The sequence below is a fragment of the Macrobrachium nipponense genome, chromosome 16, assembly GCF_015104395.2.
Source record: "Macrobrachium nipponense isolate FS-2020 chromosome 16, ASM1510439v2, whole genome shotgun sequence".
In the NCBI taxonomy this organism is placed as follows: domain Eukaryota; kingdom Metazoa; phylum Arthropoda; class Malacostraca; order Decapoda; family Palaemonidae; genus Macrobrachium; species Macrobrachium nipponense.
Genome location: NC_087209.1, coordinates 8409520 through 8472509, shown reverse-complemented (window position 1 = coordinate 8472509; position 62990 = coordinate 8409520). Strand labels below are relative to the sequence as shown.

Below are 62990 nucleotides of genomic sequence, written 5' to 3'. Positions count from 1 at the left end.
GGTCTGTATATAGTTGTATTTTCTGTTGGTATATTAGTAAGCTTATTGCATTTGTTCCGATACGTAATACAAACCATCGGTCCTTTAACAATAGGAAGGTAGCTAGCGGCAGCTGGAACGGTCGTAAGCTTCGAACAAGGGGAGAACGGTAGTTAACTGCTTGTCCGACAGTCGCGCGGAGGTAAACAAATAACTTTTGCTTTCGGCCGCGGGTGTGAAGGACGTGTTCGTCATCGCTCTCTGCCCGCTTCGTCGTCGTATGCTTCGTTTATATTGTGTTTTCTACTAATGGTTTGTTTGACTTGAAAATGAAACTGTAAGTACACTGTTTTCATTTTCATTACTATCGCCGTAGATGCGGTGATTTCCTCTCTTTTCATGAATTGAACCCTTGAATTATGTCTCGGTACCGAGGGCGGGCGCGCTCGCGCCGAGTCATGTATTTTGGGCGAAAGTGTGTAATTGAAAAATGTAAGTACTCTTTTTATTATATTTTTGCCCTGTGCGTTCGTTACCGAGAGTGTGATTGCGCTCGGCACGAGCCTTTTATTTTGTATAATAGAATGCAATGAAAGTGGATTCGCAATTGCAATATTCTTTTAATTTTCATTTATTTATTTGCATGAAATTTAATTTGGATCAATTTTCGTTCTTACCCGGGAATTGATCCTTACGATTATTTTATGTGAAAGTGAAATAGCAAGTGCAGTATTCTGTTTCATTTTCATATATATTTTATGATAGCATCATATTATTTGGATCAAGTTTCCGTTCTTACCCGGGAATTGATCTTTTTTCCCCCTCCCCTTTAAGTTCTATGAAGTGAATCGCAAGGGCAGTATTCTGTTTCATTTTCATATTACTTTTCACTGCTGTGCGGGGGTAGGGGAAGCGAAGGTCTGCCAGGAAGTCGTCGGAAAGCTCTCCCGCGACTCCCTTGGTATCCGATTCTTCGTCTTCCTTCCTGCCCCCCGCTCAGCTTCTTCTTTGTATTTTGTATTTGGGGTCTTCCTTGCGTTCGGGGTGGGGCATGTCTTCCCCCCGTGCGTGAGGGAACCCCTCTTACTAATCTATCTATGTTACCGCAGGTGCTACATCCGTGGGAGATGACCTTGGACAGGTATGGACCACCGCAGCGGCAGGGCGTGCCTAGCATCCACGGGCTGCTGCAGCGTCTAGCGAGGTCTGGGGCGGTCTCCACTACTACCACGGCCGCTTATGCTGCTCCCCCCCCTCCTGGTCTACACTCCCCATGCTGTGTCGGTGACGCCGTCTGCCGCTACTAGGGCCGCCGCCGTACCGAGGTGGGGTTGCCGCCGCCGCCTGTTTTCTTCGTGTTGCCTGCCCCAGACTTCCGCTGTTCCAGCAGCTCGCCCCTTGACCGGCCGCCAGTACCCAGGTTCCGCTGGCTGCCGATGATTCTACGAGGCGATCGCTGGGCCTCCTGCCGTACCTGCCGCTGATGTGATTCCCTGCTGTTGGCTTGGCTGTCCCTTCTGGGTCTACCGCTGCCGCCGCTCCTGAGCTGGTTGCTGTTCCTGTCGCTCCTGGTTCCTGAGCCTGTCCATGCTGATCCTGCCCACGGTGTGTCTTCCCCAGTCCCAGGTCCTTCCGGACAGGTGCAGTCGGGCCGTGTTGCTTCGGCAATAGCCCGGCTCCGGCCTGGATGGAGGACCTGACGACTGTCCTGCGTGAGCTGACGAGGAAGCAGGAGAAGAGGAAGCTGCAATCATCGTCTTCATCGTCTGCTGCTGCCTCTTCCCCTTCGACTTCTAAGGCCCATAAGCCGAAGAAGAAGAAGGCTGCCTTCCCCCCTAAGAAGTCTCCTGCGGGAACTTCTAAGGGCGGGGGGTCCTTCTGCTGGTCCTCCTGCTCCTTCGGGAGCAGGGCCCGTCTCCCCTTCCGTAAGGAAGAGATAGACGGGGACCAGAGGAGTATCGGTTAGCTCTGGTACTTCCTCGCCTGGTGCTAGCGGCGATGCCGCTACGCCAGGTTCCGGCTCGGTCTCTCGTTCGCGAGAGATCCCGAGTGTACGTTCTCCCTCGGGAGACCGTGCAGCCAAGTTTCGGCGCCAGAGTTCGCTCGGCGCCAAGACGCGGCACGGAGCAGAAGGCTGGAGAGAGAAGAGACCGCTCAGGGGTGACTCTTGCCAGGCCAGCGGCCGCTCTTGCAGCGACCAGCTGGTAATCCGGGTTTTCCCCCTAAGAAGGCTCCTTCGGGACCTTCTAAGGGCCCGTCTCGCTCCGGCGATTCGGGGAGCTCTTCTGCTGGTCCTCCTGCTCCCTCGGGAACAGGGCCCGTCTTTTCTTCTACCAAGGAGAAGAAGACGGGGACCAGAGGAGTACCAGCTTCGGCTGGCACTTCCTCGCCTGGTTCTAGCGGTTCTGCCGCTAAACCAGGATCCGCCTCGGCTTCTCGTTAGCGAGAAGTACCGAGTGGACGGTCTCCCGCGGGAGACCGTCCAGCCAAAGTCTTGACACCCGAGCTCGCTCGCCGTCAAGGCCGAAGCGCGGAGCAGAAGACTGGCGAGTGTCGTGCAGACGACTCTCGCCAGGCCAGTGGACGCTCTCGCAGCGACCAGCTGGCTGCTCGGGTTGACGTGACGATCGCTGACCAGCCACGAGTTGAGGCGAGGAAGGGGTCCCGGTCTCACCGCGACAGCGAGCCTAGCAGGTCACCTGACGCCGCTCCCATCGGGACCGGGCGGAGACGGTAACCAGCAACAGCTCGCCTGACGCTAGAGATCAGCGTCGACGTTCTCAGCCGAGCCTCTCGCCCCAGGCGAGCGGCAAGGCTAGGCCTGCTGCTCGATCGCCCCCGCGGGTTGACGATCAGCAGCAGCCCTCCAAGCACGCTGGTCCTGCCAGCGAGCTAGGGGGAAGCGTCAGGTCTGCCTCTCCTGTACCTTCAACCTCCTCGGGCTACACCGGGAGGAGCGAGGTACCTATGAGTGATCGCGAGAGGTGCGCCGCTCGCGATCCCGCTATGACGCCGTTTGGACCAGGCACGGTTCTAGGACCGACCAGGACATACGCGCAAGTAGCTGGAGGCGACCGTCAGGGGTCTGCCGCTGTTCCTCCTTCTGAAGGAGGAGTATCTCGGGATCTGTTCTTGTTGGAGGGACTGGACGGTCCTACTCCGCAAGACGCGGTTACTCCCGAGATACAGAGGAATTTGCAGAAGTCATTAAGCTGATTCGTCAGCATAATGACCTTGCGGAAGGATTGCCGCTCCCACCAGCAGAGCCCACATCTCTGCTCGAGTCGTTTTGGGGCCCGAGAGGGAACCCAAACCGACGGTGGGTCTGCCGCGATCGGAGCTTGCCGATTCTGTCTCGAACCAGTCTCTCGTCTCCGGACAAGAAGGCTCTCTAAGTTCTGGCCGGTCGATCAAGCTACTTCCACCTCCTCTACTGCGACAGCGGCGTTTCTACGTGTCTTCGGACACCGTATTTAAATACTCCTTCGGTCTTCCTGAGAGGTTTCGACCTCGACGAGGACTGGAATGAGTCGGAGGACGGTATCGGCTCTCTCCTGTCAGGTGTCGATCAGCCCCACCCAGACGACGTTCACAGTGGCGGCAGACCCTTACCTACAGTGAGAGTTCGTAACCCTCCGCGGGAAAACGTTTTCTCCTGACGATACGTTTTCTCAGACTCTGAGAGGCCATCGCCGCAAGGCGATGGCTGCTTCTACTCTTCTCCAACTGCTAGTTCCACTGGGAAGGCGAGCGAGTATCCAATTCCTCCCCCATTCCCTCTCTCCTTACGGCTACGAGGGAAAGGGGAGGGATCCTACAGAGATTTCTCTGTAGGATCCCACGTTCGGGACTGCGCTACCGGGGGGACCTTCGGGTCCTACCTGACGTAAGCCCCGGTCGTTGAGGAGGAATCCTGCCCCATTCTCGATTTCTACGGGAATCGAGAAGACCACCAGCCGATATCGTTTGACGAATTCGGTGGGGGTTTCGCAGACTGCTTAGAATTCTACGGAATTTCTAGCGCATTCAGAGTGTTTGAGTTTTTTACGATCTCCAAACACTTACGCGAGACCACGGTCCAAAGTGAGCGAGACGAGAATCCCCGATATGTTACACGATAATCGGGAACCTCGCCTATGCTCGAATTCCTGGAATTTCTAGCATTGGGAAGAAGACTGCTACTGGAAGAAACTATCTCACAGTAGGCGACCAACCTGGAATAGAGAAGATCGGACGGGAATATCCAGTTTGGCTTGAACTATCGTCTTAGTATTCTGTTCACCATTGAAGCTTTCCTTTGAGGAAGACTTCTCCTTCACTCTCTTTGATAGAGATCGAAGGTGGTCGATCTCCAATCCTTATTTTGTTTTCTTGAAAGAAAGAATTTAGGATGGAGATCGTTGTTCAGAATCCTACAAATATACTACGTATATTAACCTCGCGACATGATTCTACTAAGCAGTTGAATTGTCCGAGGGGTAGGCGCATATCCTAGTTAATCTACGGATTGCGACTTATAAGAGAAGTATTCTAATTGAACTGCAACTTGGGGTTGCCTGCAACCTCCCAGGAGTTTTCAGTTTCAATTTTATATACTTATGGTTTTGTCACGACAACACCATTTCAACTTTTATATTTACCGAAATTCGTTTCGCCTAAATATAATTCCTTCGTGGAATAATGGATTACCTGGCAACTCAGGATGACGAGTCAGCGAGAGCTCAGGCTCAACTACTGCGTATTGAACTGCCTGATAGCAGCTCGGTATCAGCTGGGCCTCCGAGATGCACGGTCATGTATGTCTCTCTCTCCCCTGCTTTGATTGACTACCGAACCGTATCTCTGCCCAACAATCATGGACTTAGGTCTCTGATTAACGGGGATTCTCGCAATAATTAAGGGACCATCTACTGCTGTGACGCTAGATTCCATCGCCTTCGACATTGCGAGAATTTTCAACAGAGATATCTCTTGGACTCTTTCATCTTTCTGTTTACCGCACGGTAACAGAAGTCTGTACAAGTCTCCCGCTGCATCGCACTGCGATAATGCGAATGATTTTGCAGACATCTGAGTTTGTCTTCAAAATATCTCGTATTCGTAGGTGTACAATTGTTTCATTGTTCAACCCTATTAACAAGATGTGTCAGAAGACATCGCCTACTCTCCGACCTGACAGCTCTACTTCCAAATGTTCAGCCCATGAGAAGCAGTTCTTCAGGCGGTTTTCCCCCTGGGTTTTCATTACTGAAGAAACGCCCCGCGTTTTCTATTGCAAACCCTTTTAAAAAAAATGACTTCTCACCGGACAGCAATGAAAATAGCGGTTAGCGTTTTCAGTCATTTGTAAGCACAGGTTATGAATCTTGAGAATCCTTCTCTCGATTCATCTGTGAAGACGTAGGTTGCATTCAATATCTACCTTCGTCTTCAACGGTACATAGTGTTGTTTCTCCTTAGCTGAGATTCAACAACCATGAGATGTTTTACCTTCAGGGACCTCGGTCTCTAGAAGGCAATTGACTTTCGCCTGTTGGGCACATGCCTTAAGAGAATCATCACCTCGCTGTCCGGCATTGGTGACAAACAAATACATTATTTGTTTGGTCTCTCGGCATAACCCTTTAAAGGCGAAGGTCACGTGACTTACTCGGATGCTTTGACAACTTGCCTCCTACCGAACGCAGTCAGTCGCAGCTTTCAGAGCGCCCCGAGTCAGTTACGAACTACGCTGTTGACTTAGTTCGGTTGTTACAGAGCAATCATTACTTCGTTTTAATAGCTTGTCACAGTACCCATACCATCGACACCCACCATGGAGTGTCGGTGTCCTATCCACTACCGAGAACTTCGCTGCATGGGGATAGGAGGATGCGAGAGACTTTGTGGCAAACGGACAGACCAGTATGGGTACTGGACATCACCGAAGTAGAGAGAGGGATAGGTCATAATGCGGACTATTTCCTTCTTTTCCTCTGAGAACTGCATGGGACTTCTCCTGCGAAGTCAAGCTCCAAGGGGCAGGGGATCCGGGTACCGCGCTCGATTTCTTACCGAACTTCGTAGCGAAGACTCAGAACCCTTCGGTCCCTGACGATTGGTTCGAGCCGTTCACAATCCCCTCCCTAATGGACTTCACCGCCTTCAATGCGAAGGAGATGCTGCCTTGTCCGCAAGAACTTCTCCGTGGCGCAGGTACTGAAGGCAGGGGTCTGGTCCAACCAGACCACATGCCCTTCCTTCTACCTTCGGGATATTGCCCACAGGTCCTTGGATCTTTTTTTTCCTTGGGACCCTTGGTGGCTGCTCAACACGTTGTGTAAAAAGTAAGTATATCTTAGTTTTACCAGACCACTGAGCTGATTAACAGCTCTCCTAGGGCTGGCCCGAAGGATTAGATATATTTTACGTGACTAGGAATCAACTGATTACCTAGCAACGGGACCTACAGCTTATTGTGGAATCCGAACCACATTATATCGAGAAAGGCATTTCTATCACCAGAAATAAATTTCTCTGGTTCCGCGTTTGACCGGGCCGAGAATCGAACTCGACCACCGAATTAGCAGCCGAGAGCGAAGTCACTCGGCCAACGTGGGACTTAACACGTTGTGTAGCGAACCCAGACCCTCGCAGGCTGAACAGCATCGAGTCCTGGTGTGACCGTAAGAATGGATGAGTGAATGAGTGTGTGACTGGCTCCTCTTCCCATCTTTTCTTCCCCTCTACCTGTGGTTAGAGGGACAACGGTCGTCACCCTGCTGGATAAGGACAAGATGCAGGTGAGCTACTCAACAGAGCCCCATCCTATCCTTTTACTAAGGATAGGAGCGTATATCCACCACTTCCTCCAACAAGGGGGAGGAAGTGGATGCCAGCTTGAGACAACCCATACTTTATGTTGCCTCTTGCAAACAGGAACAAGTTCTTGCTTGCTGGTACGAAGAGATACGCTTGCCTCTCTCTTAGTACTCGGCCCAGAGGTCTGACCATTGATCCTGCGGTGCACACCCCGATCAATCGGACAGAGGCTTGGATCCCTCCCTCGCTCTTACGACCAGGGAGGCATTCCAGGGATGGACGAACACCAGTCTGTTCATCAAAAGACTCAGATTCCTCCCACCAAGAAGTGAGTCTTCCTATTGTTAAAGGACCGATGGTTTGTATTACGTATCGGAACAAATGACAATTTGTCGAAAATTGCATTTTTCCTAACTATACAAACCTGAGGTCCTTTACATATAGTCCCTCCTCATGCCACCCCTCACTCTGCGTATTTGCATAGGGCCAAAAGCAAAAGTGATTTGTTTACCTCCCAGTCGCGCGGCGCGCGACTGTTTCGGACAAGCAGTTAACTACCGTTCTCCCCTTGTTCGAAGCTTACGACCGTTCCAGCTGCCGCTAGCTACCTTCCTATTGTTAAAGGACCTCAGGTTTGTATAGTTAGGAAAAATGCAATTTTCGACAAATTGTCATATTGTGCAGTTGTTACACCAAATTACCAAACTATATTTGCAATTAATCTGCACCACTTCCATTTTTAAGGCTAAATAAAGAAAAATAGTTTTTAAAAAGATATTGATATATTTATAAAAATTAAAAACTAAAAAGTTACAAATGTCTTCGTTTTATAAATAAAAGCTTTACTAAATATAATGTACAAGTAGTATGCACATATGAAATATTTGTCATGAATGGAGGGAGAAATCTTAAGTTATATTCATTGTAGCTGCTGATGAAGTCAGTGAATCACAGATGCTATCTTCCTGAGGAATCTAGAAGTTCCGAACACATTTCTTGGAATTTGGTTTGGTGGTCCTTTTTCAGGAATTGTTGAAACTCTGAAAAGAGGAAAAAAATGAATGAGATATCTTTTAGAAATACTGGACATTAACTCATACTTAACTACTCCTTGACTGACTAACTTTTATTAATATTTTAACTTGGTCATATAGATAAAAAAAAATTTCCATTAACAAAATTGTTTTGCGTATATAAAACATGCCGTAATACTGTGTTTTAACTAATTACCAATTATGAAAATTTTATAAAATGGTGCCTTTTCCATGAGTCTTCATTGTTGTAAGAATTAATTCTTTTTCTGCATATAAATTATTTCTTTCTGATATGTAATAAACTTTTTCAGTTGTGTTCAGGGCGACTACTAATGGAAAGCAGCAGGAAATTTAACCTTAGTGAGGGCAAGTATCAGCACTTTCTAGCCTTAAGGATGAGGCGGAGCAGCACAATCAGATCCAGAGAACAAGAAGCAGGAAGAGGATTGAACCCTGAGGACAATGAATAAAAAATCCATTGAGCCTTGATAACTGGGAAGCAGTATGATCAAACCAAGAGAACAATGAGCCGCAAAATGATTAGGCCTTGAAGATGAAATGCAACAACACTTATCAGATTTTGAGCATAACAAAGAGCACTGCTAACAGCAGATGAGCAGCAGGATGATAAGTAACAGCAGCACAATCGAGTCTTGAGGATGGTGCAAGAAAACAAATCAAGCCTTGCTGCTGTTCGCAGTTTTCATGATTGTACAGAGAAAATGGTGAGAAGGAAGACGATCAAGCCTCAAGGAAGATAAACAACAACACTATTGGATCTTGAGAATGGCATGAAGTATCCACCATCAAATCTCAAGGATGATAAGCAGCACACTACAGACCATGAGGATAGCACACAGCAGCACTATCAGGTCTTAACAACAAAAGGGAGCAACACTGTGAGGCCACAAGGGTGACAAGCAGCAGTAACATAACAATCAAGTCTTGGGGATGGTATACAGCAGCATGTGCAGTGCATGGGGATGCAAGCAGCAACAGCACAATCAAACCATGAGAATGGCCAACAGGAAGAAACTCAATCCTTCAGATTGGAATGCAGCAGCATGTCAGACCTCAAGGGTGGCTTGCAGCAACCGGTGGGTGATAATGTATTCAGACAGACAAATTCCAGGATGACCAGGTCTTGAGGAGGACATACAGCAGTAGCAATATCAGGTCTCAAGGAAGACGGGCAGCAGATTTGTCGGACCTTGAGAATGGTGAGCGGCAAAACACTGAAGCCTTAAAGACTGCATAAAGCAACACTGTCTGGCCTTGTGAACAGTGACCAGCAGCACTGACAGACCTTGAGGGAACAAGCAGCAGCAAGATCAGGCCTCTATGAAAGAAAGCAGGATGATGAGGCCTAGATACATGACTACTGAGGTCTCCAGGACAGCATGCAGCAGCACAATCAAGCCTTGAGAACAGTTACCAGGCCTCGAGGACAATAAGCAGCAGCACAATCAGGAGGCTTCGAGGACAACTAGCACAATCTGGAGGCTTCGAGGATGTCAAGCAACGGCACAACCAGGAGGCTTCAAGGACAGCAGCAGCACAATCGGGGGGGCTTCGAGGATGGCAGCAGCATAATTGGGTGGCTTTGAGGATGGCAGCAGCACAATTGGGTGGCTTCGAGAATGGCAGCGGCACAATTGGGTGGCTTCGAGAATGGCAGTAGCAGCACAATCAGGAGGCTTTGAGGATGGCAGCAGCACCACAATCAGTAGGCCTCAAGGACGACAAACACCAGTCCTTGAGGGCAGCGAGCGAAAGCTCTGCAGCTAGGTCTCAAGGACAATGACCAGTAGCTGAATGCTCAGGCCTCAAAGCTGGAAGTAGCAGCCAGATCAGACCTTGAAGATCATGGGCAACAGTAGCAAACTGATCAAGCCTCAAGGATGGCATAGAGGAGCAGCAGCAGCTCAATCATACGTCAAAAAGGCTCACAGCCAACACCAGCATCAGAGGTACCATTAGGCCCCAAGGACGGCAAGCAGAAATAGTGGCACAATCAGGTGGGCAGGCTACGAGTAAAACATTTAGGGTAGCTTGCAGGGGCAGCAACATCTTAATTAGGATTTCAAGACAACAAGCAGCAGCAATACGATCAAAAGCGCCTCTGGTGTGGTCAGAATGGTGTTGACATGCGTTTACTCTCGTCGCAGTTTGGAAGTCACAGAAAGATGTTGCTCCTGTTGCTGAATAACCGCTGGTTCCATGCAACGTAAAAACACCATACGAACAAACAATACGATCAGGTCTTGAAGCTGATCAGCCCTATCAGTAGCTGCACAATCAGGGTTTAAGGATACTCATCAGCAGCAACATAAATCAAGCCCTGAGGGCAGCCAGCGGTGACACTGATCACTGCCTGCAGCAGGACAATCATGCCTTGAGGAATGGAAAAATGACAATTTGTCCAAAATTGCATTTTTCCTAACTATACAAACCTGAGGTCCTTTTACAATAGGAAGGTTACTAGCGGCAGCTGGATAGGTCGTAAGCTTTCGAACAAGGGGTTCGGTAGTTAACTGCTTGTCCGACAGGCGCGCGCGCGACTGGGAGGTAAACAATCACTTTTGCTTTAGGCCCAAGCAAAAACTGCAGAGTGAGGGGTGGCATGAGGTGGGACTATGTGTAAAAGGACCTCAGGTTTGTATAGTTAGGAAAAATGCAATTTTGGACAAATTGTCATTTGTTCCGACATGACATAAAAACCTTCGGTCCTTTTACAATAGGAAGACTCACTTCTTGGTGGGAGGAATCTGAGTCTTTTGTGAACAGACTGGTGTTCGCCCAACCTTGGAATGCCTCCCTGGTCGTAAGAGCGAGGGAGGGATCCAAGCCTCTGTCCGATTGATCGGGGTGTGCAACGCAGGATCAATGGTCAGACCTCTGGATCAAGTACTAAGAGAGAGGCAAGTGTGTCTCTTCGTACCAGCAATGTAAGAACTTGTTCCTGTACAGGAGCAAATATAAAGTCATGGGTTTGTCTCTTGTTGGCATCCACTTCCCCCCCTTGTAGGAGGGAAGTGGGTGGAATATTCTGCTCCTATCCCTAGTGAAAGGGATAGGATGGGGCTCTGTCATATAGCTCACCTGCATCTCCTCCTCATCCAGCGTAGTGACGACCGTGACCCTCTGCCCACAGGTAGAGGAGAAGGAAAAGATGGGAAGAGAAGCCAGTCACTCACTCATTCTCACATCCATTCGCACAGTCACACCAGGACTCGATGCTGTTCAGCCTGCGAGGGTCTGGGTTAGCTACACAACTTGTTGAGCAGCCACCACGGGTCCCAGGGAAAAAGTATCCAAGGACCTGTGGGCAATATCCCGAAGGTAGAAGGAGGTAAAGGTAGTCTGCCATCAGGACCTGCGCCATGGAGAAGTTCTTACGAAACGCCAATGACGGGCCAATACTCCTGACTTCGTGGGCTCAAGGACGGGGCGTACGGATGTCGTCACTACCATCAGCCTCATACGCCCTCCTGATGACCTCACGCAGCCAGAAAGAGTGTGTTCTTGGATACTTCTTTCTTGGTTACCCCGGTGCTAACGAAGAGGCGTCGACACTCAGGCCTGAGGTGTCGAGTTCTTTTCAGATAGCGCCGTAGCGCCCTCACAGGACAAAGCAGCATCTCATCCGCATCATTATCGGTGAAGTCCATTAGGGAAGGGATCGTGAAAGACTCGAACCTGTCGTCAGGGACCGACGGTTTCCGAGTCTTCGCAACGAAGTTCGGGATGAAATCGAGCGTCACAGATCCCCATCCCCTGGAGTGTCGTACATCGAAGGAAAGACCATAAAGTTCCCCTACTCTCTTCGCCGATGCCAGGGCCAGCAAGAAGAGGGTCTTGAGGGTCAGATCCCTGTCTGACGACTCTCGGAGTGGCTTGAAAGGTCTTCGAGTCAAACTCCTAAGGACGAGAGTCACGTCCCACGCAGGGGGCCTAAATTCCCTGGGTGGGCAAGACCTTTCGAAGCTCCTCATAAGCAAGGAGATCTTGAACGAGTTCGAGATATCCAATCCCCTCAGTTTCAGGACTAGTGCCAGGGCGGCTCTATATCCTTTGACTGTGGGGACTGAGAGGAGCTTCTCTCGGCGAAGAAAAACGAGGAAATCTGCTACCTGCTGAAGAGTGGCTCTGAGAGGAGATGTACCCCGTCTACGACACCAACCACAGAAGACCGCCCACTTCCCCTGGTACACAGCTGCAGAGGACTGACGGACGTTTCCAGCCATCTCTGTTGCTGCGCTACGAGAAAAGCCTCTCGTTCGCAAGAGATGGTGGATAACAGCCAGCCGTGAAGTCGAAGGGACTGGACTGTTTGGTGGTACCGCTCTATGTGTGGCTGGACGAGAAGGTTGTGCCAAGGGGGAATCTCTCTCGGTTCTCCTGCGAGAAGAGCCAGCAGGTCTGGATACCAAATGGCCTAGGGCCATTTGGGAGCCACCAGGATCATCCTGAGAATCGGGGTGACCAGTGCTCGCCTGATCACCTTGCGAATCAGGCTGAACGGGGGAAAGGCGTACGCGAAGAGGTTGTCCCACGGATGTTGAAGAGCGTCCTCTGCAGCTGCCCATGGGTCCGGCACGACTGAGAAGAAAACCTGAAGTTTTCTGTTGTGCCGGGTGGCGAACAGATCCACGACCGGTCGCCCCCACAGGTCGATGAGCCTTTCCGCCACGTCCTGGTGTAGAGACCATTCGGTCCCTATCACCTGATCCCAACGGCTGAGCTTCCCTGGAATGTAGCGTGCCGACAGCTCTATTGAGTGAGCCTCGGCCCACTCGTGCACCTGCCGAGTCAACTGGTACAACGGGAGAGACACTAGGCCCCCCTGTTTGTTGACGTAAGCCACCACCGTGGTGTTGTCGCACATCAACACCACTGAGTGTTCCATCAAGCGGTCCTGGAACTCTTGGAGCGCGAGAAACGCTGCCTTGAGTTCCAGTACATTGATGTGAAGGTGCTTGTCGTGCTCGTCCCACACTCCTGAAGTCAGCAACTCCTCCAGGTGTGCGCCCCACCCCTCGGTCGATGCGTCTGAGAACAGCTGCATCTCCGGGGGGGGGGAGTGCGTAGAGGCACTCCCTTAAGAGGTTCCTGTCGTCCAGTCACCAGGCTAGGTCCTGCCTCACCTCCGGTGTCAGTGACACTGGAAAGCTTGGGGGATCCGTTGCCTGTGACCAACTCTCCTTTAGTCTCCACTGAAGAGACCGCAGGTGAATACGCCCGTGAGGGACTAACTTCTCGAGTGACGACAGGTGTCTGATCACGACTTGCCATCGCTGAGCTGCCTGTTCCTGCCGAGACAGGAACTGGTTGGCTGCCTCTCTGAATCTGCTGATCCACGAGTCTGCGGGGAAGAATCGCCCTGCTACCGTGTCGATCAGCATACCCAGTTACTTCATCCTCTGCTTGGGTTCGAGATCGGACTTCTCGAAGTTCACCACGATTCCCAGATCGCGACAGAACTCTAGTAGCCGATCCCTGTCCTGCAGCAACTGCGAGCGGGAGCTTGCCAGGACTAACCAATTGTCGAGATACCTCATCAGACGTATCCCGTGCGAATGGGCCCAAGCAGACACCAGAGTGAACACTCGGGTGAACACCTGTGGGGCGGTTGAGAGACCGAAGCAAAGTGCCCTGAATTGGTACATCGTCCCGTCGAGGATGAAGCGGAGGTACTTTCTGGAGGACTGATGGATGGGTATTTGGAAATATGCATCTTTCAGGTCCACTGAAAGCATGAAATCGTTCTCCCTGATGGAGTCGAGCACGGAGCGTGCCGTCTCCATCGTGAACCGGGTCTGGCGAACGAACCGGTTCAGGGGAGAGAGATCTATCACCGGGCTCCAGCCCCCCCGTAGACTTTTCCACCAGGAAAAGACGACTGTAGAAGCCCGGTGACTGATCCATGACGATCTCTACAGCTCGTTTGCTCTGCATGGTCTGGATCTCCTCTGCATGGTCTGGATCTCCTGTCTTAATGCTACGTCCTTCGAAGAGAAGAGCCTGGAACGTAGGATTGCTGTTGGACCGGGTTGGAGGTGAGGGGTGGCCGAGATTCGAAGGGTAATAGATATCCCTCCCGAAGGACATCTACTATACAGGTCTCGGCGCCGTAGCGCTGTCAAGTTGCCCAATGGCTGGCCAGGCACCCCCCCACTTCCGGCAGCAGGTGAGGGGGACCGCCGTCCCTAGCGTTTCCCCCCTTTCTTCAACTTCTTCCCTGACCCTCCTCGCGAGAAGGAAGGCTGGGAGGAGGGCTGGCTACGGCCCCCCTTGGCAGAAGATGAAGACAGAGTCTTTCCACGGGGCTTCGACGAGGCTACTGTCTTAGCTACCGAGGAAGCGCTAGCTGAGCTCTTTGGCTTGGCCGCAGTTCGAGGTTGCCCAGAAGCCTTCGAATCTGCCTGGTGTACCAGACGGTCACTGTCATCAGTGCGCCGTCTGTCCACCGCAGCGTCCACCATCTCTCCTGGGAAGAGAGATGAGGAACTCCGTATAGGTCCATTACGAAGCCGTAATGCCGCCTCACGCTCTTCCTCCAGACTGGCAAAGCCTCCTGAAGGCCGAGTCTTCTTTGGGAAAGATTCCCCCGGAGTTGGCTGCGACCTTAGACACTGTGAGGGACCACAGGTCTAGCCAAGAGACGGCCTGGAAAGCTGCCATGGCAGTGGATTCCAGGCCAAGTGCCTCTTGCTGCGAGAACCATAGGTTCTCTGACAGGAGCTGCTGCAGACACCCCCGGTGTTAACCTGGCTAACTCCGGGTTCACCTGTTTGGGCGGCATCGGGTCTTCAGACGGCACGTAGAATCGCCGCTGTCGCAGTAGAGGAGGCGGAAGTAGCTTGCTGACCTGCCTGACCTGAGAGAGCCTTCCTGCCCGGAGACAAGAGACTCAACCTGGTTCAGAACTGAGTCGGCGAGCTCTGATCGCGGCAATCCCACCGTCGGTCTGGGTTCCCTCTTCGGGCCCCAGAACGACTCGAACCGGGACGTGGGCTCGGAAGGTGGGAGTGGCGACCCTTCCCCGAGGTCGTTGTTCTGACGAATCAGCGCAATAACCTCAGCAAAGTTCCTCTGGATCTCTGGAGTCACTGCATCCTGAGGAGTAGTACCGTCCAGTCCCTCGAACAGGAGCAACTCCTGAGACCCTCCCCCCTCGAGGAAGGGGAACAGCGACAGACCCCTCTCGGTCTCCTCCAGCCACTTGCGCATACGTCCTGGTCGGTCCGAGAACCGTGCCTGGCACGTAGGGCGTCGTGGTGGGATCATGAGGGGCGCACCCCTCACGATCACTCCTCAATACCTCGCTCCTCCCGGTGTAACCCGAGGAGGTTGAAGGTATGGGAGAGGCAGACCTCGCTGGCAGAACCAGCAGGCTTGGAGGGCTGCAGGCCTGGTCGAACCGTCTCGCTGTGGAGAACGGCTGGACTGAGCACAGCGGCCCCGATCTCGAGTGTCAGAAGAGCTGGTGCTGGTTGCCGTACCCGATCGCAGGCGACCTGCAGGCTCCACTGTCACGGTGAGACCGGTGCTTGTCCTCACGCGCGGCGACCGGGGGGACCTCTTCCCAGCCTCAGCCCGTGGCTGGTCGTGGACTGTCACGTCAGCCCGGGTAGCCAGCTGGTCGCCGCGAGAGCGAGAGCTGGTCTGGTGAGTCGCGTGAGCGGCTGTCACCAGTCTTCCGCTCCGTGCCGTGAACCTGACGCTGAGCGAGCTCAGACGTCTGGTTTCTGGCTGCACGGTCGCTGGCAGGTGACTGTACACTCGGTACCTCTCGCAAACGAGAGGCCGAGACGGAACCTGATGCAGTGGCAGAGCCTCTGACACCAGGTGAGGAAGTGCCGGTGTTAGCCGATACCCCTCTGGTCCCCGTAGTCTTCTTCCTTGCGGAAGAAGAGACGGGCCCCGCTCCCGAAGGAGCAGGAGGAACCCCCCGTCTCGCGAGACGGGCCCTTAGAAGCTCCCGAAGGAGACTTCTTAGGGGGGGAGGAGGCAACCTTCTTCTTCTTAGGCTGTGAAGCCTTAGAAAGACGAAGGGGGAGGCGGCAGAACGACGACGACACCTTCCTCTTCTTCCTTCTTTTCATCAGCTTCCTCAGGACCAACAATTTGTCAAGTCAGCCATCCAGGGTGGGTGAGCCGGGGCTGGCTGTTGCCAAAGCAAAGGCAAGAGGGCCCGGACGCACCTGTCCAGACAGACCGACATCGGGAGCAGCAGCGCCACGAACAGGAACGACATCAGCAGGTGCAGGCATCACGGGAACAGCAGGAACAGTCACAGCAGGAATGGCAGGTACAGAAACGGCAGCAGTGGTTGGCAACATCTCATCACTCATCAGCGGCTGGGCAGGTACAGCAGGTGGTACAGTCAAGCCAGGAGGACGGACCAGCGTCACTGACATCCTTAGCATAGGTGGGAGGTCCAGGGGCGAGCTCTTCGGACACACTAAGTCTGGTTTCGGCATCACGGCAAACCCGGGTGGCGGTGGCATCACACTCCCCTGTGGCACGGTGATCGGCCCCTGCACCAATGAAGTTGGTGTTACAGACACCGCATGCGGGGAATACACCAGATGAGGAGGAGACGCATAGCCTGGGGTTGACAACGTAGTGGTAGTGGTGGTCACTGTGGCATGCGTGACCGCAACAGAGCCAGCCAGATGGTAGAGCAGCCCCTGGACACTCGGCACGCCCTGCAAGTCCAACGATGCCCACACCTGTCCAAGGTCGTCCCTCGCATAGAGGACCCAGAATACAACTCCACATCAGGGTACCTAGCGCCCTCCTCCACACTCGAAAGATCGGGTGAGGAGAAGGACCTGGAAATCCCCCCCGCAGGGGAAGGCGCCAACCGTGGGAAGCTGAGCCCCAAGGGGGCAGGAAAGAAAGATTGAAGTGTTCGTAACCAAAGGAGTCGCGGAGAGCTCTCCGACGACTCCTTTGCCGGCCTTCGCTTCTTCCTACCCTCGTACAAGCCCCACTGCGCCTCCGACCAAGAAACACATACATCACAAGGCTCGGTGCGGGTACACTCACGCCCCCGACACCGAGCGCACAATACATGGGGATCGATCTCAGGGAATGAGCGGAACGTACCGCACTTACGCCCCTCAGTTCCCGGGCACAGTCGCCGGATGATAGTAGGGCGCGGAGAATCCATGATCGATCAATTAATTTCCAATTCAATAAAGAAACAAAAAGGGAAAAGGTACTTACAATAAATCTTGCAACCACAAAGAGAAACACAACCATACAATAAGAAAGCAAACGACGATGAAGCGGGCAGAGAGCGCAGAACACACGTCCACTCGCTTGTGAGGCCGAAAGCAAAAAGTGGTTGTTTTACCTCCCAGTCCGCGCGCGCGCCCTGTCGGACAAGCAGTTAACTACCGAACCCCTTGTTCGAAAGCTTAAGACCTATCCAGCTGCCGCTAGTAACCTTCCTATTGTAAAAGGACCGAAGGTTTGTATGTCGTGTCGGAACAACTAACTCACTGGTACCAGGCCTTTAGGAATGGACAAGAGATATCCCAAGGAGAGCAAGCAAGCATGAGATCATAAAGCACAATCATTTATTGTATTTTTAAAAACTGAAATATGTGATTTCATATTGCATTTGTATTCATGTAAGAACATCCCTTAACTATTTAATTTTCATATTATTATGTGCATCACTGCTGTAAAATTAACATTAAACATCCTATGTGAGGAACAAGCTTTATTTTTTCCTAAAACATGAATGTTGGAGAGTAAACAATAAGGGCATGATATTACTAACTGTTAAACTTTTCTCATCCAACATCTAATAAAAACTCCAGAAACCAAGCAAATAAAACAAGAAATGTTACTTTAAACAGCTCAAAGCAAAAGATGCAGGCATGAGTGTAAAAATATATTAATGTTAACCTAAATAAAATTACTTTGACAAGCATTGTAATCAGGTTTGTTCAAATTCTATAACCGCTGATTGAATAATTTAATCTTCAATGTACTTACTACTTTGAAACAGTGCTGTTCCACACTCCTGTTCAGATTTGATGATCTGCTGAGAAGGATATCCACACAGTATTTATCAATTTTATATTGTCCTAGTACCAATAAGCAAATGAAACTTACTTCTTAACAACGTGTGGTTTTTGGGCTCCCCGACGAACAGAGGAACGAGTATAGCCACTGTGCCATCGTAATCCTTGTTCTTTTGGTAATTTTTCACTGCTTCTGAAAACTGTTTGTACATATCTGTTCCAAGGGATGACTTGACCTGCAGAGAGAAAATGAATTCAAGAGAAAGTTCTTTATACTGTATGTATGAGCAACAACATACGTAATTTTCTAATCAACTTTGTCAATGGTGAGGGGGCTATTAACTAATCTGTGGTCCATATAAAATGATTAACTTCACTTCAAAAATGGCAAACCTGTTGGTTATACAGTCCTAAGTTTGCATGGTATAAATGACAAAACAGTTTAAAAGGTAATCCTCATAAACAGTTTAAGTAACAGGCATCAGTTATAGTCTGACCTTCCTGTGAAAGAGTTACTTATTCCAGGCAAGTTTTAAAATGAACATAGCAGGACCATTTGAAAGCTATCGAGTAACTCGACTGTTTTTTGTATCACATGAGAAACAGAAAGGCAATAAATAAAGTTTGGGTGGACTGAAAAACAAATTCTAAAGTGGTATGTATGATGGAAGACAATGGAAACCAGTAATAGAGACAGCCAAAATAATGCGCTGTTATTTCATTAATGCTTTTTTCAAAAAATACAAAGCAAAGCAGAAGCAGGAAAGAAAATGAAAAAAAAGTATGAGTATTTTTTTGCAGAAAACACTAAATTCCCAGTATTTTTTCCTGCAACCGGTGTACAAAGAATGGAGAGAGGATGACTTCCCCTGAGGGAGAACTAATTAGTAACAAGACTAATTATCATAATTAAAAATGAGCTAATGTTGAAATCCACTAAACAAGGATTATCAACTTGAGTACAAAGCTAATTAAAGTTAAAAAATAATTTTACAATAGTTCCTAGTAGAGCAATCCATCCAAGTATAAGGGTACTTGATTTAGCAAGGGGTACACAAATTGACACATAACTGGGTAAACTTCACAAGTAAAAATATAAGTAAATAAATTAAAACTGACCAACTTATTAACTTATCTAGTTGTGGACCAACTTCCTACTAATACAGTACCAATAATAATAATGATAATCATAAGAAAACCTAATCCGATTAATTTGCTATATGAAACAAATTTAGAAAACTCACCTCTTTGATATACTTTGCTATATTGCTTAGGTTACTTGAAGTGCCTTCTTTTTTAGGCTCAGATGCAGTTGATGCTGAAGTTCCATTAAGATGACCATTAGATAAACTGCTACTGTTTCCCAATTTTTCAGGATTGTTAACCAAGTCTTCTACCTCCTTCTCACTCTTCGAAACAATTTTGATCTTCCTTTTCTTGTTTCCTGACTTAAGAGTTTCGTACTTTGTGCAGTTGGAAGATGACGCACAAAGTGAATTAAAACTGATCACGCTAGTTGTTTGTTCCAGAGCAGAAAATAGTGAGCCGTCACCTTTGGTCTTTCCCTTTTCTTCTGCACTGACGACAGGCTTTGCATACTCCGAAGCAGACCAGTCGTTATTGTAGTTTGACTGTCCAGCAAGAGCTTGTGCAAGCTTCTGTTTGGTCGTGTTTGAAATGGCTGGCCGGGAAGGTCCGGCTTCAAGGCCCTGAGCAGATACAGGAGGGCACAGTGGCAAATCGGGAGTTTCGTAACTTATGCTAACTGAAGGATGCCCACTGCTTTTTGGTTTTGGCTGAGGAAGCTGCGCATAAAACTGTACATTAGTATTGTGATAGTCTCTCCATGCAAAGGAATTCACATATAAAAAAAACTGTATATGTACTATACAGTAAATATTTTCTAATACAATCTAAGGATGTAAAATTAGAACCTCAAAAATTCAAGGGAAGATGCGATGCATTACTATCCTACAACAATTGACCTCGTATTTTACTAATTCATTTACATCTTGATCTATTTATAAATTAATATTTTTTCTTTGCTAATAACTGATATCTTCCAATTTTCATATCTTCTGTAACATCTTTCAAATGAACACCTTACTCTTGGGAAGCCTGAATTCCAAGTCAATGGCCCTTGTATGCTTGTTACCTTCTGAGTAATATAATAATAATACTAATAATATATCAAAGTGATAAATATAAATCTACAGGAGCTGAAACTCAGTACATTAAAGTCATATGTACTTACCACAATTTGGGCAGTTTTAAAGAGTTGGTGAGATCTCTCATAGCCGGGCCGGGAACATACTATAAACATGCATGTGAGGTTGGAACCCAAGCAGACAACTGGGTTTTGAAGTTAGCTCCTCCAAATCTGTTGTCACACAGAATTATCGCTCCAAAATCGTCTTTGTGACGTATGACACGACCAATGGCCTGATTTACAGCTCTTGAGGCTTCTAGTGTGTACCATTCACGACCTTTTAAGCCAGTCTGTAATGTAAAAAAATATATTCTTATTGCTGAAAAAAATTCTTTTGAATACGAGTGGAAGAAAAATATATATATGTAAAATATATATGTAAGTACTTTGCATCTTACAGAAATCTGTATACCATTCACGACCTTTTAACCAATTAATGTAAAAACATAATCTTATTGCTGCAAAGGTCACATTAAGTATACATGCAGAAGAAAGAACATTCAGGTACGTGGCAAAGAACTCGCATCACAGAAATTAGAGGTCATACTTGAAAATCAAACTGCAATACTCTCTCCCTAAAACTAATTTTATCAAAGAAACCTGCTGCATTTCAATCTGTGAATTATTCAACTCTACATTCTCCTGTTTTGTGCACTTTCCACCTACATTCCTAACTTGTCCAGGTCTTCATCAATGCAATATTCCCATGATTTTTGGGACTCTCCCATTTATTTTCATCATGCTACTTCCATACTTACTACTTTTCTAACAGCTTCTCCCTTTTTAGTACATTTACAAACCATCTCAAACTCTAAGACCTCTGTCTATTTTCCAACTGCTGGACCAATATTGTATCTATGCACAACTTGGTCATTTATAATATGATAATCTCACTGTGCTCCAGCCGTGAATCTAAGCATTATGTAGTCATATATCCTCCATCTTCTTTGTTAGGGTTCAGTAATCTTGATAAATTCAATACAGCAGACAAATTGACCAAGTAAATGCTTCAAAATATAATGCATCAGACTTTTTAACAAACAACTCTATGTACTGCTACATAAACTACTACCTCAGGGAAATGAAAGTAAATGTTACGATGACATATTACAAAAATTTTACCTTTGCAATCTGAATAATGCTTATAATTTTTTACCTTATTCTTAAAGAACATGTCATCAAGATACTTCTGTTTCAAAACCACTCTGGGATCCTTTATTGGGGGAAAAGGCAATCCGGTGATAATTACAGCACGGCCATTTCGGTCAGCAAAATCTAAACCTTCGGAGACCTGTGAAGACAGAAAAGGCAAAATTGACACTACAAAGTTTACACAGATTTAAAAGAGTGTAGGTGCAAAGCTGATTTTAGGCAACCCATGATATTGAAGTCAATAATAAACATTTCTTTTTATGTAACAGACTGTTTAACATCATTATGACAAAGAAAATCTGATTTATCCCAAGTACTGAATCAACATGAACTCTTCACAGGATGGCAAGAAAAACAATCATTAGTCATTCATGTTTAAAATAATTACTGCAGTAATATTTAAGCTTAGTGGAACATCAATATTTGTAAATATTTTCTGTTGCAATATTTTTTAAGAATAGCAACCGAGGTAAAAATATTCTTCCACCTGCCATCCACAGACAACATTACAAAATACTTCATAAAGAGTTCTGCAATTTCTACAACACAGGTGCCTCCTTGAAGAAATGTATAAGTGGACAATTCTGAGTATCAAATTTCATTAAGAGAAGCCTTTGCTTAGAGAGTTCAAAACTGTACGCTTTCTAGCATTCCATGCACATACTGTAGCATCCTGTTCAAATTATCACTTACCTTTCCACGACACACTGCCATGAAGCAAGCTCCCTTGTGTGCAGGATCACTGACCTTCTGGTAAAACTCTACCATGGCATTCTGGAATTCCTCCTTTGTTTGCGGTTCAACGTATATTGGCTGTAAAACAAATTAATTGATGCAGTGATATACAGTATAAAATACATTTTGGCAAAGTAAACATTTATCAGAATTACCCAGTGGTAAGGATAATATGTATTACTAAATTAAGCTAAAAGTACGTAAATTCAAGAAAAAATGTCTTGAAACACGGGAAAAATTGCAAGACAACTGCAATCACTAGCAATTTCACAACAGACACAAAACACATTCACAGTATATCAGAACAACATTAATTTTAATACACACTGACGCACTGAGCATCTCCATCTTAGTTAGTACATTCTTGGTAAAGAAAAATGGCAGATTTACATTAAAACTTGTTTCACACCTAAAACTTTCTTACCTTTCCCTGAGATATTTTACTCCAAATTCCAGTATTCTGCCACTCGTCCCTGCATGAGCGCATGATTGGATACGATGGGAAGAAAACCAGGAGGCCGTCAGGAATTATACGGGAAAAGTTGAGAATGGTCTGTCCTAAAGAACGAATATAATTGGGGTTGCTCCTGAAAAACAAAGTTGGGTGTTAAGCTCTGTAACTGTTTCTTCCCATTTCTAAATACTATTTGTGTTGTAGAAGACACGGATTAATTACACAAAGAGTATCAGTGACTTATTCTTACTTTACTAAGACAATGCAACTCTTAAATTCATAACACTTCTATTTATGACACAGTATTCCTACAAGTTAGAACCAATGCATACACTTCTTGCAGTTTTTTTATACAATGAAAGTGAAAAAGTGAACCAGTCATACAAATTGTTCTGAAAATGTAACTTCTAGCCTTTCTACAAATTGATTCATCAAAAATTAGCTTTTAACTGTGCACAACAAAGCAGAGAAATTAGCTATACTATCTAAAATTTGTTTTACATACTTTTTCTTTAAATTACTTCGATATGGGACTGCAGTTGTACAACCTATGAAGCTACATACATTTCTCATAAATCAAGACGACCACCCAAATTGAGCCAACTTTTCAAAATACTGACAATTACCTATTTTGATAGGATGAATTCAGATCAAAGCCATCTGGTCCCTTGCATATTGTACCAACCCACACTTGATGTTTCTCAATAATGTGAGGGTTCTCAAGCTGAACTGGAAAAGGGGTCTGTGAAAAAGAAATGACATGTAACTACAATTTGCATTTTACAAGAAATATTATAATCTACTACAGCTTATGAACTTTTTTATAATGATTACCTATAGCAGTAATCTTTATGACTACTTTTTCTAAAACTAAGTTTGAGAAAAGAAGCTTAACTTGTGCTCATTCTCATATAGATTTTAAATTTCTTCATTACCTGGAAGGACTGAAATGTACCTTAAATGTATAAATACTATCCAAAGATTTGAAACATCTTACTCGGATGACATATAAATAAAACAATTCAAAAACTGGAGACATTATATATTTCCACTTCAACAATACCAGAAAACTTCTTAAAAGTGCACCACAGTATAAGACGTAACTAACCTGCAATTCAGAGACAAAAGTCTGCAAAGGTGACAGAGTTCCACTTGTGAGCAAGATACACTTCACTCCTTGTTCTGTCAATTCTTTCATGCTGCAAAATACAGCAACGTTAATTTTCATTAAGGGTCTGCTTTTATAAACTTCCCATCTCTATAATAAAATGACAATTTGTCCAAAATTGCATTTTTCCTAACTATACAAACCTGAGGTCCTTTTACAATAGGAAGGTACTAGCGGCTGTTGGATAGGTCGTAAGCTTTCGAACAAGGGGTTCGGTAGTTAACTGCTTGTCCGACAGGCGCGCGCGCGCGACTGGGAGGTAAACAAATCACATTTGCTTTTGGCCCAAGCAAAAACTGCAGAGTGACGGTGGCATGAGGTGGGACTATGTGTAAAAGGACCTCAGGTTTGTATAGTTAGGAAAAATGCAATTTTGGACAAATTGTCATTTGTTCCGACACGGCATACAAACCTTCGGTCCTTTTACAATAGGAAGACTCACTTCTTGGTGGGAGGAATCTGAGTCTTTTGTGAACAGACTGGTGTTCGCACCCAACCTTGGAAGCCTCCCTGGTCGTAAGAGAGGGAGGGATCCCAAGCCTCTGTCCGATTGATCGGGGTGCACCGCAGGATCAATGGTCAGACCTCTGGACCGAGTACTAAGAGAGAGGCAAGCGTATCTCTTCGTACCAGCAATGTAAGAACTTGTTCCTGTACAGGAGCAAATATAAAGTCATGGGTTTGTCTCTTGTGGCATCCACTTCCCCCCCCTTGTAGGAGGAAGTGGTGGATATTCTGCTCCTATCATAGTGAAAGGGATAGGATGGGCTCTGTCATATAGCTCACCTGCATCTCGTCCTCATCCAGCGTAGTGACGACCGTGGCCCTCTGCCCACAGGTAGAGGAGGAGGAAAAGATGGAAGAGAAAGCCAGTCACTCACTCAGTTCCCACACATACATCCTCACACGGTCACACCAGGACTCGAGCTGTTCAGGCCTGCGAGGGTCTGGGTTAGCTACACAACTTGTTGAGGCAGCCCACCACGGTCCCAAGAAAAGGTATCAAGGACCTGGTGGGCAATTCCCGAAGGTAGAAGGAGGTGAAGCGTAGTCTGGTTAGACCAGACACCTGCCTTCAGGACCTGCGCCACGGAGAAGTTCTTACGAAACGCCAACGAGGGGCCAATACTTCTGACTTCGTGAGCTCTCGGACGGGACATACGGATGTCGTCACTACCATCAGCCTCATACGCCCTCCTGATGACCGCACGCAGCCAGAATGAAAGTGTCTTGGATACTTCTTTCTTGGTTACCCCGGTGCTAACGAAGAGGCGTCGACACTCAGCCTGAGGTGTCGAGTTTTTTCTTCATAGCGCCGTAGCGCCCTCACAGGACAAAGCAGCATCTCATCCGCATCATTATCGGTGAAGTCCATTAGGGAGGGAATCGTGAAAGACTCGAACCTGTCGTCAGGGACCGACGATTTCTGAGTCTTCGCAACGAAGTTCGGGACGAAATCGAGCGTCACAGATCCCCATCCCTCCCCTGGAGTGTCGTACATCATAGGAAAGACCATGAAGTTCCCCTACTCTCTTCGCCGATGCCAAGGGCCAGCAAGAAGAGGGTCTTGAGGGTCAGATCCCTGTCTGACGACTCTCGGAGTGGCTCGAAGGGTCTTCGAGTCAAACTCCTAAGGACGAGAGTCACATCCCACGCAGGGGGCCTGAGTTCCCTGGGTGGGCAAGACCTTTCGAAGCTCCTCATAAGCAAGGAGATCTCGAACGAGCGAGATGTCCAATCCCCTCAGTTTCAGGACAAGTGCCAGGGCGGCTCTGTATCCTTTGACTGTGGGGACTGAGAGGAGCTTCTCTCGGCGAAGAAACACGAGGAAATCCGCTACCTGCTGAAGAGTGGCTCTGAGAGGAGATAGACCCCGTCTACGACACCAAACCACAGAAGACGGCCCACTTCCCCTGGTACACAGCTGCAGAGGACTGACGGACGTTTCCAGCCATCTCTGTTGCTGCGCTACGAGAAAAGCCTCTCGTTCGCAAGAGATGGTGGATAACAGCCAGCCGTGAAGTCGTAGGGACTGGACTGCCTGGTGGTATACCGCTCGACGTGTGGCTGGGCGAGAAGGTTGTGCCAAGGGGGAATCTCTCTCGGTTCTCCTGCGAGAAAGAGCCAGCAGGTCCGGATACCAAATGGCCTGTGGCCATTTGGGAGCCACCAGGATCATCCTGAAATTCGGGGTGACCAGTGCTCGACTGATCACCTTGCGAATCAGGCTGAACGGGGGAAAGGCATAGGCGAAGAGGTTGTCCCACGGGTGTTGAAGAGCGTCCTCTGCAGCTGCCCATGGGTCCGGCACGGCTGAAAAGAAAACCTGAAGTTTCTGTTGTGCCAGGTGGCGAACACAGATCCACGATCTGGTCGCCCCCCACAGGTCGAAGAGCCTTTCCGCCACGTCCTGGTGTAGAGACCACTCGGTCCCTTATCACCTGATCCCGACGGCTGAGCGTGTCTGCTACTACATTCCTCTTCCTGGAATGTAGCGTGCCGACAGCTCTATTGAGGATGTGCCTTCGGCCCACTCGTGCACCTGGCCGAGCAACTGGTACAACGGGAGAGACACTAGGCCCCCCTGTTTGTTGACGTAGGCCACCACCGTGGTGTTGTCGCACATCAACACCACTGAGTGTCCCATCAAGCGGTCCTGAAACTCTTGGAGAGCGAGAAACGCTGCCTTGAGTTCCAGTACATTGATGTGAAGGTGCTTGTCGTTCTCGTCCCACACTCCCAAAGTCAGCAACTCCTCCAGGTGTGCGCCCCTCCCATCCCTCGGTCGATGCGTCTGAGAACAGCTGCATGTCCGGGGGGGGAGTGCGCAGAGGCACTCCTCTTAAGAGGTTCCTGTCGTCCAGCCACCATGCTAGGTCTGCCTTATCTCGGTGTCAGCGACACTGGAAAGCTTGGGGGATCCGTCGCCTGTGGGGACCCACTCTCCTTTAGTCTCCACTGGAGAGACCGCAGGTGAAGACGCCCGTGAGGACTAACTTCTCGAGTGACGACAGGTGTCCGATCACGACTTTGCCATCGCTGAGCTACCTGTTCCTGCCGAGACAGGAACTGGTTGGCTGCCTCCCTGAATCTGCTGATCCGCGAGTCTGCAGGGAAGACTCGCCCTGCTACCGTGTCGATCAGCTACCCAGGTACTTCATCCTCTGCTTGGGCTCGATCGGACTTCTCGAAGTTCACAACGATCCCCAGATCGCGACAGAACTCGAGTAGTCGATCCCTGTCCTGTAGCAACTGCGAGCGGGAGCTCGCCAGGACTAACCAATCGTCGAGATACCTCATCATACGTATCCCGTGCGAATGGGCCCAAGCAGACACCAGAGTGAACACTCGCGTGAACACCTGTGGGGCGGTTGAGAGACCGAAGCAAAGTGCCCTGAATTGGTACATACCAAAAGGTCGTCCCGATCGAGATGAAGCGGAGGTACTTTCTGGAGGACTGATGAATGGGTATTGGAAATACGCATCCTTCAAGTCCACTGAAAGCATGAAATCGTTCTCCCTGATGGAGTCCGAGCACGGAGCGTGCCGTCTCCATCGTGAAACCGGGTCTGGCGAACAAACCCCGATTCCGGGGGAGGGGGAGATCTATCACCGGGCGCCAGCCCCCCTAAGACTTTTCCACCAGGAAGAGTCGACTGTAGAAGCCCGGTGACTGATCCGTGACGATTTCTACAGCTCGTTTGCTCAGCATGGTCTTGATCTCCTGTCTCAATGCTACGTCCTTCGATGATCCTGGAACGTACGACTGCTGTTGGACCGGGTTGGAGGTGAGGGGTGGCCGAGATTTGAAGGGTAATAGATATCCCTCCCGAAGGACATCTACAATCCAGGTCTCGGCGCCGTAGCGCTGCCAAGTTGCCCAATGGCTGGCCAGGCACCCCCCCACTTCCGGCAGCAGGTGAGGGGGAACGCCGTCCCTAGCATTTCCCCCCTTTCTTCGACTTCTTCCCAGAGCCTCCTCGCGAGAAGGAGGGCTGGGAGGAGGGTGGTTCGGGTTCTCCCCCTTTGCAGAAGTCGAAGAAGACAGAGTCTTTTCCACGGGGCTTCGACGCGACTACCGTCTTAGCCACCGTGGAGCGCTAGCCGAGCTCTTTGGCTTGGCCGCGCAGTTCGAGGCTGCCCAGAAGCCTTCGAAACTGCCTGGTGTACCAGACGGTCACTGTCGTCAGTGCGCCGTCTGTCCACCGCAGCGTCCACCATCTCTCCTGGGAAGAGAGACGTGGAACTCCGTAACGGTCCATTGCGAAGTCCCAATGCCGCTTCACGCCCAGCCGCCCTGGAAACTCGAGTAAGGACAGCGTCCCTACGTCCGAGAACAAGGTTGGCCCACAGGTTTACCGTCTGGTGGGCAAGGAAGGAGATGGCTCTTCCTCCAGACTGGCAAAGTCTCCTAAAGGCCGAGTCATCTTCGGGAGAAATTCCCCCGGAGTTGGCTGCGACCTTAGATACTGTGAGGGACCACAGATCTATCCAGGAGACGGCCTGGAAAGCTGCCATGGCAGTAGATTCCAGGCCGAGTGCCTCTTGCTGCGAGAACCATAGGTTCTCTGACAGGAGCTGCTGCAGACACACACCCGGCGTTAGCCTGGCTAACTCCGGGTTCACCTGTTTGGGGCGGCATCGGTCTTCAGACGGCACGTAGAAATGCAGCTGTCGCAGTAGAGGAGGTGGAAGCAGCTTGCTCGACCTACCAGACTTGAGAGAACCGTCTTGTCCGGAGACAAGAGAGACTACCTGGTCCAGCACTGAGTCGGCAAGCTCCGATCGCGGCAACCCCACCGTCGGTCTGGGTTCCTTCCCTCTTCGGGCCCCAGAACGACTCGAGCCGGGACGTGGGAGCGGCGATTCTTCCCCAAGGTCGTTGTGCTGACGAATCAGCGCAATTACCTCGGCAAAGTTCCTCTGAATCTCAGGAGTGACTGCATCCTGCGGAGTAGGACCATCCAGTCCCTCGAACAGGAGCAGCTCCCGAGATCCTCCCCCTCGAGGGGGGGAACAGCGACAGACCCCTCTCGGTCTCCTCCAGCCACTTGCGCATACGACCTGGCCGGTCCGAGAACCGTGCCTGGTACGTAGGGCGTCGTGGTGGGATCCTGAGGGGTGCACCCCTCACGATCGCTCCTCAATACCTCGCTCCTCCCGGTGTAACCCGAGGAGGTTGAAGGTATGGGAGAGGCAGACCTGACGCTCCCTCCTCGCTCGCTGGCAGAACCAGCGGGCTTGGAGGACTGCACGGCGCATCGTCAACCCCGCGCTGTGGCGATCGAGCTGCAGGCCTGGTCGAGCCGTCTCGCTGTGGAGAACGGCTGGACTGAGCACAGCGGCCCCGGTCTCGCGTGTCAGAAGAGCTGGTGCTGGTGGCCGTACCCGATCGCTCTCTGTGAGAGCGACGGTCAGGCGACCGGCGAGCTCCACTGTCACGGTGAGACCGGTGCATATCCTCACGGCACGTCACGTCGCTGGTGCCGGCGAACGGGGGGACCTCTTCCCAGCCTCAGCCTTTGGCCGGTCGTGGACCGTCACGTCAGCCCGGGTAGCCAGCTGGTCGCCGCGAGAGCGAGAGCTGGTCTGGTGAGAGTCACGTGAGCGGCTGTCACCAGTCTGGTTCCTAGCTGCACGGTCGCTGGTGGGCGACCGTACACTCGGTACCTCTCGCGAACGAGAGGCCAAGACGGATCCTGCTGCCGTGGCAGAACCACTAACAGCAGGCGAGGAAGTGCCAGTGTTAGCCGGCACCCCTCTGGTCCCCGTAGTCTTCTTCCTTGCGGAAGAAGAGACGGGCCCTGCTCCCGAAGGAGCAGGATGACCGCGGAAGAACCCCCCCCCCCGTCTCACCGGAGCGAGACGGGCCCTTAGAAGCTCCCGAAGGAGACTTCTTAGGGGGGAAGGAGGCGACCTTCTTTTTCATTCTTAGGCTGGTGAAGCCTTAGAAGATGAAGGGGGAGAGGCGGCAGACGACGACGACGACGAAGAAGACGATGAAGACGACGACGACACCTTCCTCCTCTTCCTCTTCTTCTTCGTCAGCTTCCTCAGGACCGATGTCAGATCTGTCATCCAGGGCGGAGCCGGGGCTGCTGTTGCCGAAGCAACAGGGGCAACAGGGCCCGGACGCACCTGTCCGAACAGATCGGCATCGGGAGCAGCGGCGTCACGAACAGGAACAACGTCAGCAGGTGCAGGCATCACAGGAACAGCAGTGGAGACGGTAGGAACAGACACAGGAACGGCAGCAGTGGTCGGCAACATCACGTCAGTAAACAGCGGCTGGGCAGGTACGGCAGGCTGTACAGGCAGACCAGGTGGACGGACCAGCGGCACAGACATCCTAGGTACTGGTGGGAGGTCCAGGGGCGAGCTCTTCGGGCACACGAAGTCCGGTCGAGGCAGCACGGCAAACCCAGGCGGCGGCATCACACTCCCCCGTGGTACGGCGATTGGCCCCTGCACCGATGTAGTTGGTGTAACAGAGACCGCGTGCGGGGTATACACCAGGTGAGGAGGTGAAGCATAGCCAGGAGTTGACAGGGTCGTGGTAGTGGTCGTCACCGTAGCGTGCGTGACCGCCACAGAGCCAGCGAGATGGTAGAGCAGCCCCTGGACACTCGGCACGCCCTGCAGACCCAACGATGCCCACACCTGTCCGAGGTCGTCCTTCGCAGCAACAGCACCTGAGGAAACAAAGGTCGGGTGATTAGCAGGATCCTCTACTCGTCCGTGCGAAGTAGACGAACGGATAGAGGACCCAGAGTACAACTCAACGTCGGGGTATCTCGCGCCCTCCTCCACACTCGACAGATCGGGTGAGGAGAAGGACCTAGAACCCCCCCCCACCCCCCGCAGGGGAAGGCGCCAAACGTGGGAGCTGAGCGGGCGGCAGGAAAGAAGACGAAGTGTCCGTAACCAAAGGAGTCGCGGGAGAGCTCTCCGACGACTCCTTTGTAGGCCTTCGCTTCTTCCTACCTTCGTACAAGCCCCACTGCGCCTCCGACCAAGACATACATACTTCACAGGGCTCGGCTCGGGTACATTCGCGCCCGACACCGAGCGCACAAAATATGGGGATCAATTTTCTGGGGAAGGAGCGGAACTTACCGCATTTACGCCCTTCGGTACCCGGGCACAATCTCCGGAGGGTAGCGGGGCGTGGAGACTCCATAATTGATCACAATTGTAATAATAATGATGAAAAAAGGAATGATTGTACTTACAATGTTCACTCAAACACAAACACAACCATACAACCACGGGAAAGCAAACGACGAGAAGCAGGCAGAGAGCGTAGAACACACACGTCCACTCGCTGTGAGGCTGAAAGCAAAAGTGATTTGTTTACCTCCCAGTCGCGCGCGCGCGCCTGTCGGACAAGCAGTTAACTACCGAACCCCTTGTTCGAAAGCTTACGACCTATCCAGCTGCCGCTAGTACCTTCCTATTGTAAAAGGACCGAAGTTTTGTATGCCGTGTCGGAACAAACTTTCACTTCCCATCTCTACAAAAAATCTTTTAAAATCATGCACATGGTCCTACTATGAGCCTTTATTGGCAAAGTGCTGAATATGCATTTTTCTATTTTTTCTTTACTGATCTACACTGACAATGATACAGTAATAGCAATGACTTCTTGTTTCAGTAAAGTATCAAGTCTGTCTAAGACACACACACTTGATGGATTGCTGATTTTTTATAATCATTATCATTATTATTCAAATCATGAACCCTATTCACATGGAACAAGCCTACAGGGGCCACTGACTTGAAATTCAAGCTTTCAACAAATTTGGTGTTCATTTGAAAGAAGTAACAGAAGGTAAAATAAAGTACAGAAAGAAGAGATCATTTACTAGAAAAATAGGAATTAATTTATTAATGAACAAAATCACTGTCAATGCAGATAACTAAAAAAACTGAAAAAATGCATATTCAACACTTTGCCAAGGAGACAATATTAGTCCAGATTTCATAAGCACTTACCCAAATCCTGGGTTGAAGCACCAGTAGGATATGACACGTCCAGTCTTTGAGTCAATCGCGTTGGGTTTGTTTGCGCCCCAGCCACCATCTGGTCGTCCTCCAGGCTTCTTTTTTTCCTCTATATTGACGTGGACCTTCATCACAAAAAAAAAAATGCTATACATTCAAACATAAGGAATATGGAATAATTTCAGTGTTCTATTGATTCTTCCTTCATATTTTACTTGTGACTTCTGAACTTCAAGTGTGGTATGACAAAATGACCCTGTCACAGTTATTCATTTATGTACTATCTTTGGTAAACAAAAGCAGTATATATTATATACCATCATGACAATCACAGGGACAGAGGAGAAAAGCAACAACATATTAAGTTTACCAACATGATAACCTATTCATATTTTATATAGAACATCTATAGAGAAAACAGATTTCTTACTTTGTGTCAAATTGCTACCACTTGGGAGAAGGGTAATGCCAGTGTGTAGTTCAACCAAGTAATGGGTCATCACCAACAGCAAGACTTGAATCAGCCTCTCAAACATAATGGCATGAGTAATTCAGCAAATTGATTATTGTATGCCCCCAAATTGAATCAGCCTCTCAAAACATTATAGCATGAGTAATTCAACAATTTGTATGTCCCCAAAGACTCTTAAAACAAAAGCAGTAGAAGTAACAAAGATTTTGGGCCCAACAACCCTTCCACTGTGTTGGTAAGACTCAAGAGAAATCTGATTTCAACACTAAAATACGACCTTGAGTGCAACCGGGCTCTTCCGGTCTATTTACACAAGCACGAACTCTTACCTTGTAACACTGCTTCACAAAGTTCATATGTTGCAGAGAATACTTGTCCTTACTGAATACAATTTTGATGAGATCGGAGAATTTCTGAAGGCCGGCACCCTTACGCTGGAATGGAGACGCACTGGTGGTTGTAAGATACAATATCTGGAAACGAAAATTAAAGAAAAATGTAATGAAGTGATATGCAACTCCTACTTAGAACAGAACAGCCAAATACCAGTTTTGTTAAGGATTATGCATATGCCTAATCGTCCATGATTAACAAAAGGAAATGAAATGAGAGGTCACTGTTCGCAGACAGATGCTTAAATACCCCTTTTTGATGAAATTCAGGCTATAGCAAGTATACACATGCTAGTTATACCTACTATATCAATTGTTAAGTTTCACTAATAGCAAGTATGGGTAAATTTTGAAAAATTTTACCCATTTCAATGAGCACTCTTGCTTTATGAAGTAAAAAAAAAAAAAGAAAAAACTTACCAACTTGTCAAGAATTTCTAAAATGACGGTCTTTTTGTGTGGGGTAATTTCTGCCTTTTCCAAGAGTTCAAACATGTAACTCCCAGGAAACGTTGCTCCTGATCCATCAGCTGGAAGCCTGATTTCGTCAATTCCCTGTAAATAAAATAAATTTTGCTTAATAACACTGAAGAAATTAAAACTGAGCTGTCTCAAAGGTGGCTCAGAGGATTAAGTTTTGTAGAGATAATAATTCTGGAGTGAGGCATCTCAAAGAGTAGCAATACAAGTATGACAAAGAAAATTGCTGAAATTCTGAGATGCGATTATAAAATGCCAAATTTATGTCTGCAAAAAAACATATCATATATGAGGAAGTTCCTGACAAGAGATATGGTGTCCAGAACCAATGATCTGAAGTAGTACTGAGATAATTTGGCCACATGATAAGAAGGGGAATGGAGCATGATTTTCTGAAGACTCAGAAAATCATGGAGAAAAGGCACAGATGAAGACATGGGACTGATTCGAGTACAGGGATTAACTGCTACTCTGAAAGTACCATGTGATGAACATTAAAGGCAGTAGCCCCATGGGGATATATGACAAATTTTCTAAGAGATCTGTAAATGGGTTTCATCTTGCTAGTCCATTAACAAATACAGTTCAATTATAATAAGAGAACTGCACTAAGGTTTGGATGTACCAGTGGTAAAACCTTGACATGCATCTTCGCCCTCCCGGTTATTTATGAGATAACTCCAATTACTTTTACATTTTCTTGAAGTTACAGGAAGAATAAACTCTACCAGTTTCAATAGTGTGGCATAAGATTTAACACTGGGTATATGAATACGTATCTACAATATTTGCTTTTGCAATATATTTTAACCACTGTTTAAAAAATGGGAATAAAAGAGAGAGAGAGAGAGAGAGAGATACAATACCTTCTCCAGCTCCAGGAAGAGCGCTTTTAATGTGTACAAATCATCAGGGCTGAAATCTTCAGGCAGACCTTGGCCCGGATCATTGGCCGCAACTGAGACTCCTTCGCTCATTTCCTGAAGTTTCTTCATTACCTGAAAAATGATTTTAAATGAATTTGTATATTCCTTTCATTATAACAATACCTGTTAAGGCTTAACCAGAAACCAAATTAGAATTCTACAATCTCATAGAACTGTCCAAAATGGTTTGAAAATTGGGCTATCAAACCAAGCACCAGGTCACCTTCAGCCAATCAGCGCTTTAAACAATGAAGAGGGGAGTTGGAATAGCAGGACAGCAAGGTAGAGTAAGAGGCTAAAAAGTGTATGCAGCTAGGAGCTAAATGAACGGAGCAAACAATATTAATAAGTTTTACAATACACTACATGAGGCACACTGATGGCAATATCCCCGCTAAGGGGTCAAAATGACTTAATCTTATAAAAATAAAAAAGTTACACTACTATATATTTTTTAATGTTTCTCAATGTTTATAAACATGCACCCTCTACTATTCATAACTCACCTGAGTTACTTCATCGATGCAAAGTGCTAAATCAGTAGACTTCAACTGCAGGGATGCAGCTTCCTCACATGTTTTCTCTACATTATGAGCTTCATCAAATATCACTATATTTCCCTGAGAGTAAAACAAGGTATCCAGTTAGTTTTCCCCAGTCCCTATTCTTTTACAGTTTTGTTGAAGGAAGGAAATTCATAGGATACCGATTCCTGTCACAATAATACTCGGAAGGTATGAACAAGAATAAAACTTTTCTCCTAATTTAAAACCAAAACATATGGGTTGGCAAAACTAGTAAAGAAATATGAATTATTTTGCAGCAGCAAACTATGTCAAACCTGACACTGAAAGGCATTTCCTTGGGTGGGCATCACACTTAAATATAGAATGACCCTAAAAAGGTATTACAAACAAGGAACCTAGAATGAATTTCGTTTCTGCGCACATGAACAAAATGGACTAAATACTTGGTATGTAGGGTGTTCAAGTTTTCAACTAAGTACATTTCTACAGTTCAATATGTATAATTATCTAAGCATTTACAGGTCAACCAACTATATTACAAAAAGTTAAAGATTTCATTCCAACTATATTACAAAAAATTGAAAGTTTCACTCCAACTATATTACAAAAAGTTAAAAGATTTCACAGGTGAAAAAAATACATTTATACATACCTGTAATTCAATGTTATGAGCTTTCCTACTTTTGGGGTCCAGAAGATAGTTGTAAGGCATGAATATGATGTCAGCATCTGTTTTCAGTTCTCGTGCCATGTAGTAAGGACAAAATGCCTTCTTTTTTCCTAGTTTGACTAAATCCTCGATATCTAGCACATTCTGTCTCACGTCTGGGTCATCCTTCTTCACGTCAACCTGAAAAATTGTAAAATATGCACAAAACTCTTCAGAAAAAAGGGAGACAGTCATGTTGGATCAAAGTCATTCCCTCCATTAATTAAGGATACCTTAGGTTAGGTTAGAGGCAAAATGACTTGCTTAGGAATAAAAAAAACAAGGAAATGATGTGACTAGAATTCCAAAACATCAATATACGTAAAATTACGCAAGCATGAAAGGTAAAACTAACATCGCTAAATATAGCATCATCAGCGTCTGATTAAAAGATGCAAAATTGTCCTTATAGAAAGACTGTACCTTACACACATCACATGATCAGTGCCTTCCACTTTCAGTTTCACAGTCATAACATTTTCAATTCTCACAGGATTGGCAAAAAGGATTGTTGTAATTGAATGTATCAGATTCTATTACATAAATCACTTCTTAAAAATGTTACATCTGGTTAGACAGAAAATGTTGAGGATTTTGGTAAAATTTCTTTTGGGGATTTGTTTCTAAAACTTAAGCAAGATTTCCTCTTGGTTTAAGATCAGACATATACATATAAAATGACTTTAACTTCAAGTGCTTTTTTTTATTTTTTTTGACATACTGAGATTGGGTCATGTGGGATATTCATTGATACTCATGGGTCAAAAAAGTATGACCAATTGGAAAACAGATTAGTATTACTATAGTATTGTGGCATTCCTATCAAAATGTGGTCCCTCATCCAACACATTCAAAGCAGTTGGATTAGAACATCAAAAATTCAAGTAAAGATACAATGCATTACTCCTTGTACTTTAATCATTTATTTACATTTCTACCCAGTTTATTAATTTAATTTTTTATTAATAACTGATCTCTTCTTTCTGTATTTCCTATTACCTTCTGTTATTCCTTTCAAATGAACACAATATTCTTTGGAAGCCTGAATTTAAGTCAATCGACTCTGTGGGCTAGTTCTATATGAATACGGGGTTCATCTCCTGAATAACAATATATAACAACGACGATAGTGATGATGATGATGATAATAATAATATAATAATTATAATCAGTAAATCAGTAAAGATTCAGAGGGATGGAAATTAATTCTATAATTTAAAATTATTTTAAATAATAATGGCATATCTTCGCATAGCTACCTGATTGCTGAAGTAACAGTTCTTGGCTTTGACTCTTATCTGGCACATGTGAACCTTGGTATTATTGTTCGTCTCCTTCGAAACTTCCGGGTGGACGCACATCTGGTCTCGGGAGCCTAACACTGCCACCTGCAAGCACAAGTAGTACCATTGCTATAGGAATTGGAATATACAAACTAGGCCAAAGGCCAAGTGCTGGGGCAAACAAAGTCATTCAGTGATGAAAAGGAAATTGTGAGTAAAGAAAGTATTGAAGGTGTAGCAGGAGGAAAACCTCACAGTTGCACTAGAAAACAATTGTTAGATGAGGGTGGAAAAAAATTATGGAAGGTGATATGAATAGAAGTACAGTAACAGGAATGAAAGGGGTTGTAGCTAGAGGCTGAAAGATTAAGTATTGCCTACAGTGCACCATGTGAGTTGAAATGGTGGCAATAACCCGCTATGGAGACATTTACTGCTGGAATACCTATCTGCAATAGAAATATGAAGCCATCTTATTATCCAATATAAGTATTTTCAGAATATATTATTCTGAAAATATTGTTAAACACCACAATGGCTAAACAAATTACTCATGATAATGAAAAGCTAAACAGATTTTTAATTTATTAAAATAAAATATTCTTACTATATATAGATGACATATTATTCAATAGCCTTCCATAACAAAAAAATTACAAATAAACCCATGAATAAAAGAACTACGAACTTAATTACATTGCACATTAGTTTATACTAATATATTACCTTATATAAAACATGAGAACTGCACTTAGGCCCCTAAAAATACTATAATGTCAATTGTTTATGATTCTAAACTGCAGCAGAACATCACTGAGTGAGTATAGCAATTTAAAAGATTTTACCTTCAAATAGCTGTAAGTTGTGCGTTTCAGCTCATTCACCGCCTGGGTGAGCTGGGAATGTGTTCGCGAAGAATAGATAATTTTTGGAGGAGCTGAAAAGAAGCATATAAAATACTTAGACTTATGAGAACTACACCTAATTTTTGGAGGAGCTGAAAAGAAGCATATAAAATACTTAGACTTATGAGAACTACACCAGTCTTAAAGATACCTAAAATAGAAGTATTTGAGCATTGGTTTTCATTCCTAATTCCATTCAAAATTTGTTTTGTACTGAAAACACTATTGTACTGCTAATTTACAAAGTAATAATGAACTATCTTTGAGGTACAGTGGCTAAACATGAACCTAAAAACAAAGTACTGTGAATTCAAACTCAAACAGCCCAAATATTCACAAAAACAACTAACCAACAATACGTTTTTCTCTATTCACATCTATTTACTTATCAATTTGGTAATTTATTTTTCCTTTGTCAAATAACTGATCTCTTCTCTCTGTATATTTTGTATTACCTTCTGTTACGTCTTTCAAATGAACACCGTATTCTTTAAAAGCTTGAATTTTGAGTCAATGGCCCACGTGGGCTTGTTCCATAAGATAGGGCTAATTTTCTTAATAATAATAATATTATACAAGAGCTGTGCATTAATATCCACCTTCTTTGTGATTAAAGTTACTAATTACATTGTTTTCTTCATCTTAAACTGTCTTCCAAGTCAGAGGTAGTTATAATAACTCAAGAATGTGGGAAAATGCGTAAGGTATCTCACAATGAACATAAATTCATAACGTAACTAACCACTTTTGTTGGCCCATGCTTGTCCTGCACCAGCCACTAACTGAGTACTGAGGGCATTGAAGAATTCTGGGCTGTCCTCTCCCACGACGTTTTGAATACGGGCCTTGTGCTCTGCTTTCTTAATCTCCAGCCATCCTAACGTCGAACATAAGAGACACAGGGTTTTACCAGTGCCTGTGGGTGACTCCAAAATGCCATTTTCTCCCTGAGAAAATAAATGTGGTAAATGGTTGAAATAGTCTTTAATACGTTTCCTTAAATCAGACTAAGAAGCTGCATACTTGAAGTAACAGAACACACAAGATTTGTAAAATTAAATGCTGATAGTCTTCTTCATAAGGAAAATAACTATAACAATCTGATTTGTCAACATCTTGAAAATTGTCTAATGTTTTAATAAAACTACTGCATAGCTTTGTAAAGTCAATGCTATAAAAACTTGTGTTAATTATGAAAGATAGAACAAAAGGCAGACAGAATTGGGCTACAAATGAAATGGAAAACAACTACCCTGAATAGGAGTATACTTTAACAATGAAGGCTAGTATACATAACCAAGATGAGGATGGGTACTATTGTGCAAAAGACATTTATCAAGAATATGTTAATATTGTTTTTCAAATAAAGTGAGCTTTACTTGGCATAAATAAATATCAGGTATAACTGAAATCTCCCAGAGATACTTTTAAGTTAAGCTTGATAAATAGACACATGAACATTAAACACCAAACCTCATTCTTATGAAAAGTAGTGAAGCACAACATACCGTTTGCAAACACTCAATAACTTTGGACATGTATGCTTTTTGAACCTCGTAAGGTTCAAAGGGAAATCGAACAGGAACTCCATGGAGAACAATTTCTGGCATGATGATTCCTGAGCCGAACTGAACTATGTAAACAGCAGTTCAAGCATCACTGACTAAAATACAGATTCTCTGAAAAAGAGAGAGATATATACACATATATATTTAGTTTATATATTTTTGTTACATAACATTTAAATTAACATAATATTAAACGACAAAATACCTTTAAGCCCAGTAAAAATTGTTTGGAACAAGAATTTAAAGCCTTAAACCCTTAAAAATACTATATTTTAAATATCTCACAACCAACAATTTGGCTTTATGTAAATTCATCCCACTACCCAAAGGATTGGGAAAAAGGTAAAAGTAATAGTACAATATCTATCTTGGATACTGAAGAAAATGATATACTATACCTTTCAAAACATAACCAACAGTTAGGCTTCTTTTTCTTTATCAACATATTTTGCTAATCCTCAAATCCCCAAGTACAGTATACATCAAAACCTGTGATATGATTTGATTTGATTATGAAATTTAGGTCTTGAAGACCAAGCACTGGAAAAAAGGCTGTGATATGACCTCTTCCTTATCTTTCATGCTCACTGGTAACCTTTAATAAATCTTTATAATTTACATATTAAGCTAGTCTTATGCTTACACTAGGTCTATGTGAGCCTACTTAATGTATTTGACAAGTACTCCTACTAAAGGAGTTTGACTTTGGTGATTTAACGTAGGGGAGGAAGTGTTAACCGAAAGATGAGCTAGGCAATAAGCACCAAGGCTAAGAATGTTACCACAATAATTTTTGGTCAAGAATGTACAGTTAAAACAGTTTAAAAGGAAACAAGGTGTGAACCCAAGCCTAACCATAGTGCTTGGGTGAGCTGTGAGGTTAGGTTAGATTTTGAATGCTTAATCTTTGTTAAGATGGTTGTGGGGTGACCAGGATGGAAGCTAGAGCTGATGCATATGTTTTGAAGAATGACTGGATAAATTGTCGTTTGGTCTAGAAGGAAAAACAAGTGTTTTATCAAGAACAAAAACAAAACTCATTGTAGCCTATATCAGTGGTTTTCCTCCCGAATACTGATTAATAAATTTGTGCAATGAAAACTGCATTATTCTGGACAAGAGTCTATGAAGTTGCTTTGGTCATCCTGTGAAAAATTGGCTACCACAGGCTGGGCATGGTAGCGCTTTTTGTTACACTGCTAAGCCTATTGCTGTGTACTACACCCTATCAAATACCAATGACATTAGCTTCCTAATCAGTTTTTGGGGTAAATGTAAAGTAGAAGGCTGCATGTAGATATCCTTTGTTAATATAATCATTTTCACTAGATACACGATGTACGGTAAGTTGAGCAATTTACCAAAGTAACGAGGAATGTACCGTCTTTGGTTTACATCCCTACATTCATCCACGAGGGACTGGTACTACTCAAAACATGATGGAAGTTCTGCATGATGCCACATTTACTACCAGCCCCCTAGGGAAATGGGTGAAAATATAAACAAAAGACAATGAAATTTCTGTCGTTTCGGTAAATTTCTCAAATTAACCTAGTTTAGCTGAAAAATGATATTGTTAAGATACAATAAAGTTTTGTACATACTTACCTGGCAGATATATACTTAGCTATAGACTCCGTCGTCCCCGACAGAAATTCGAATTTCGCGGCACACGCTGCAGGTAGGTCAGGTGATCTACCGCCCCTGCCGCTGGGTGGCAGGAATAGGAACGATTACCGTTCTAGAACCAGATTTTCTCTTCCACCTGTCTCCTGAGGGGAGGTTGGGTGGGCCATCAATCGTATATATCTGCCAGGTAAGTATGTACAAAACTTTATTGTATCTTAACAATATCATTTTTGTACATGGAACTTACCCAGCAGATATATACTTAGCTGATTGACACCCTTGGTGGTGGGAAAGAGACAACTATTTACTGAATAGACAGGTAAACAACATACGTTGTAGGTAATAAATAAATAAAACCTTGGTTCCTACTTGATCAGGCGGAAGACTCCATGGCTAATGCCTAGGAATCTGCTTCGCCTCAAGAGCCTCAGCGAGGATGTGACCTATGGCTAAGAGTTCTTGTGGGTCTGTCGATGGGGTCTTATCCATTTACTCGACAGAGCCTCTTACATGACAATATGCCTATGCCTAGTGGCATAATTAAGGAGCACAACACCGATCCCGATCACCTGATCCTAACATGGTATTTTTATTATAAAATAAGGTTTCACACATACTTACCGAACAATTACATAGCTATACGCTTCTTACCTTACGGCAGTCGAAATTCCAAATTTCTCGGCGCTAATTGGCGCTGCTGACATGTAGGTGATACAACCCCGCCCACTTTCGGGGATCCCCGGTACTACTGAGCTTTGCTTGACAATTCGTTTAGCCGCCCCGTCCATCTGTGGGGAGGAGGGAGGGCTTTAATCATGTAATTGTTCGGTAAGTATGTGTGAAACCTTATTTTATAATAAAAATACCATTTTCACACATGAAACTTACCGAACAATTACATAGCTGAATCCACATTACCCGGCTGGTGGGTATATGGACTTTAAGTGCAAATAAGAAAAAAACTCACATTGCAAGAATGTTGTAGTACCTTACCTCGTGAGAGAGCAGCTGCAGGAGAATACTGCCTCTGGTCGGCGCTCTCATCACTTGTAGGGAACGTGGCAGTAGTGGCCAGGATCGTTCCTACTACTAGTGGGTATTCTGCAACCATGGAGGTTCACGATGGTTGATCAGAATGAAATAATATGCGCCCTTGCCCTGGGCTGTGACCAGATTAAAATAACAATCAAAGACCATCACCTACACATAACCATAAAAAATAATAAACCAAACCCTACCATAAAAACTGGCGGGTACTCCTCGGTACCGTGTACCCCCAGGCTTCCCCAAAACTCGACCACCTTCTAATCAAGACGAAGAGATAGTCAAAAGGAAGGGGAATTGGACCAAATCCCCCTATGCTTCCTTTCCCAACACCATGCCCATCACCGACAAAGGTCCTAAACGACAACAATTATCAAACGTTGCTTCCACATCCTTCAGGTAATGGAGAGCAAAAACCGATCTCGACCTCCAGAACGTAGCTTGTAAAATAGATGCTAGCGACGTATTATGTCTAAAAGCCATGGAAGTCGCTACTGCCCTAACCTCGTGGGCTTTAACTTTACACACCTGTAGAGTCTGATCTCTTACTGACGTGTGTGCTTCCTGAATCAGGCTCCTTAAAAAGAACGAAATTGCGTTCTTAGACATAGGACGGCTCGGATCTTTAACCGAACACCACAATCGGTTCGAACTTCCTCTCAAAGCCTTTGTTTTATGAATATAAAATTTCAGTGCTCTCACCGGACACAAAGAACGTTCTTCGTCCTCTTCTCCTACTAATCCTGACAAGCTTCGAATGGAGAAGAAACGAGGCCATGGTCTCGAAGGATCTTCATTCTTCGCTAAAAAATCCTGAGTATAGGCACACACAGCTTTGTCTTGTGTAAATCCTATCTCTTTACTCATTGCTTGCATCTCGCTGATTCTACCAGCTGAAGCTAAGGCGACTAAGAATAACGTCTTCTTAGTAAGATCCTTCAAAGACGCCGAATTAAGAGGTTCAAAATTCGCTTTAGAGAGCCAGGACAATACCACGTCTAAATTCCAGTCCACTAAACCTGGTCTCCTTGTCCTAGTGGACTCAAAAGATTTAATCAAGTCGCTGATGTCCGAGTTATAGATATATTTAAGTTTCTATGTTTAAAAACTGATGCCAACATAGATCTGTATCCTTTTATTGTCGAAGTCGATAACTTCCTAACGTCTCTCAGATATATTAGGAAGTTTGCTATCTCTTGTATAGAGGTTTTAGAAGAAGTTGTGTGACTTTCTCTGCACCAATTTCTAAAAACTCCCCATTTTGACTGATAGAGTTTGGCCGAAGAGGCTCTTCTACAGTTAGCAATAGCCTCTGCCGCTCTTCTTGAAAAACCTTTCGCTCTGACCAGGTCCCGGACAGTCTGAATCCTGTCAGAGCGAGATACGACAACCCTTGGTGATTTCTGTCGAAATGGGGCTGTTTGAGTAGCGATGGAATTTGTGGCAGAAGCCTGGGGAAGTCTACTAACATCCTCAGGAGATCCGGGAACCACTCCTTTCTGGGCCAAAAAAGGGATTTTGACGTAAGGAAAAATCTATTTCTGGGCGATTGGCTCGTGTCGCCAGCGAAATATCCTTTAATCTATTATTTCTAGGGTAAATGTACTAACACATACCAGAGAATAAATAAAATAAAGAAAAAGGTCAGTATAACTGACTCGCTCACCCTCCAAGAGGGTGTCGGTATGAACACTAGGCGAGTGAGACCACTACCACGAGCCAAATACCAATAGAAATCTCCCACAACAAAAACCCTCCATGAGGAGAGCCGACCCACAGAGTGAGCAGCTCGTACTACTACTACTCCATCCCATGCTGCCGACTGCTGCGCCTCTAGTGGCCATCCTGAAGTTAGCAGACAATCTTGGGCGAAGGGATGGGTAGGGTGGGATTTCGCTGGCGACATGAGCCAATCGCCCAGAAATAGATTTTTCCTTACGTCAAAATCCCTTTTCTGGGCTCAGCTCGTGTCGCTGCGCGAAATCGTACCAGAGAAATAGCACAAGATTGTAACAAAAGAAATAAAATAAAACAGAATAGGTCTCAAATAAAAAATAAAGTAAATATAAAAAAGAGTATAATTGCTAAAAAGATACAAATACACAGTGATACAAAATAGAAATATGCTTAAATACCCATTAATTCTAAAAACATGTTTATTATCATAAGGTAATTACATATGTACAGAGGTAAATTGGCTTACATGTAACAAAATAGTATCTGTGTAAAGGCATGCATCAAAATATATAACAGCAATTAAAAATGACTAAATTAAACAACAATGATAATATGTAAGGAATGCATATGACTTAATATACAAAACCCGTAATCAATATAATTGAGATGTATCCCCTAGCATAAAAATAAGGGGGTAACATCCATGAGATCAAAATCCATAATCATCTGTGAGTGTCCCTAGCAAAAAAAATAAGGGGCACCCACTACATCATCATCAAAGCAGCTAAGACACCAGGTGAATGTAAATGAACACGGTAGGAATAGACGAACTGTTGGGTGAAGCAGGTAGAAAGGAGGACTGAATCTTCTACTACAAATTAACTAGAATCAGGGGAAACTATGTTTCCCGCTGCTACTGCTGAAAATTTCAGAGCTTCCAAGGACTTAAGGTAATGACGTTTGAACACTGTCGGCGATTTCCATCCTGTATACTTTTTCAACTCATCGAAGTTCATGTGTTGGAAATAATTAATTGAGGTGGCTACTGCCCTGACATCATGTGCTTTCGGGAAGGAGTCAGGATTGGCTTGCTTAATAAAGTACAGGATTTGTTGCCTGATGCCTTTAATGGATAAAGTTCCACCTTTTTCCCTCCTAAAGAGGGGACCCGAAGAGGATGAGGAGGTCCTGGACAGAAAGGCTCGTAAGGTTGTAACTGGGCAAAGAGATACATCTTGTGGAAGGGGTAGTACCTTCCAAGGTTCCCACCTCATCAAAGGATCTTCATTCTTTGCTAAAAAGCTACGTTCCGGAGAAAGTAGTACTTCCCCTGTGGGAAGGAATTGAATATGATCCGGATCTCTGGATAAAGCCGACAGTTCTGAAATTCTTGCTCCTGAAGCTAAGCTTAATAAAAACAGGGTTTTCCTTAAGAGCATTATAAACGAGCATGTGTCATTATCGGTTTCTGAAGCCAGTTTTAGAACATCGTTTAAGAACCATGAAACTGACGTAGGCCTTACAGAAGGTCTAGTCTAGCACATGCCTTAGGAATAGACGAGAAGTAGGAATCCGTCAAGTCTATGTTGAACCCAAATTGAAATATCTTTTTCAAGGCTGATTTGTTTGTCGTAATCGTGCTAGCTGCTAAACCTTTTTCAAATAAGGATCTGAAAAAGGATATAGCTGAATTAACTGTCATGATTCTAATATCAGATTCTCTCAGGAAGATTGCTAACTTTTTGACAGCCGCATCATATTGTCTCAAAGTTGAATCCCTTTTATCGGATCCAAGAAGAGAATATTCTGAGGGTCAATATTCGCATCTCTTTTTTGCCGCAAACTTCATGAAATCCATAAAGTTAGGGTTTTGAGAATCCCTGAGGAAGCGAACACAGTCTTCGTTTGTACTGACTGGGAGAGCCTGGGATTGGGGATCCGAAGAGGACGAAGGCCCAGCTCCAGAATTAGGGGATACCAATTGCTCTTCGGCCAGTCTGGGGCTACTAGAGCCACTTGACCCTTGAACGTCCTGAGTTTGTTTAACACTTTCATGAGAAGATTCACTGGAGGAAAGACATAAATCTTCTTCCAGTTGTTCCAGTCCAGAGCCAGGGCGTCCGTGGCATAGGCCAGAGGGTCCAGGTTGGGGGCTACGTAACAGGGGAGCTTGTGATTCGCTTGGGATGCGAAGAGATCCACCTGTAGCCCTGGGACTCTTTTGAAGGATCCATTGGAACGAACTGTTGTCCAGAGACCATTCCGACTCTAGGGGATACTGATCGGGATAACGCGTCTGCTATGACGTTTCTCACTCCAGCTATGTGTGGAGGAGAGATGCCAACTGAACTTGTCTGCCAGGGAGAAGATGGCTACCATCACATGATTTAGATGACGTGACTTGGAGCCTCCTCTGTTTATACAATGTACTCCACCACTGCGCTGTCCAGAACTAGCTTTATGTGGGAGTACTTTGTGGGCGCAACCTTTTTAGAGTCAAGAACACTGCCATTGCCTCCAGTACGTTTATATGGAACTGACTGAACTGAGGTGACCAAGTTCCTTGAACCTTTTGGACCTGGGAATACCCTCCCCAACCGCTTAAGGACGCGTCTGTGTGGATGGTAATCCCTGGTGGAGGGAACTGAAGGGGTACTGACACTGACAAATTCTTGACTTTCGCCCACGGCTGAAGTCGATTCTTTAGAATCAGAGGGACTGAGGATAGTTTGTCCCTGGACCTGACATTTGCTCGTGAGCGCCAGATTCTGGTTAGGTCTTTCAGTTTGGCTTTCATTAAGACGTTTGTCACTGATGCAAACTGAGAGAACCCAGGATCCTCTCCTGAGCTCTCCTTGACGCCAGTTTGTGACTTAGAAATTGCTTGACTGACTTCGCTATTTCTTTCCTTTTGGTTGATGGAATCGACAGAGTATGGGAGGATAGATTCCATTGAATGCCCAGCCACTGAAAGTCTGACTCTGGAGTGAGTCTTGACTTGGTCCTGTTTATCTTGAAGCCTAGATATTCCAGGAACTGAATCACTTTCAGTGTGGCTTTGTTGCATTCTTCGACTGTTGGCGCCCAGATCAACCAATCGTCGAGATACGCTACTACCATAATCCCTTGTGATCTGGAGTTGTTGCACTACCACTTCCGCTAGTTTCGTGAACACCCTGGGTGCCACGTTGAGTCCGAAGGGAACTACCTTGAAGGAGAATGTCTGGTCTCCTATCTTGAAACCCAGATATGGACGGAAGTGTCTTGCAATAGGGATATGATAGTAGGCGTCTGTAAGATCGATAGAGGTGGTGACGGCCCCACGGGGAAGTAGGGTCCGCACCTGTGAGATCGTGAGCATCTTGAACTTGTCGCAGAGGCGGATGGCTATGTTTTAACGCGGGACAAGTCTAAGATTTACTCTTCTTTTTTGTGAGCCTTTCTTTGGCACGCTGAACAAGCGACCTTGAAATTTTAACCTCTTGACTCTCACTATAGCTCCTTTCTGAAGGAGGTCCTCTGCGTACTCTGTCAATTCCTTGGAAGGAAGTTGACGGGAGGTCTGGATGGAGGTGGGTTCGTCAACCAGCTCCAACCCAGGCCTTTTTGACACTATGCTCTGAGCCCATTCGCTGAAGTTCCACCGGTGGCGAAAGTGGAACAGCCTCCCTCCTACCTGAAGTTCTTCATTGGTTCTGGTAACCGCCTCGGCCTCCTCTGAAGTGCTTTCCCCTGTTAAAGGGGCCTCCCGATCCTCTCCCACGAAAGGAACGCTTACCTCTGGCCTCCCTTACCCGAGCGGTCATACTTCTGTGAAGCTTGACTCTCGAAGGCTGATTGTAAGCTGGAGAGATGGCGTAAGAGGTTGAGGGCTGAGGTTGAGGGGATATCACATAAATTGGCTGTGATTGAGCCTTAGAGGTGGAAGGTTGGGCTGTTTGCACTAAGGGCACCGCTGGAACTTGCTGAGGAAAGCGTGACTGCTTCTTCTGGTAAGGATGGAAGCGCCTAGGTTTCCCCCGGACCCTTACCCTTAGGTGTTAGGTCTTGTCTCCTCTTAGCTGTAAGGCCCCAACGGTCCTTAAGGCTCTGGTTCAGCCTCGTAGCCTCTGACTGAACTTCCTTCACCATAGCTTCTGGGAAGAGATCTGCTCCCCAGATGTTAGACGAGAGCAACCTATTCGGGTTCATGTCGAATGGTTGCCTCTTGTAGGACATGCTTCCGACAATTCGTTCTAGCAGTGGCAAACTCAAACATATCCGACTGTACGTTTGAGTCAGTGCTTTGGTCATGAGCTTAAAAAGCGGTTCTGAGCCATAAGCTATGGTTGCTACCTCGGACATAGCCATAGAGTTAATTGATCTGGCTAGTCGCGATTTTGCGTCAAATTCAGCCTGAATAAGGCTATCTGGGAGCCTGGGTAGCTTTTCACCAAACTGCTCCATAGCACAGTCCGGTTTGAGTTTGCCAGCTGAGAAGGTGTTTGGCAAGTCCTCCACAATTCTCCGGCTGAGGGAGCAACGGAGATGTGGGATCTGCTTCCTTCAATTGAGGCATGGGGTCCCCCTTCTGGGCCGCTGGGATGGTAGACCTCGCGATCTTTGTCAGGAACGGGAGCGTGGGATACTCTCATCCATTGTGAAAATGGTAAAGGGACTCTTGAAAGGTTTTATCCTGGTATTGGAACAATCCATGTCCTCTAAACATCTGAGCCATTCTCTCTGAGCCTGGTCTCGTGAATAGAGGACTGTCTCCTTAGGCACCCTATCATCCCGAACCATGGCTGAAGCTGTAGCCTTGCGTAGCCTATGAACGGAGGCTGGAGGTCTACCGGGAAGAACTCGAAGTCCTCTATCCTTCGAGTTCCGAATTCCGGTATGGAAATGAGACCGTCTTGGAAGGGGGCGTATGACGCTACTCTCCATGGATTGTTCATCGAGAACGGAGGTAGCGAGTCATACGGAGGAAGCCGAGTTCCACTCGTATTGGAAAGTGAAGGAGAGGCTAGAGGGACTTCTCTCAGTCCGGCTATAATGGAGTCCTGGGAAGTAATCCTATCCGACAGACGAGAGATCATTTGCTCCATGCTACTCTTTAGGGACCCAACCAGGTCGCCCACCTGTTGCAACAGGCCAGTATTGGAGTCCAAGGCCGGAGCTGCTGCGGAGGTGAGGGGTGGCTCTGAATCGGAACCAAGGGTAGCGGAACTGGTGACTCTGCCGGGGTGCGAGATCTCTCTCTGGAGGATTTACTCCTCGAGGACTTAGAGCCGGAGCTAGAAGTTTTAGACTTGTCTGCTCCGGGATTCGCAGCCGGGGACTTACTGTTGAGGAGGATGACGCGAAGTCGACTTCTTAGACGACGACGACGTCTTAGACAGGATTTCACTGCTTGACCCTTGACCTTAGGTCTAACCGAAGCGTCAGGAGGAGTATAATTCATCACCTGTAAACCCTTGGAAGGATGGAGAGGTTGCAGGAGTAGAAGAAACAGTCACACCCAAGGGTGACCCTTGGGTGTCCACCCTACTTACCTCGACCAACAGGTCGTCTACACCTAACCATAGGTTCTACATTAATATCTAAAGTCGCGACGTCTGTGGAGATATCCTGGTCTTGATCAGTTAATGAGGCAGCCAGCTGTTGTTGGATGAAGGCGATAGTAGGGCCGCCTCTACTGGGTCGACGTATCCTGTCGCCTTGCCTCCGGGGAAGATTAACAGCGCCAACCGCTTCTTTCCAAGATGTAAGGCATACCCTTGGCGGCGTTCTTCCCAAAACCGCCGACCCAGGCCCGCAGGGTTGCCAGTGCGGTATCCTTCACTGCCGGCGCCTGGAAGAGAGGGCGTAGGTTAGATTTAAGAATCACTTAAACTAAAACTTAAATATAACTTAAACTTAGATGCCTTAAGTTAAAGTGAATGATGAAAACTTAAGCACTAAAACAGAAGCGGAGCAGCTACCGGAGATGGAATACTCACCCCTTCTAAAAGCTGGCTCACCAGATCGTAACATATGGTACACGTCTCATGGTACCAGACCTGGATGTCCCCGTGCAGAGTCGCGCATGGAGCATGGGACCCGGCAAACTTCGTGTCCACATGGGTCCTGAAGTGTGGCGGCGCATCCCGGATGCTCACAGTTGGTGGCCTGTAAGTGGGAAGACACATGAGTATCTTAAAGAATAACACTTACAGGCTAAAGGACAGAAGAACTCCGTTGCATGCCGGAGCTCGGAAAAAATTTGAGCATAACCCCCCCCTGCCCCGCCTGAATAGGCTATAATCCCGGAGAATCCGGTAAAACATGTAGGGAGGGGGGTGGGGGAAAAGGTTTAAGGTACTTAAGATAAACTTATAGTTAATCTAATAACTCTTAAACCTAAAACTCAAACGAACCGGAGCAAGTCCAGTGCGTAGCGGAGTGTAGTAACTCAGCAATACGGTACGGTTAGCAGGACCCACTGTATGTTCCGGTCCACCCTACTGGGTGGACAAACAAATTCCCGCTGGATTGCCAGGACTCCGATCATGAAAGGAGACCTAGCAAGGTCGGGAAGAGCGAGGAGACATACAGGCTCGAGCGAACCGGAGCGACAAGGAAGCAACGGATGGGGGGGTTAAAGGCCAGTACCTCCCCATCACATCACCACCGGGCCGGACGAGAAGCCGGAGAGTCGCGTCCAGTCTGGGTCTGTCCCGTCTCCCTGGCCCCTCCGCCTGGGGGGAGAGAGGGAGGCATGCTCGGGTATGAGGAGCGAGCGTGGGCGACTGTCCCACCCTCCCCCGACTCTATGGAAGAGCGGGAGGAGGGGGAAGGGGACTGGGCAGGCGTCTGGCTGTCGTGATCGCGTAGTGACCACGAGACGGTAAGGCTAAAATAAGACAACTAAACCTAGGACCAACCAACTGATCAGAGAGATGCTATCGGAAGCAACTGAACTGAAAAGCGGTAGCATAGAGACCCACTGGGCCAAAACCGACTGATCAGAGAGATGCTATAGGGAAGCAAACCGAACTGATGAGTGGTAGCATAGGCTCAAGGAGCCAGGGACCTAGGCTAAGCCAGACGCCCAACTAACCTAAACCATAACAAAATACATGGTAGAATAAAATAAAATAAAAGAAAAGAAAACAATAAAGTAGGAGAAAAAATCCAGGAGTGTACGACTAACCGAAGGAAAGTCTACCACTCAAAGCTAGTCAGAGGCCGATACTAAGAGCCGGGACTAGGGTCTGGAAAGAAGAAGCCTACATAAGGTAAAAGACATGCATGCATGACAAACCTGAGTAGACAGTACCCATAAGTAAAACGGATAATAAATAGAGCGTACATAGAGAATGGGATGTTCTAGGTATGGGAGACCGAGAACGAACCCACCACGCGGCAGAACCATGCTGCCATGCTTCGACCCCGAGTACGTATTTATACCTAAAAAAACGGCAAATACTGGACCGAGGGCGGAAAAAAAAACCAAAAACTAACCAATAAATACTGAGTACTTAACTTAGCTGCTGCAATAGCTGCACGCTCCATCATAGATAAATCCAACGAAAGGGCACAAAAAACACAGAGAGAAAAATAATCACGTCTCTCGTGAGGTGCTAACTGAAAAGGATGGCCACTAGAGGCGCAGCAGTCGGCAGCATGGGATGGAGTAGTAGTAGTACGAGCTGCTCACTCTGTGGGTCGGCTCTCCTCATGGAGGGTTTTTGTTGTGGGAGATTTCTATTGGTATTTGGCTCGTGGTAGTGGTCTCACTCGCCTAGTGTTCATACCGACACCCTCTTGGAGGGTGAGCGAGTCAGTTATACTGACCTTTTTCTTTATTTTATTTATTCTCTGGTATGTGTTAGTACATTTACCCTAGAAATAATAGATTAAAGGATATTTCGCGCAGCGACACGAGCTGAGCCCAGAAAGGAGCTATTAGAGTCATCATAACTTTCTGGTGACTCTGGAACTTGTTTAATACCTCTCTGATCATCGCAAATGGTGGAAATGCGTAAACATTCAGACCTGACCAGTCGAGAAGCATTGCATCCGTTTTCCAGGCTAACGGGTCCGGGACCGGAGAACAGAATAGAGGAAGCCTGTTGTTCCTGGACGTTGCAAAGAGGTCTATCGTTGGTTGTCCCCACAACCGCCATAGATCCTGACAAACTCTGATATCCAATGTCCACTCCGTCGGAAGAACCTGATGACGCACGACTGAGTTCGTCTGCTAAAACGTTGAGCTTCCCTTGCACGTACCTGGGGAAGAGAGTCACTTTGTGCGCATTCGCCCACAGAAGAAGATGCTCCGTCATTCTGTACAGGGAGAACGAATGTGTCCCTCCCTGTATTCTTATATATGACAGCGCTGTGGTGTTGTCCGAGAACACCGCAACTTTCTTCCTTCGACTAGAGGGGTGAAACTTTGAAGCCCAAGAAAATTGCTTTCAGCTCTTTTATGTTGATATGAAGACCTCTCTCCTGTTCCGTCCAGATACCTGATGTCTTCTCTTTCCCCAACAGGGCTCCCCATCCTGAGTCCGATGCGTCGGCATAAAATTCTAGCTCTGGATTCGTTCTTTCGAGGGACAAACCCTCCTGAGCTCTTTCCTCCGACAACCACCAACGAAGATCTTTCTTGATTTCCTCGGAGATCGGAATAACAGTCGAATCCGGTTGAATTTTCCGGTCCCAATTGGCCTTTAGGTAGAATTGTAGCGTCCTCATGTGAAGACGACCAAGTGTAACAAAAGTCTCCACCGAAGCGAGAGTCCCTAACAGGCTCATCCACTCCAGAGCCGTGCAGGACGAGCGGTTTAACAGCTTCCGTACCGTCGCAAGGAGGGAGACTATTCTCCTTGGGGAGAGAAAAACCCGAAAAACTTGTGAGTCCAGAATCCAATCCCCTAAATCCCTCAATGGTGGAATCCTCTGACTCGGTTACTGGTACTAACTGTGACTTCTCTAAATTCATTACTAATCCCAGTTGCTGTGTTAATATTAGTGTCCGATTTAAATCCCTCACACACTGGTGGGGAAGACTGGAGTCGGACCTTAGAAGCCAGTCGTCCAGATAAAAGCAATATTGATTCCCATCAAATGTAACCATCGACTTTACGGGGCCAGGACTCGAGTAAATACTTGTGGGGCTGTCGAAAGTCCGAAACAGAGCGCTCTGAACTGATAAACTCTGCCGTCGAAAACGAACCGTAGATATTTCCTGGAGCTCCGATGAATAGGTAACATGGTAAATATGGCATTGTTTCATGTCCAGCGATACCATCCAGTCTCCTGGTCGAAGAGCTGACATAACCGACCGGTTGGTTTCCATACGAAAATGATATTTTCATGATAAAATAAAGTTTCACATATACTTACCGAACAGTTACATAGCTTATAGCTTCTTACCTACGGCAGTCGAAATTCAAATTGTTGGCGCCAGCGGCGTTGCTATCTTAAGTATAGGTGATACAAGACCCGCCCACATCCGGGAACCCTGGGTACTGCTAGCCTTCTACCGTCAATTTTCGTTTAGCGACACGTCCATCTGTGGGGAGGTGGGTGGGCTTTGATTATGTAACTGTTCGTGTAAGTAGTTATATGTGAAACTTTATTTTATCATGAAAATATCATTTTCACATAAGTGACTTACCGAACAGTTACATAGCTGAATCCAAACTACCCGGAAGGAGGGTAGATGGACTACATAAAAATGACAGTAAGACCACATTAAACAGCAAATGTTGCAGTACCCTACCTTGTGAGAGAGCAGCTGCAGGAGAATACTGCCTCTGGTTGGCGCTCTCATCACTCGTAGGAGACGTGGCAGTATAGGCCAGGGTGCGTCCCTACTTAGTGGGATTTTGTAACCATGGACAAGGACGTTGGTTGACAAAATATTAAAAAACAGATAATGCCCTTGCCCTGGGCTTCAGAAACCAGATAAACAACAGACCATCACCTATACCAAAAATAATGACATACTCAAAAGTAATAAATAAGATCTGGAGGTTCTCCAAAGCACTATGAGCCTCCAGTCTGCCCACGACTCAACAACCTATAACAAGGCGAGGAGACAGTAGAGTGAGAGTTTTCCCTATGTTTCCTTTCCCAACACCATGCCCGCTACCGACAAAGGACCCAATTTACAACAACTATCATAGGTAGCCTCTACATTCTTCAGGTAAAATGAGGCGAACACAGATCTCGATCTCCAAACGTAGATTGAATAATCAGGAAAGCGACATATTGTGCTTGAAGCTTAAGGATGTCGCCACTGCACGTATTTCATGTGCTTTCACCTTAAGCACATTTAGAGTCTGATCTTGGACTTGAGAGTGTGACTCCAGTATCAGACTTCTCAAAAAGAACGAAATAGCGTTCTTGGAGAGGGGTTTTGCAGAATTCTTAACCGAACACCAAAGTCGGTCGGAATTACCTCTAACGGATTGTGTCCTTGACAGGTAACATTTCAGAGCTCTGACAGGACATAGTAAATATTCTTCGTCCCATCGGACCCACTATATTAGATTAATCCCTTAAGTACAAAAGATTTAGGCCATGGGTTAGAGGGAGATTCGTTCTTTGCTAAAAACTTCGTTAACAAAAGAACAAACCGCATTACGATTTTTGAACCCCACCTCTTTGTGGATGGCTTGTAACTCACTCACTCGTTCCTGCTGTAGCCATTAAGCGAAGAGAAAAAAGTGCCTTCCTCGTTACATCTCTCAAAGACGCTTCACGAAGTGGCTCGAATCGTGAAGACATCAGAAAAGTTAAAACTACGTCCAAGTTCCAGTCCCACACTATCCTTCTTGGATACTTTTACTGTATTAAAAGATCTAATTAAATCTCCAATATCCTGGTTAGAGGAGATGTCAAGCCCTCTATGCTTAAACACTGAGGACCAGCATAGCTCTGTACCCTTTAATTGTCGATACCGACAAGTTCTTAACTTATTTAAGGTACAGCAAAAAATCAGCTATTTCTGTCACAGAGGTTTTAGAAGACGAGAAATTATGTCTTCTGCACCACGTCCTAAAGACTCCCCACTTTGATTGGTAAAGCTTGGCAGAAGAGCTTCTTCGACAGTTAGCAATAGCCTCTGCCGCTCTACGAGAAAAACCCCTTAGCTCTGACGAGTTTCCGGACAGTCTGAACCCTGTCAGTGACAGAGCGGACAAATTCTGATGATACCTGTCGAAGTGGGGCTGTTTGAGTAGCCGAGGATACTGAGGAAGAAGTCTGGGATGTCTATAACCAACTTGAGAATGTCTGGAAACCACTCTTTCCTGGGCCAGAATGGTGCTACCAACGTCATTGACACATTTTGTGATGTGAGAGGAACTTGTTCAACACCTGCTCTGATCATTCCAAATGGGGGAAAGGCGTAAACAGTCTAAGACCCGTCCAATCCTGAAGCATTGCGTCGGTCTTCCAAGCAAGAGGATCTGGAACTGGGGAACAAAAGATCGGAAGTCGATTGTTCCTCGACGTGGCAAACAGATCCACTGAAGGTCTTCCCCAAAGTTTCCACAGTTCCTGACAAATTTTGTCTTGCAATGTCCACTCCGTGGGAAGAACTTGGTTTACTCGACTGAGTTCGTCTGCCAGTACATTTAACTTCCCCTGTACAAACCTCGGAACGAGGAAATATCCCGATCTTGAGACCAGAGAAGGAGATCTTCTGCGACTTTGTGAGGAGAATGAATGGGTTCCTCCCTGATTCCTGATATAAGATAGAGCGGTGGTGTTGTCGGAGTATACTGCCACTCTCTTTCCCACGACCAAAGGAGCGAATGCTTGCAGACCGAACCAAATCGCCTTCAACTCCTTCATGTTGATGTGATTCAACCTCTCTTTCTCTGACCATAATCCTGAGATCTTTTTGGTCCCTAGGAGAGCTCCCCAAACCTCTGTCCGATCGTCGGAGTTTTATTCTACGTCTGGGTTCCTTAATGTCAGGGAGAGACCCTCCTGCAATCTTTCCCTCGACATCCACCATCTCAAGTCGTTCTTGATCTCTTCCGACACTGGGAACGAATACGTGTCTGGTTGAGACTTCCGACACCAACTCGCTTTGAGATAAAACTGAAGAGATCTCATGTGAAGACGACCAACAACTTTACAAACGTCTCTACTGATGATAACGTCCCTAGAAGACTCATCCATTCCAAGGCGGAGGAGGACTGACGATTCAGGAATTGGCTCACTTTTTGAGGCAAGATTCTATTTCTTTTCGGGGACAGAAAAACCCCCGAAAAGTCTGAGAGTCCAGAATCATCCCCAATAGGGGGATCTTCTGGGACGGCACTAATTGAGACTTCTCCAGGTTGATGAGAATTCCCAATTGACTCGCTAATGACAGTGTCTTCCGTAAATCCTTCACGCACTGTGTCCTCGAACCCGATCTGAGAAGCCAGTCGTCCAGGTAAAATGCTGCATTTATGCCCAACATATGCAGCCATTTCCCCAATGGAGCAAGAACACGAGTATACTTGAGGGGCCGTCGAAAGGCCGAAACAAAGGGCTCTGAATTGATACGTCCTCCCTTCGAACACAAATCTCAGGAACTTCTTTGAAACTCTGGTGAATCGCGGACATGAAAGTAGGCGTCCTTCATGTCCAGGGACACCATCCAATCGCCTGGGCGAAGTGCCGACATACAGAATGATTTGTTTCCATATGAACTTTGTCTTCAGCACAAAAGGTTCAATGCGCTTACATCTGCACTGGCCTCCAACTCCCGAGGCTTTGGGAACTACAAAGAGTCTGTTGTAGAATCCCTGAGAACTGTCGAGGACTTCCTCTATTGCTCCCTTCTTGATGAGTGCATTGACCTCTGCTGCTAAAGCCAAAGCTCTCTCTGATCCTGGAGAATATGCTGTTAAGCTGATTGGTGTATCGGAGAGAGGAGGATCTAAAACAAAAGGAATCGAGTATCCCTCTCGAAGAACTTGAACTAACCCATTGCTCTGCACCTCTTCGACTCCATTCTTCCCAAAAAAGATGGAGTCTTGCCCCTACTTGCACGTGAAGGAACGGCTTCTCACTTGTCCGAAGGTTTGGGGGGAGGTTTCTTTGAGGACTTGTACTGTGGACGCAAATTAGTCCTGGGTCGTTGCCACTTAGGTTTATTCCCTCGAAAGGGATGCTTGCTGAAGAGGAGAAGACTTAGCTCCTGTCGTAGTAGGCTCTTTCGGACGTCTGGAAGACTGAAGAAGGAGATCATTAGTAGATTTCTTTTCTAAATCCGAAAGAATTTGCTGAATGGTTTCTTCAGGGAAAAGATGAGATTTACAGAGAGGAGCAAACATGAGAGCCGACTTCTGTTATTAGTGACTCTTTAGACACGAAACGAAACAACCACCTTTCTCTCTTCTTCATCACTCCCATTGTGAAAAGGGCTGCTAATTCTCCTGACCCATCTCTACAGCCTTATCCGCACAGGACAGAACTCCTAACCAGTCTGTGGCAAAATCTTCTTCTAAAGACTGACAGTCTTCAATCTTGCGAGTTAAAGAGGCAATAGTCCAGTCCAAAAACTAAAATACCTCAAATACTTTAAAAATATTCTTCACCAAATGGTCCAGCTCTGAAGAAGAAAAACAAATTTTAGCTGACGAAAAAGCTGCTCTTCGGTGTGAGTCCACTAAACCGGAGAAGTCTCCCTGGGAGGAGGCAGACACTCCCAAAGAAGGAACTTCTCCAGTTGCGTAGAAGCGATACCGCTTTTACTCTGAAGCTTTAGAAGGTGGGAAAGCAAACGAAGCCTTACCTGTTTCCCTCTTCTTAGAAAGCCACTCTGTTGCTCCTTAAGGGCCTGCTTCGAGGACTGAGAAAGAACCAGTTTAGGTAGACACGAATACGCTGTCTTCCTATCTTTAACGAACATTGAAGGGCGGTGAAGACGGAGAAGCAGGTTCAAAGTAATCTGGATAAGTGGACAGGAAAAATTTAAGAAGACTCGAATAAGCCGACGAATCCTTGTCATCTTGATCCAAAGCTTCCTCTTCAGACTGCACGGAAGCAGAGTCGAAATCAGCTTATGTTCTACCCCGGTGGAGGATTTCAACAAACTCATAAGATCCTGGAAATGCTTCTTAAATGGAGCTAAGGTAGAATCGTCTAACACTGTAGCAGTCGATGGTCTTTCAGTCGAAGAACGATTCTTTCTAACAGGTGAAGTCTTCGCACCACAAGTCGACAACCAGTCGAAACAACCAGTCGAAATTCCTATCGACTCACGGCGAGGGGGAGTCGAACAAAGACGAGCGAATACGCTTCTCTGGACAGTAATACGGAGTCGAACGAGGCGACGAGCCGAAACTGCGACCGAGACTCGCTTGGGTGAGAGTCGAGCGAACGTGAATTATCACAAAGTCTAGTCCGAGAGCCATTGCTTTTAGCCGAAAAATGCGACTGCGGAGGAGATTCACTAAATATCACATCCGGAGCAAAACTACACGAAGGTTGAGGACTCCAATGCCTCTTAGACTTCTTAACAGGAGTCGGTGACGAATCACCCGCAAGAATCGAATGTCTTTTTAACGGTCGAGACACCAAATCACCTCGCCTTTTGCGCACTGGCGATTGCACTTCCGAATCAGAAGACAGACGAGAATCACAAACACTAACACCTTTCCACATCTTTTTGGACGACACCCGCGAGTCGACGGAGTCGACGGCTGACCGTGGGCAAACTCCCCCAGACTCCTTCCGACCTCCGGTATGTCTTCTCCCGGTTGCGGGGGGGGAGCGGGACAGTGACCTTCGTCTGGGAGTCGAGGGGGAACGGACAACCGCCTCCTCAGGCGCAACATTAACACTTTGCACTGCACTAGATTTCACTGTACTATCTACGAAAGCTTTAAAAGACATTCCTAACTTCATAACTGATTCAGCTAACACTTCGAACTTTTTATCCATCTTAGACTCAAGCAAGGCAATGGTGTTGGGTTCGGAAACATGGGCAACTTGAACAGGGGTAATCAAAGGAGAAGTAGGAGGACTATTAATTGGAGAAATATTCTCTAATAAAGGAGAGGCAAGAGGAGACTTATTTGTCTCCGAAGGAACAGGAGTAGTTTCTAACCTATTCTTACTACTAGCCCTAAGAGCTGCCTTCCTCTTCCTATCTTTCTCCATTTTCTCAGCATGCGATCTAACCGCCTTCCATCCCTGTTCATCCAATTCTTTACATTCATCACATGTCACATCCATACCATTACAATTTTGTCCTCTGCATTTAGTGCACTTAGAGTGCGGATCGTGACATAACTTAGCTAATCTTGTTTTGCAGCCAGCGCTGCAAAACCTTACAGCAGATGAACTAGAATCTGACATAATTAGCAATAATGACGAAAAACTGAATAGAGATAGCTAACTGGCAAGAAAAAACCAAAACTTGTACATCACCAAACAAAAACCAAAATCCAAAATGGCGACGCAGGAGACTGCAGCGAAAATCTCACAGGTGTTACCCCAGTGAGCGGCAGAAACGAAAATTGACGGTAGAAGGCTAGCAGTACCAGGGTTCCCGGATGTGGGCGGGTCTTGTATCACCTATACTTAAGATAGCAACGCCGCTGGCGCCAACAATTTGAATTTCGACTGCCGTAGGTAAGAAGCTATAAGCTATGTAACTGTTCGGTAAGTCACTTATGTGAAACTTCGTCTTCAGAACAAAGATATTGAGAGCACTCACATCCAGGACCGGCCTCCAGCCCCCCGATGACTTGGGGACAACGAACAGCCTGTTGTAAAAGCCCGGTGAGATGTCTTCCACTATTTCTATGGCCTTCTTGGTAATCAGGGCTTCTACTTCCTTGGCAAAGAGCCAACAGCTCTTTCTGATCCCTGCGAGTATGCTGTTAAGGCGATGGGAATACTCGACAGTGGTGGATCTTGCACAAACGGGATCACATAACCTTCTCTTAATACTGTGATCACCCACTGTTCCGCCCCTCTTCGACTCCATTCCCGCCAAAACAGGCGGAGTCTTGCTCCTACATGTGTGTGAGGGTAAAAATTCCTACTTGTCCGACTGTCTCGAGGGTGGTTTCTTACTGGTTGTGGCCTGTGGACGCAAATTAGTCCTTGGTCTGGGTTGCCCTCTAGACTTCCTCCTCCGCGAAAAGGTTGCTTTCTGAAAGAGGTGACCCTTTAGCTCCTGTAGGTGGTGTCTCCTTGGGACGTCGTGTCGACGAACGAGTCAATAAGTCGTTGGTAGACTTTTTCTCTAGATCTGCTAGAACTTGCTGAATAACCTGTTCAGGGAATAAATGCGACTTACATAAAGGCGCAAACATGAGAGCAGACTTCTGGTTAGAAGTTACTCCCTTGGAGGTGAAAGAGCACCAAAGTTCTCTCTTTTTAAGGACGCCCAGAGTAAAAAGAGATGCAAGCTCCCCTGAGCCATCCCTGACTGCTTTGTCGGCACACGATAATACATCAAGCCAGTCTGTCGCCAAGCTATCTTCCAGAGACTGACAATCCTCTATTTTCCTTGCTAATGCAGCAATAGTCCAGTCTAAGAAGCTGAAAACTTCTATTACCTTAAATAGGTTCTTAATCAGGTGGTCGAAATCAGGCGAAGAAAAGAAAATTTTCGCCGACGAAAACGCTGTCCTTCTGTTAGCATCCACCAGACCTGAGAAATCTCCTTGGGCGGAGGCAGCGACTCCCAAAGAGGGTAATTCTCCGGTAGCATAAAATTTATATGTCTTCTGTAACTTGGACGGTGGGGGGACAGCGAAGGCGGCTTTACCAGACCTCTCTTCTTCCTCCGCCACTTCTCTGCTTCTTTGAAGACTCTTTTGCCGACTGCGAAAGCACCAGTTTAGGTAGACTCGCCGAAAGTACTTTCCTATCCTTAACAAAGGTAGAAGGAGGCGAAGATAGAGGAGCTGGCTCGAATTCCGTATAAGAAGCCAGCAAAAACTTCATTAAGTTGGAGTAAGCAGAAGCGCTTTCGACTCTTGTTCCGACTGATCCTCCCCATCCGACATTGTCGACTGCTTGGCTTCTTCATCCGTATAAGACTTAACTTTTCTTCACACGATTAACTAAGTCCTGAAGCTGTCTCAACGGTTCCAAAAAAGCTTCTTCTTTGTTGTTCGCATCATCTCCCGATGGTGTGGGCGAAGGAGACAACTTCCTTGATGAAAACTTGCGAGTCAAACTCTCTCTCTCGTTAGCTGCCGAACGAGTTGAAACTTTCCTTGTTTTCAGTCGGCGAGACAAAACCATGCGAGTCCGACCACTGATACCTCGCGAGATCGTTTGCGAAACAGCACCCGAACCTCTACTAGGCGAAGATACACAGGGTTCTCCCAAAGCTACACGAGGGTTGAGGACTCTTTTCCCTCCCTCTCTTCACAGGTGATGACGAATTATCCAATGGCACTGCGCGCCCTTTTCTTCAAGGGCGAGGTGTACAACTTCACTCCACTTCTTTCGCCTGGTATCAGGCGAACAACACACCTCCGAGTCCGACGACAAACCTACACCAGACACAGCTACACCTTTCCAGTGGTGTCTCTTTACAGAAATCGAGTCGAAATTCACGACTGAGTCGACGGCCGCCGCAGCACCGTTGGGCAAACCCTACCAGTCTCCCTTCGACTCACGGTATGTCTTCTCCCAGGTGCTGGGGAGCGGGACAGTGACCTCGGTCTAGAAGACGTGGAGGACGGACAGCCGCCTCTCGGATACGACACTTGCACTTTTCACTTCACCAGACTTAATCACAAATTCACGAAAAGATGTACCTAAATCCATGACAGATTTAGCAAACAGCTCAAATTTCCTATCCATCTTATTTTCTAATTGGGCAATGGTGTCGGAATCAGAAGCATGGGGAACCTGAGCCGGAGTAAGGTGTACTGAAGTAGGAGGACTATCAATAGGAGAGACGTTTGACAAAATAGGAGAAGACAAAGCGGGCTTCTTTGCCTCTGACGGCAAAGGAGTTGACTCTAATCTAGCCCTACTATCAGCCCTAATGGCTGCCTTTCTTTTCCTATCTTTTTCCATCTTATCAAGATGAGACAAAAAACTCTTCCATCCTTGATCATCTAGATCCTCACATTCATTACATGTACGCTCTTTAGTACACTCTTGCCCCCTACATTTCACGCACTTCGAGTGTGGGTCATAACATAACTTGGCTAATCTAGTTTTGCAGCCTTCGCTGCAAAACCTAACAGATGAACCTGAATCTGACATAACTCACACTAAACAGATGAATAAAGAAAGCAGCTAAGCCGTCAAACACAAAAAACAACCAAGAAAATTGTACTTCACCAAATCGGGTGTCAAACAAAAATGGCGAACAGTTGACTGCAGCGAATACACAGGTGTTTCACCGTGGGCGGCAGAAAACGAATTCGGTCAAAGCAAAGCTCAGTAGTACCGGGGATCCCCGAAAGTGGGCGGGGTTGTATCACCTACACGTCAGCAGCGCCAATTAGCGCCGAGAAATTTGGAATTTCGACTGCCGTAAGGTAAGAAGCGTATAGCTATGTAATTGTTCGGTAAGTTTCATGTGTGAAAACGAGGGTTAGTGCTTAAGTTGAAAAGAGTTATCTACAAACTCCTTTCAAACAACCCAAAGAAAAAACACGACGTTAAATAAAATTTAACTCACTAGTTAAGGATCAGTATCTGCTCCCTATCCCAGCAATGTATCCGCAGACACGTATCAACCAAGAGAGAAGGATCCCTCGAAGGTTATCTTGACATCCTTCGGATAATGGGAAGTCAACACAGAGTTGCATCTCCCGTATGTGACAGCTAATATGTCCTTATGACATATTGTTAGGGAAAGAACAAGAATTCGGAAAAGCTCGCACTTCATGCACTTTTAATTCTCAGCTGTTTGAAGGAATCATCAATGCACTTATCAAGTGCTTAGGAGATCACAAGTCTCAAAGAAGGCCAGGGCTCTGTGTATAGATTCTCTTCTGGGTGAAGCCTGGGAGCCTGGCTAGGGGCGCTTTTTCGTGCCTGGCAGGCGCCTAGAGCCTGTCTAGCGACCATCGCGCCTGGCTGGAGCCTTGCGCCTGAATGGCGCCTAGAGCCTGGCTGGAGCCTCGCGCCTAGATGGCGCCTTGCGCCTGGCTGGCGCCTGGCGCCTGGCTGGTGCCTGATTGGCTCCTCCTTCCTGGCTAGCGCCTCGCGCCTGGCTGGAGCATTGCGTCTGGCTGGTGCCTTGCGCCTGGAAGGCACCTGGAGCCTGGCAGAAGACTTCATGATTACTGTCTATGAGTCTGCATGCCTCAAGAGTTTCAGCGAGGTAGGGACCTATGACTGACAAACCCTTCTGGATCATGTCAATGGGGGGCTAGCCGCTTACACGACAGAGCCTTCTCGGATCGTGCCAATGGGGGCTGACCCACTTACATGGCAGAGCCTTACCTGTATCATATCAATGGGGACTAGCCCTCTTACATGACAGAGCTTTAGGTTTCTCTTTACTGGAAGGAGCCTTGCGTCTGGATGGATCCTCAATCCTGACTGAAGCCTAGCCTTGAAGGAGCTGGACCTGGCTGGCTTCTAGAGCCTGGCTGGCTCCTAGAGCCTGGCTGGCTCCTAGAGCCTGGCTGGCTCCTAGAGCCTGGCTCGGCTCCTAGAGCCTGGCTGGCTCCTAGAGCCTGGTTGCTCCTAGAGCCTGGTTGGCTCCTAGAGTCCTGGCTGGCTCCTAGAGCCTGGCTGGCGCCTCGCGCCTGGCTGGCGCCTCGCGCCTGGATGGCTCCTCCACACTTGCTGGAGCTTCGAGCTTGGAAGAGTCTCTAGGCTGT

At 46.5% G+C, this 62990-nt stretch overlaps 1 protein-coding gene across 1 annotated transcript; it reads right to left on the bottom strand.

The window, feature by feature from the left end:
* Positions 1 to 7500: 7500 nt before the first annotated feature.
* Positions 7501 to 40305, bottom strand: LOC135195568 (regulator of telomere elongation helicase 1 homolog). Its single transcript, XM_064221861.1, is given in 21 exon segments — positions 7501 to 7820; positions 17952 to 18096; positions 19105 to 19665; positions 20115 to 20143; positions 20146 to 20359; positions 21226 to 21360; positions 21915 to 22034; positions 22381 to 22543; positions 23037 to 23152; positions 23519 to 23609; positions 31574 to 31707; positions 32384 to 32527; positions 32867 to 33001; positions 33793 to 33924; positions 34359 to 34472; positions 35032 to 35229; positions 36348 to 36476; positions 37217 to 37308; positions 38019 to 38223; positions 38785 to 38955; positions 40206 to 40305. Coding segments are annotated over 20 exon segments (3042 nt in total). The 5' UTR covers positions 38887 to 38955; positions 40206 to 40305; the 3' UTR covers positions 7501 to 7737.
* Between the last annotated feature and the right edge of the window lie 22685 nt (positions 40306 to 62990).